At 44.7% G+C, this 72,089-nt stretch overlaps 1 long non-coding RNA gene across 1 annotated transcript; it reads right to left on the minus strand.

Moving 5' to 3' along the window:
* Positions 1 to 7,177: 7,177 nt before the first annotated feature.
* On the minus strand, positions 7,178 to 46,284 carry LOC148778592 (uncharacterized). The gene is made up of 3 exons (XR_016038855.1): positions 46,169 to 46,284; positions 44,269 to 44,505; positions 7,178 to 7,609 (listed from the first exon to the last, which is right to left on the minus strand). It is a non-coding gene; the product is annotated as an uncharacterized LOC148778592 (long non-coding RNA).
* Positions 46,285 to 72,089: the final 25,805 nt, after the last annotated feature.

A 72,089-nucleotide genomic window follows, 5' to 3' on the forward strand; every position in this document is an offset into this window, starting at 1 on the left:
ATAAAATACTTAGAAGTAGGCCGGGCTGCTACTGATATGGTGGCTCCATGAGAGAGATCTATTTTTCTGTTCCACCATATGGAGCTACCTCAGTAGCTCCAATCATCACATCTCTGTTTCAGGCAGCAAGAAGCAGGAAAGGAGGGTGAAGGGGCCACCTTTTGTTATTCTTAGAAATCCAAACAATACTTCTGCTTACATTTCATTGGTTAGAATTGAGTTACATTTATATCTAGCTGCAAGGGAGGCTGAGAAATCTAATCTTACTGTTTCACAGTCAGCAATGTAAATATTTGAGTTTTAAGGAAGAAGATGGGAATAGATGTTGGAGTAAATTCTTAATTTCTTCACATCTTGTTTGACCAGCAAGGAAGCAAAGCCCTAAGACATATAGTTGGTGGGTGACTGGGGCAGATTTGAACCTAGCCCACCTGGATCCAGTGCCTGAGTTCTTAGGTGCTGTATTATCAGATCCCCCTTCCCCCTGAAGTCCCCTGCTGCTTCTTTCTCCTTCTTATCAGAAGCTTCGTGCAGGCTCCAGCTCTAAGCTTGAGTTCTCTTTCTGTATCAGGAAAACCCCTTATTGAAGCTACATGTGCAGGAAAGTTGGGCAGGACTGTAAGCCCAAGGCCAACCTGCCTTTCATCAGGATCCTCCATCACTGGTGGAAGGCACGGAACACCTGTGGCATCTCCTCTGGTCCCCAGGTCCAGCCTTCCTGCCATCATTCCTGGTCCCTCCCCACTTTCGCATCCCCTAGCTCCCCTCATGGTGTCCCCAACACCCTATAGTACCCTCAATGCCTATCCTCACCAAAACCTGGGATAAACTGATATCTCTCTTCATCTACATTAAGAAGATGAAGGAGTAACTTACTTCAGGTGGCAGGCTTTTCCCCCCTCTTTTGGAAATGGAAGGTCATTACCAAGAAGAGCCCTTGAAATATGCTACAAAGGCACCAATTCTGATGACTCCTAGTCAGATTTGCTTGTCACCCAAGCCATTCTCTTGTCCATTCACTGAGGTATAAGAGGTAGATTCTCAATCTGAGTAGGGGACCAACAGCATCAGTGTCACCTAGGAATTATTAGAGGTGTAAGACCTCAGCCCCACCCCAGACCTACAGAATCAGAATCAGATTTAACAAAGCCCAGAGACTGCTTCCAGTATCCTTGCCTGGAGAATCCCCATGGGCAGAGGAGCCTGGTGGGCTATAGTCTATGTGGTCGCAAAGAGTCAGACATGACTGAGCAACTAAGCACAGTACAGCACAGGGAATCCTTGTACACATCACAGGCTTCCGACTCACTGACCTAGGACAGCCAGAATGTAGGCTTTCTAATGAGTGATTATAAATGCAAGAAATTCACCTAAGAGTTTGCTTATTAAATGCGTTGCTTGTTTTAGAAGAAACTGGACTGAGAAAAAGAGAGCAAATAAAAGTCAGGTACTGACATATATAATTGCTGTTTTGGGGCACAACCATGGACCTAATGTCTACCCAGTGCACCATGCGAATATCAACTGTTCATTGATTGATGCATGAGAATAGGGAGCCAGACAAGGGCAGATAAAAAGTCTTGTGCTTAGATTTCTTCTTCAGATTCCCTTGAAAAGTTACTCATATCAGTGCACTTAAGTCTGCAAATGGCTTTTGCAAACCAGATAAGCTTAGTGTTTTGGGTTCACATAATTGGCCAGCTTTGCTAAGAGACTGCCAAAAGCATCGATGTCGTCTAAACAACTGTTATTTTAGTTTAAGGATACAATCTAGGTTTAAAAGCCAACATGTAACTCACTTTAAGACTGTTAAAAGCTCAGAGGAGAGAGCTGTTGTACTCCTAATCTCCGTTTTATATGCTACAATAGTTCAGACACCTGGAAGAATAACAGCGCTGTTTCTTTCTGTGAGTTTAGGCTTAAACTGTGGAGAACCTCCAAGAGTTTCACATTTGGTATTTTTAGAGTGTTTTCCCCTCATTCTGGGTTCTTTGTGAAGGGAGATTCATGAAGAGATTTTTTTTCCTTAAGGAAGTAGTGTGGGGATTTCCCTGGTGGTCCAGTGGCTAAGATGCTGCATTCCCAATGCAGGGAGCCTGGGTTCGATCCCTGGTCAGGGAACTAGATCCCACATGCCACAGCCAAGACCTAGCACAACCAAATAAATACAGGAACATTTGTAAGAAAGGAGGCAGCATGGTGTAATAGTTAAAAATGTGGGTTGTAACTCCTGCGCACATACCTGGAGAAAAACATGGCCTGAAAGAATGCAAGCATCCCAGTGCTCATTGCTGCACTGTTTACAAGAGTCAAGACACAGAAGTAACCTCAATGTCCTTTGACAGGAGAATGGATAAAGAAGATGTGGTGTCCATGTGCAATGGAATGGTAGTCATTAAAAACAATGAGATAATGCCATTTGCAGCAGCATGCTATTATTGAGCGAAGTGTCAGATAAAGAAAGAGAAATATCAAATGTGGAATCTAAAAAAAAAATAATACAAATGAACTTATGTACAAAATAGAAACAAATTCACAGTCTTAAAGAAAGAACTTATGGTTACCAGAGGGGAATGGTTGGGGGAGTTTGGGATTGACATGTATACACTGCTATATTTAAAATAGATAATCAACAAGGACCTATTGTATAGCACAGGGAACTCTGCCCGATATTGTGTAACAACATAGTTGGGAAAAGAATTTAAAAGTGAATCAGTTCAGTTGCTCAGTCATGTCTGACTCTTTACGACCCCATGGACTGCAGCATGGCAGGCTTCCCTGTCCATTACCAACTCCCAGAGCTTGCTCAAACTCATGTCCATTGAGTTGGTGAAGCCAACCATCTCACTTCTGCCATCCCCTTCTCCTCCTGCCTTCAATCTTTCCCAACATTAGGGTCTTTTCCAATGAGTCAGTTCTTCACATCAGGTGGCCAAAGTATTGGAGCTTCAGCTTCAGCATCAGTCCTTCCAGTGAATGCTCAGGACTGATTTCCTTTAGGAGCAGATACATGTATGTGTGTAACTGAATCACTCTGTCTACAGTTGAAACTAACACAGCATCGTTTGGCAGTTTTACTCCAATGTACAAAAAAAAGTTTCTTAAAAAAGTGTGGGCTGTGGGACCTGACCACCTGGCTTCAAACATGACCATTACCACCTCTGAAAGGTGGGGAGAATAACCTCTTACCTTTATGGGCTGCGGTGATCTCTGAGTTAATGGGCGTGAAGGTACAGAAGAATGGCTGACATGCCCTAAGGGCTGGATAAGCACGGGCTATTGCTGTGTACATGTGGTACTGTCTACAGTACCTAGACATCTGGCTCACTCTCTTAATCTTACAAATGAGGACATGGGGCCCCAGAGAGGTTCAGGATCTGTCTGCTGCATGTCCTGAGCTGGGGAGCCTTCCATGTCCTCCTGGGGGCAGCTCTGTGCAGGGTCAGGCCCCACATGCTCCATTTCACACAGATACGCTCGGGGGCTCAGGTAAGGGTCAATGGTGAGAAGAGAATCAGAGACTGACTCGGGTCCTGACTTTTCTCTGTACATCAGTGTCTCCTCTCACCCCTGCTCCCAAAGTTATTTTCACCTTTTCACCCCTGACCAGGCACGTATAGTCTAGAGTGTTACTGGAAAGTGAGACAGCCTGTGACATCTGAGAGACCAGAGCCCCTACCTCAGCTGCTGTTCGCAGCAGAACAGTTTGAAGTGACTACAGTTGAAGCTACTCCTTCCCCAGGGCTTTGGTAATTCCTCCTGCCAATTATAGCACTTTGCTAAGATTAACTAATTAATCCTCACCATATACCCGAGAGACGAAATTAAAGCTCATCCCTTCACACGTGTAAAGCACCTTTCATCTGAGGATTGCTAATACTGATGCATTTGTCTCCCATGGCGACATTGCACATTTCAGGGATGAAAAGGAAAATCATTACCATTTTAAGGACTGGGAACAAAGAAAATTCCCCCTCCAGGACCCAGAGGAGGAGGGAGGGTCACTGAACAGGCCTGTGGTAGCAGGGTGAGCGCTGGACGACACCTGTGTTCCTGGGGGGTCCGAAAGGGAACTCCTAGGTGGGGCTATGACCCCATCTGGTCACGGCTTTTCATAGTTCTTCATTGTTCTCAGTTCCCCAGGGATCATGTCTGAGATGAGGGATAAGAGAAGATTCCACCAGGCTGTTCAAGGCTGCGTTTGGCTTTCTAAGCAACCTCCCACTTGTCCCCATCCTGTCTCCAAACACTGGTTCCTCCTCAGGGCTATTTGCCAACATTCTATTTGTGATTGAGAAGAAATGAGGAGAGAACCAGAAAAAAAGAAAATTACAAATCGAGTACGTCAAAGGGGACGGGGGAGGTAGGCGAGTGGGAGAGAGAGATCAGTCAGTCTGCCAGGGCTCTGGAAACAGCATTTGGAGTAAAAGGGAAAAGCAGTCTGCACCACGTGACGTGATGAAAGGTTTGCTACGATTTCTTTGTAACTCCTTTGGCAGTTTTTTTACTTGCCTTGGGGGCACAGCCTGAGCTGCAGGCAGGGCTGGAAACTATCATCCTGCCTTACACTGCTGGTGCTCCATGCAGGGGAGGGTCTCAGAGGTGATGAGGGAGACACAGGTGGTCACTTTAGAGACACCCCTCCCATAAAGGCCAAGCAGTTGCATTTCTTCTAAACCTCAGATTATTGGTTCAGACAACTCTTCTAGAAGCCATGACTAGTTTCCCTGCCTGGTGACAGCTGTGACTGGGGCTCACAGCCCTGGACCTGAAGGATCTAGTATCTCTGAGGTTGCTATAGTTCCTTCTGGGCCTCTGAGGGGCAGGGGTGTCAGAAGGAAAGGCTCTTGCTTCTATATCCAAGAAGAGCTGATGAGCAAGAACTTAACATTTGCAGATGTTGGAGAAGACTCTTGAGAGTCCCTTGGACTGCAAGGAGATCCAGCCAGTCCATTCTAAAGGAGATTAATCCTGGGTGTTCATTGGAAGGACTGATGCTACAGCTGAAACTGCAATACTTTGGCCACCTCATGTGAAGAGTTGACTCACTGGAAAAGACTCTGATGCTGGGAGGGATTGGGGGCGGGAGGAGAAGGGAACGACAGAGAATGAGATGGCTGGATGGCATCACCGACTCGATGGACATGAGTTTGAGTGAACTCTGGGATTTGGTGATGGACAGGGAGGCCTGGTGTGCTGTGATTCCTGGGGTCGTAGAGAGTTGGACACGACTGAGCGAATGAACTGAACTGAACTGAAAAGCAACTCTCATGGGTGCATGACCTGTGAGCATATAAGGCTAGACAGTGAGTGGATAGCTCTTGCTGGCCAACCCAGCATCCCTTTCTCTAGGAAACTGCTGCTGCTGCTGCTGCTAAGTCACTTCAGTCATGTCCGACTCTGTGTGACCCCATAGACAGAAGCCCACCAGGCTCCCCAGTCCCTGGGATTCTCCAGGCAAGAACACTGGAGTGGGCTGCCATTTCCTTCTCCAATGTGTGAAAGTGAAAAGTGAAAGTGAAGTCGCTCAGTCGTGTCCGACCCTTAGCAACCCCATGGACTGCAGCCTACCAGGCTCCTCCATCCATGGGATTTTCTAGGCAAGAGTACTGGAAACGGACTTTTCCTTAATCATTGCGTTCTGGTGGGGCTGTCAGTCACAACACTGCCCCATCTTTCCAATGCCTTTCATCCCTCACCGCCAGGGTTGGGCAGACAGCTCTAGCTAGGCCTCTGGACTCTTTATGCTGCACAGTTGAATCTCATGGGGAGACTCCCTGGGGGAGGGAGATGTTGAAACCATGTAAAGAGAAGGGCGGTGGCTTCTTGTTACCTGATTGCCAGGATGGCTCAAAGCTTGGCTGTTCAGCTGTTCTTTCCATCCTGTGAGTTATTTTGAGTTCCTTTCAGTAAAGTTGTCTTTATGTTAGCTGGAGTCTACAAAAGAAGCCCAAATTACAGCCTCCCCCTGCCCAGGTCTTCTCACTCCAGGTCAGTGACTTTTCATCATACCAAGTAAATGCAAAATTGCAAAGCCCTTTAAGGAGAGACGGTGAACCGAGAAGGAGCATTGCTGGCAGTTTCGCTTTTCTCTAAACCCAGTGGGCTGTGCTGCTTTCCCTGTAGTATCACATCAGGATCCATCCATGGGGATGCGCTTCACGTTTAACTGCGGTCATGGAGCTGGCACACACCTGCATTCGCCCACAACCAGCCTCTTTTAAATTTTGTTCTTGTTCTATTTTTGTGGGATGTATCTTTGCTGGTAGGCTGATTCTTAAGTGTATTTGGCTATGGGTCAGTCTTTGTGTTTTCTAGACCCTACTGATCTACCAAATGATCAGAAGTAGCTGGTGTGGTTCAGACGGAGAAGTAAAAATGTAGTAGCTAGTAAATTTGTGGCAAGTGGAAGAAATCTTTTCAGGGGAATATGTATGCTAAAACATGCAATCCAGCAGTTTACTACATCATAGCAACTATAATCCCAGGATCTATACTTATGGAAACATATGTGCTGTGCTGTGCCAAGTAGCTTCAGTCGTGTCTAACTCTTTTTGACCCTACGGACTGTAGCCCGCCAGGCTCCTCTGTCCATGGGATTCTCTAGGCAAGAATACTGGAGTGGGTTGCCATTTCCTTCTTCAGGAGATCTTCCTGACCCAGGGATTGAACCCACATCTCTAAGTCTCCTGCATTGGCAGGCAGATTCTTTGCCACTGAGCCCCCTGGGATGCCCCTTGGAAACATGTAACCCCATGTGAAAGCACAGGACCCTCTCCCTCTGGAGAGTCGTCTTGTGCTTTCTACAGTGGCATTAAACTAAGGATGGGGGATCTCTTTCATGCACGGAATCTCTTCTAGGTAAAACTAAAAATTACTAAATCTGAGTTATTAACTCTTTGGAGTGTTTCTAGCCCAGGACTGGATCCCCAAGGGAGTTAGACATGATCCTAAGGCTTTTGAAGTTTCTTCTACACAGTAGTTGAGTGATTGAGTGATTGGATGAATGGAGTTAGGGGTGGGAGGAATCCAAGAAGCCTAGATCTGAAGGAACCTTGTGCTCACTCAGTACAGCCCCACAGTAGTTATCTATGACTGCATAACAGATCACCGCAAACCATAGTGCTTGAATTCAAGAACCATTTATTTCTTCCCGTGGTTTCTGTGGGTGTAGCGTGCAGAGCAGCCTGGTTGGGTGCTCCTGGCTCCAGGTCTCTCATATGGCTGCAGTCAGATGTCATCTGGGCTGCAGTCCTTGACCGAGGCTGGAAGATCAGACTCCCAGGTGGCTCAGACACGTGGCTGGCAAGTTGGTGCAAGTTGCTGGTGGGACGTTCCTCTCCCTGTGCGCCTCTTCACAGAGCTACATGAGTATCTTCTAGCATGGCAGATGGCTTACCTAGAGTAGGTGATGCAAGAGAACAAGGCAGGAGCTCCAACGTCTGTTACAACCTAGTATCAGAAGACACACATCATCACTTAAGGGAGGTCGCTGCACACGGATGTGAATACCAGGAGGCCAGGGTCATGGGACTGTCTTGTGTCCTGATGCTACTAATCTCTTCTCTTAAAACACGATGTAAGCATTTATTGTGAAATATTTTTAGACCTATAAAAAGGATTGAAAAGTGGATTAAACATAAAAAAAGGATTAACATGTACTTGTGTACCTACCTACTTCCCCTTTCAAGAATAAACTGTAATCAGTTCAGCTGACGCCCCCAAGCGCCCACCCTGACCGTGTCTTCCTCCTTCCCTGCCCCACTGTCCTTTGTTGGTACCTCCTCGCTCAGTGTTCGCAACTCCATGGACTATGGCCCCCCCAGGCTCCTTTGTCGATGGATTTTCCAGGCAAGAATACTGGAGGGGGTTGCCATTTCCTCCTGCAGGGGATCTTCCCAACCCAGGGATCGAACCCACATCTCCTGCATTAGCAGGCAGATTCTTTACCACTGGGCCACCAGGAAAGCCCTTTCCCACTGCCATTAGGAAACTAGCATTCTGAATTTTGTGTTCATCCTTCCAGGCATTCTTTTCTGTTTCCACCACAAATTTGTGTATCCCATGGATGGAGGAGCCTGGTGGGCTGCAGTCTGTGGGGTCGCTAAGGGTCTGACACGACTGAGCGACTTCACTTTCACTTTTCACCTTCACACATTGGAGAAGGAAATGGCAACCCACTCCAGTGTTCTTGCCTGGAGAATCCCAGGGACGGGGGAGCCTGGTGGGCTGCCGTCTATGGGGTCACACAGAGTCGGGCACGACTGAAGTGACTTAGCAGCAGCAGCAGCAGCAAACAAAATATGGAGTTGTTGGACATAGTTTCAAGCTTTATGTGTAGCATCGTCCTGTGTGATTCTTTTGCAACCTTCTCTTTTTGTTGAGAGTTATATTTGTGAGATCCATCTATATTAATCTGCATGGCTCTAATTATTTTTAGTGATTATAAAGTGTTCCACTGTGTTAACACATCACAGTTTGTTTATTCTTTTTCCAGTTTATGAACATTCAGATTGCTTGTAATATTTTTATTTTGCTATTACACACAATATTGTTATGAATGTCCTTGCACAGTCTCCTTGTGCCCAGGTGCAGGAGTTTTTCCAGCATACCAGTCTAACGGTGGAATGGTTAGGTCATATGATATGTACACTTTGACTTTTCTCAATAGCATCAAATTCTCTAAAACAGCTGCACTAATTTATACAACTTCCAACAGTGATTGAGTTCCCTTGCTCTGTATTCTAGTGTTGCAGATTAAAAATTTCATGCAAAGCTGATGGATGTGAAATGGTATCTATGATTTTAATTTGCCTTTCCCTAATTACTGATGCTCTTGAATTGTGGTGCTGGAGAAGACTCTTGAGAGTCCCTTGAACAGCAAGGAGATCAAACCAGTCAATCTTAAAGGAAATCAACCCTGAATATTCATTGGAGGAACTGATGCTGAAGCTGAAGCTCCAATACTTTGACCACCTGTTGTGAAGAGCTGACTCATTGGAAAAGACCCTGATGCTGGGAAAGATGAAGGCAGGAGGAGAAGGGGGTGACAAAGGATAAGATGGTTGGATGGCATCACCAATTCAATGGACATGAGTTTGAGCAATCTTCAAGAGATAGTGAAGGACAGGGAAGCCTGGTGTGCTACAGTTGATGGGGTCACGAAGAGTTGGATAGGACTTAGTGACTAAACAACAACAACAATTATTCACGAGGCTGATTATTTTTCTCACATGTATATTGGTCACTTGGGTTTCTTCTGAAGACTGCTTGTTTACATCTTTTGCCTACTTTTCTGTTGTTTTTTCTCTTTTTCTTATTGATTTGAAAGAATGCATAGATTCTAGATACTAATTTTTGTCAATTATATATGTTGGTAACATTTTCTTCCTGTCTGATGCTTACCTTTTTAACCTTTTTGTTGTCTTTGTTGAATAGAATGTTTAAGTTAATGGAGTTAGATGTTATCATTCATTTTCTTTATAGTTTGTTTATGTGGCAGAGACTGCTAGCTGTCCACTAGCATCTGCATCTTTCTTTTCTATCAAGAGAGCTGTGAACGGCTGTGCTGTGGAGTGTGTCTAGAAGGGATATATGCGACATTGACTTCACTCACTTCAAAGAATCTTTGTCTCCAGATGTCCACTCTTTCCCCTGCAGCAGACTGGAGTATTGTTGTTATACCATTTTTTACCTATGAGGCAACCAGTGTTACACTGCCAAGGTGAGCCCATTGTCTCTACGCCCCAGCTCCTCCTTTTGTGCCCTTTTGTTCTGTTATAATGCCCCGAGAGAGATAATTCAGCCTAGTAAAACCCAACAGATGCGTATTAAGCCCCTCCCACGTGCTTAACTTTGCACTAAGTGCACCAGGATGAGTTAGAGACACAGCCTCTGGTCCGAGGAGCTTACAGTCTGGTTGGGAACAAGGAGACTCTCTTAAGCGTCCGGGTGTATGTACGTGAACACTTTCTGCTTGGGGATCAAAAAATCCTCATATTTGAAATTCCATCAGACATCCTGGGAAAGGGCTTTCTAGGGGCAGGGACAATTTGAACAAAAGCCCACAAGCTGAAAAGCAAAAGGTGTGTTTAGGACACAACCAGAGGTTGAGTTTGATTGGAGCAAGTTCGGGTGAGAGGCTGTGGGAGATGAGGCTGATCCACAGCCCAGCTGTTTGAATGAAAGAACAGCAGCGGCCGCCAGAGGTGTGGGGGTAGGGACTCTTGGGGGAGGGGAGGGGGTACTCTTGGGGGTCAGTTAAAATCATTCTTGCTTTGTGTGTGTGTACTCAGTCACGCAGTTGTGTCTGACTCTTTGTGACCTCATGGACTGTAGCTCACCAGGTTCCTCGGTCTATGGGATTTCCCAGGCAAGAATACCGGGGTGGGTTGCCATTCCCTGATCCAGGGATCAAACCTGCACCTCTGACATCTCCTGTTTAGCTGGTGAATTCTTTACCATTGCACCACCTGGGAAGCCAGCTTTAAACTGTTAAAGCACAGTCTGTATCGCTGCATTCCGGTAAGGTCTCTAAACTTTGTAGACCCTCATATGAAAGACAAGAAAGAAGGGTATAGAAACAAGTTATCGTCCTAGGATTTCTTTTCCAGAGCCACCACTATGCTTGTGGAGTTGGCATAGGGTGCACCGGTTCACAGACCCTGAGAGAGCTGGGTATGGGTCTCTGACTTGATATCGACTACTTGGAGCAGAATTTCTTAGCTCTCTCTGAGTTTCTTCACCAGCTCACGCTTATATACTGCTTAATGTGATCGGTCTTCTCCGAACAAACTTCAAGGATGGAACCCCTGCCTCGTTTATTGTTATGTCTCTAAAGCTTGGCCCCATGCTGGGCTCAGGGCAGGTGCTCTACGCACATTTGGGAACTAAGTAAGCAAATGCTGCGAGGGAATGAGAGAATCAATTCCCCAAACCTATGCTCAGGGGCTGTTGCAGCATCACTGTGCCCTGGACAGCCACGGCACACGACTTCACAGAAAGTGTTCCTGAAATTCTACAGTAATTAAGATACAGTTCCAGTTGCTGTCACAGGGAGCCAGCTTAGACACAGTAGAGGAGTATTTCTTTTCCATGTAAAAGCCGTAGGCAGCATGTGCTTAGTGCTATAGAGTTGTCAGAGACCCAGGGTTTTTCTGCTCTTTGCTCTACCATCCCCGGAGTGCTGTCTTCCCCGCACATCCATATTCTAGGCAGGAGGAAGGGAAGAGGAGGAAGAGAAGGCATGCTCCTTCTGTTTAAGGGCACGATTGGGAAGCTGTACGTTCCCCTGTGCTCACATCCCTTTAGCCAGAACCTAGTACCTTGGTCACACGTAGCTGCAAAGGAAGATGGGAAGTGTGCAGTCTTATTCTGACGGCCAGTACCAGGTTAATTATCATCTGATAATTAGGAAGGGAGACTAGATATTGGTGAACAACTGGCCATTCCTGCCACAAGCCATTTTCACATCGTGTGGAGTAGATGGGAGGCACAGTGGCAGACAGACGAACCTGGTTGTCCACCAAGAGAAAGATTTATCTTGAATAAATGTGTCAGTGTTGATGCTAAAAGCTATAGCCTGCAATTATGTGAGTACAGGACCAAAGGTGGCCTTGTCTTCAAACGCAGAAAACAGTGACATGTTCTCATGAGTTTGGTTTGGTCATTATAAATCTTCCATCTGCTTCTGAGTGGAGAGGAAGTGGTCAAATATGCCACTGCATTGCAATCGTAAAAGTGACAATAATGTGTCAGATGGGATGGAGGCTGGGGAATAAGTGCACCAGACCTGGTGATTGTATAATTTGACACATCTCCTTTAATTAATCAACCTCTTTTGTCACAACTTCTTCTTGAGGGGGCACATCATGGCTGGTTTTTGTAGCTGTCCACCATATCTGTCTTCCCCTTCTTCCTGGATATGTGAAGTGAAGTGAAAGTTGCTCAGTCGTGTCCAACTCTTTGCAACCCCATACACTGTAGCCTGCCAGGCTCTTCTGTCCATGGAATTCTCCAGGCCAGAATACTGGAGTGGGTAGCCATTTCCTTCTCCAGGGGATCTTCCAACCCAGGGATGGAACTCAGGTCTTCTGCACTGCAAGCAGATTCTTAACCATTTGAGCCACCACAGAAGCCAAGAATACTGGAGTTGGTAGCCTATTCCTTCTCCAGGGGATCTTCCTGACCCAAGAATAAAACCAGGGTCTCCTGCATTGCAGGTGGATTCTTTAGCAGCTGAGCTACCAGGGAAGTCCCATGCTTTTCCTACCAAACATCAAAATTACTAAAATGCTACAATATGTAAATCAATCTGATATTATTTCAAGGGAAGACTTACAAATTAATGGATATAAGATAGAAAATCTGATATTTGTGTAAGCTTTCACACACACATATATGAATTTTGTACATTATAAATGTATGCTTTATATTTATGAGAAAAGGTTACACTGCTCAATTCATAGTCACAGGATGATAATTGGTTGGATAAGTAGAAAAAAGTTATGTATTTATCACATAAATAATAGGATTGATAGGATTGAATTTTTTAAAGGAAATTATTTTTAAGATAAAGAAAATATAGGTAAACACTTACCAGTCTTGCAGTGAGAAAGCAAAGATGAAATTATAAAAGAAGCACTGATAGGTTAGATTACCTAAGAATTTTAAAATTTAAGTAAAAAGACCATTCATGTGTGCGTGTTAAGTCGCTACAGTCTCATTGTTGAATCCCCTAGCACACAATAAGCCATCAATAAGTATTTGTGAGAGAGATAAAATATCTATACCAATGATATTATATGACTTTTAAAATCTAAGGTGATAGGCAGATATAGTTCAAAAGGATAAGGTGGCTGTACATCAAATGTTAGCTGTGGTTATTCTTGGGTGGCCAGCTTCCTGATGGTTTTGATAATTTCTTTATACTTTTCTGTGTTTCTGGAACTTTTACCATAAGCATATATCATAAGAGAGAAGCCAATGTATTGTTATTAAAGTCCTGTGATTTGCAAAAATCACCCAATACCTGAACTGGCCAAATATTTCAAAGTGTAAATGATTCTATTTTATAGATATTATCCCTTTTTCCATTTTATAAATCTGGTGGCTCTGCCACAAGGCTCTGTCCTGTCAGCTATCGCCTCATGGTAGGGCCTTCCTCTGCCTTTCCCACTTCAACAAGCACTCCATGGTGTGGAATTTCTTTGGGGGTACTTCTCAGTAAGCAAAAGGAATGTGCTACTCTCTGCAGCCACTGTCCTCAGCCCAGAGCCAGCTCAGGAAGTGCCAAGACTTCCTCCTCCCCCTTCTCTTCTTCCTCCTCCTCCTTTTTCTCCTCCTCCCAGCCCAGCCTCTTCCTTGAGTTCCTTCCTGGGACCTGCATTCCCAGGTGCTTGGAGGCCTGGGGGAGAGGCCTTTCACAGGCCCCCTAGCCTCCAAGGGGAAAGGAAGGTCACTTGAAGGTAATTACTGAAAACTGAGGAGCCTGACTGGGATGATTGACTCGTAATCCTCTTAAGAGACCTCCGGCCAGCATCAGCCTCCAGAGTCCCGCCTGTAGGGATGGGCAGTCCCCTCTGAGAAGGCCGTGCCCCAGCAGCCATGTTGACTAGCCACAGCCTGAGCTGTAAGATTCTTTCCTTAGAAGGAGGGCAACTCAGTCCCAAACCTGAGAGCTGTCTTGATCTGTACTCTCCTGCATCTTTCTGGCCTGGAGAATCTAGCTGCACAATCTAGGTGAATGAAAGGTTCTCACCTACCATGAGCAGGCACTACTGTTTCACTTCTCACCACTCCTCACTTACTTAAAAATAATTATCCAAGTGCAAGGTATGGCCACCCCTCGAAAACCGGGAGCACACCCAGGATGACTAGTGGGTGCACGGGCCTGGGCTTGAGGAAGGGAGTCATCAGAGCATGACAGGACAGAGCTCCTCCCCAGGACCTTGGAGGTGGTGAGCATTTTTAAGGTGACTTGGATGATGTTCAGTTATAATTTGCGGACTCCAGGCGGGGAGGGCTTGTGGGCTGCAGGGAAGCCCTCAGCAGTAGGACAGTGTGGGCTTTGTTTGAGCAAAGATGACTATGTGCTGGTGGTAGGAGGGAGCGCCCCACCCTGGGGCTCCATGCTGGCCATGGAGCCCAGGTCCCTATCCAGGGTGAGGGCCTTTTCTTTCTGGCGCCTTAAATGTGGGTTGTAAGATTGGTAGTGTCACCTTCTTAGAATGTGCAGCGATGTGCTTAGCAGTCCTTGGTATTTCTGAACTGGAAAGAACTGGAAAGAACTGCCCTGGAAAGAACCTTAAAATGCATCCATTTTCCAAGGTCAGTCTCTACAGCCATTTGAAAATCCCCAGTGCCTCCAATTGGTCCCCTCCTCTGTACCTTCTGAACATGCTGGGCTTGCCTCTGCATATCACTCCTGTACATAAATTCTCTATTCATGTGTTTGTTCCCCCTTCTAGACGCGTCTTCTTATACGTGTTGTTCCAGTATCTGGCACAGAGGAGGTGCTCAGTCAGTATTTCACGAATCTATTTTTGGATTCTCTTTGAAAGTTCATTTAAAGATATTCCACAAAATGCTGATTCCTTGGAAATTTTTTTTATTTGTGGCAAGACTCATGGGGTTACTCCTTGGATTGCCTATTTCTGAGTCCTCAAATGCTGAATAGGGAGGGGGTCTTTAGGGCATCAGGGACACTCAGTGCCTTAAATGGGATTTTTTTTTTAATTTGATAGAACAGTGAAAATGTCTTACGCGTGTCTGACATGCCACCCTTGAAAGCCCTTTCAATTTTCTTACCTTATTACAACATTCTGATTGCTAAGGCATGATCTACCACCTCATAAGAAGAGTTGACTCACTGGAAAAGACTCTGATGCTGGGAGGGATTGGGGGCGGGAGGAGAAGGGGACGACAGAGAATGAGATGGCTGGATGGCATCACCGACTCGATGGACATGAGTTTGAGTGAACTCCGGGAGTTGGTGATGGACAGGGAGGCCTGGCGTGCTGTGATTCATGGGGTCGCAAAGAGTTGGACACGACTGAGCGACTGAACTGAACTGAACCGAACTGAAGTCATATTTTAAAATCTTATGAAAATCAGATACCCTTTGTGATTTATCTGAAAGTTATTTTTTAGAATAAAGCACCATTTTTCATTCATTCGACACATGTTTACTGCATAACCATTATGTGCCAGACACTGTAGAAGGCTCTGAAGATACAGAGATGGAAAGTCAAAATTCCTGCTTAGATTAGAGGCATTGATACAAAGTGATGAGGACGGTCATAAAGGTGTCACTAGAGCCTGTGGGAGTAATGGGCAGGAGTGCTTGATTCTGCCTGGAGAGAAGTTGGGGGCAGTATCAGACCGAGATGATGGTGATGAAGAGGAGGATGACAATGATACTATCAGTAATATACAGTGTTTGCCATGTGCCAGGTATTGTTCTAGGTGCTTTGCACACATTAAGTTTCTTAATCCTCACAACCACCATATGAGGTCAGGGCTCTTATTATTCCCATTTTACAGATGAGAAAATTGAGGCACACAGAGATTGGATAAATTGCTGAAGACTGTACCAGTAAGTAAGTGGTGGAGATTATCTGCTGTTTCTTGAGTTTCTGGACCAAATAGCAATGATAATACTGGCCAAGGACAGTCTTCTTCTTCTGCCAAAACCCGCTTTCCTTGGCCCCCCTCCTGAGGTCAGCCCACGTATTTCTTGAGCCAGCCTTTGAGCTTGGCAGTACATCGAGGGCTTTCCTGTCCAGATGGTGAGCCTGCTTTGTGGCCCTGGCCCCAGTCAGTACCAGCCCACAGTGGATAAAGGGTACTGGTTAAGATGTGGGATTTCCAACTGGACAGCCTTGGACTAGACCTCCGGTCCTGTCAGTCCTCAGCTATCGACCTCTGAGCCCTAAGAGGTCGATATATTTCCACCTGTAAAGTGGGGGAACAACTGTATCCACGCCTCTGTGGTCTCACATCGGCTACATCTTACTCATCTCCACCCCTAGACACAAGATGAGGCCCCCGAACCACACAGATGCTGAAATCTAGCCAACTTGGAAGCCTGTGGAGGTCCCTGGCTTAATTGGAGCCATTGTTCTGCTGCCGTGGGTGGGGTGAGGGTGGGCCCTCTGACCGGGAGGGGCCTAGGGCCTCAGGGCCTTCAGCAGACGTCTGCCTCGAGATCTCCCCCGCCTTGCTGCAAGCTTTCCCTTCAGACGCTGAGGCAAATGGAGCTGAAAGCAACAACGTTGTGGGACAACAGTTGTGACGGGCTGAGGGCCGGCAGGAAGACCGGAAGTGGGCTTCGCTGGGGGCTGCATCCCTGGAGAAAGCTTGGGGCCAGCGGCATGCTCTGTTTACTCAGGGGTTTCCTCCCTGAACCCACTGAGGAAACAGCTTTGTAAGGAAAGGGAAGACATGATTTAGGCAAGGGGCTCATCGGCCCTGATGGAGTTCAAGTGGCTGTCTGCAGATTGCCTCCCACTGCAGTGCCAAGGAGGGCACAGACTATACCCACGTTCCTGCCCTGCCTGGACTCGGGGCCAGCTGTGGGCTCCACCTCTCGGAGCACCGCCTCCTGGTACACCTGGTGCCATTAGGAAATTTCATTAACTCGTTCAGGCATCTAAAGTAATTTCTCAGAGGAAGAAATTTGCTTTTTTACCGCAAAACTGTCTGTCTCTTCACTCACTTTATTCCACCTCACGCCTATCCTTGGTGGAAGGGGTTTTTAAAGCAAAAAATATATCAGGATTATACTATGCAAGGTTTTTAATAGTAGCAAGAGAGAAGATTGCCCACGGAAGGCTCCATGTGGAAAAAGAATTCATGCTTTTTTTTCTTTTTTTTTTTTTTCAGAATGAAGGGCAGGCTCCAGAGGCCTCATAGCTCCAGACTTTGGGGAGACTATGGTGGGGGCAGGTAGGTGGGCGGGCAGAGGCAGAGGGTGGAAGGAAGGAGGGAGGGACCCTGAGGAAGCAGGAACTTAGTCACCGTCAGAGAGCAACTCTGTGAGCCTGCACGGTGAGACTTAGTCACAGTCAGAGTAGGACTCTGTGGGGCCTGCAAGGTGACTCCATTGAAAGTGAACAGATGATTTTATCACCCTTTAGAGTCTCAGCTGCAAGAACCATCAGATTCTTTCCAGAATTGGATTGTGGGGAGGTGAAATAGCATGGCCTGATTCAATGGCTGGGTGTCTCCCGTGTGTCCCTGCACCACACTGCCCGCTGCGGGGAGACCTGTGGGTGTGCAGTGGGGACTCTAGTTGAGGAGACAGTTCCTGCAGGAACAGTTATGGACAGTAGGGCTTGACTGAAGATTGAGCGAAAGCCTCTTGTGGGTGGGGGTCAAGTGGGGGGCATCATGGAGGAGGCAAGACTTCCTGTCCTTGCATCCTTGAGAGAGTGCCAGACAGAAATAGGGGACGGGACTGGGAGTGGGGCCAGGGACACAGCATTCCAGAGCTGGCTTTTCAACCTGGCTGCAGTAAGGGCTTTGAGGGAAAAACTTTCTCCTGCCTAGAGATCCTCCTTCCCTGGTGCCTCAGAGGTTAAAGCGTCTGCCTCCAATGCAGGAGACCCGGGTTCGATCCCTGGGTCGGGAAGATCCCCTGGAGAAGGAAATGGTAACCCACTCCAGTATTCTTGCCTGGAGAATCCCATGGACGGAGAAGCCTGGTAGGCTACAGTCCATGGGGTCGCAAAGAGTCGGACACGACTGAGCGACGGAACTGAACTGAGAGATCCTCCTTCCTACCAGAGGTTACTGGCCCCTGATCAGTCAGTACCCAGGGCTCCAGGCTACACTGAAGGGCCTGGCCAGTGTGGGTTTGAGGGCTCAGGGAATTCTCTGGACTCTGGGCTTTTTGGCATCCTGGCAAAGACGTACCAATTATATGCCTACACTGGGAAATAAGGGAAACCAAGGTAGACCCAGACTTTTTTGCTGGAGAAAGTTCCCACTGAGCGGAGAGCAGGTGGCTGCAGAGCATACAAGCGCTGGGCAGGGCTCACACATGTGGCTTTGCTCCGAGGGGTGCCGTGGGTGCCCATGTGGCTTCAAAGTACCTGGTGAACTGCTCTAGCTGTCATGTTCAGGTCCGCAAACTTCCTGGTTCCTCCTCCAGGGACTTTCACCAGATATAGCATTATATGACCTGGACTGTTCTACCCAGGACTAACCCCTCACCACACCCTACCTTGTTTATCTGACCCTCTTTCCCATGGGCATGTTAAACCTCCAAAAAATATGTTTGCTTTCTTCTCCCCCACCTTTGCAACTATTTCAAAAATGTTCTCCTTTTTGTTTTCTCCTTCAAGAATTTTGTAGGAAAGAAAGATTGCAGGATGGTTGGTTCAGACAGTGAGAAAAGCAGGAGTGGGTGGGTAGCTACAGTGTCAGGGGATTTGGACCAAGAAATACTTCTTTTCCCTTGTCACTGCACCCAGTGGAGAAATAATTTTAACCATTCTGAGAAATGTGAGCAACGCAGAGGGTTTTATGGGCCTCAGTTGCAAAGTGCATTCATATGCAGTTATATGAGAAGATTTTAAACATAATCAAGAATTTTTTAACAGTCATTCTGAAGCCAGGGAAAGATGTCAGGGGTTGATCTTAAACTACTGCCAGCGTTTGTTGCAGGGCCTACAGTGTACAAAGGATCTGGGTGTCAGCTGAGTGCTCTCCCGTCTACCACCTCCAAGGGTCGGACTCAGAGAGGAAAGGTTTTTCTAGAGTGGAACAGCAGTCCTTAGGATTCAGTGCTTTATTCTGCTTTAATGAGACAAGTATTGTCATATTGTCTCACACTGTAGACTGTTAAGAATTTACAGAATGTGCTTCTAGAGTGTTATTTAACGTTTGCTCTGATGACGCATTATTCCAACTTTAGGTTTGTTTGTTTTTGAGATCTGAGTGTGTTTGACCCAAATTCTCAATGTAGAGTCTGTGTTAAGGCTTTTGGTTGTTGTTGGCTAGTCACTAAGTCATGTCAAACTCTTGTGACCCCATGAACTGTAGCCCACCAGGCTCCTCTGTCCATGGATTTTCTCGGCAAGAATACTGGAATGGGTTCCCATGCCCTCCTCCAGGGGATCTTCCCGACCCAGGGATCAAACCCACATCTCCTGCATTAACAGGCAAGTTCTTTACCAGTGAGTCACCAGGGAAGCGCATAAGGTCTTTGGTACTTAGCTTATTTATTATTTCCAGCTGGAAAAGTCTTAATAATAGAATCTTTTCCTTTCCTTCCCTTCCCGTTCTTTCCCTTTCTCCTTCCTCCGCTTTCCCTCCCGTCCTCCTTTTTTCCTTCCTTTCTATATTCTTTTTGTCAAAACAAAGTCTTCTCGGTGTGAAATTTTCAGCACAATGTTACATTTTCCACTGCCACATTGTTCTGAAAGACGCATACCTTAACCCTGCTCCTACTTTCAAACACCCTTGGCAGTTCTCATGGCTCAAGTCCTTATCATCTCTCCTTTTTATTACTGTAATTATGTAACTGCTTTTCTTATCTCACTCTTATTCCCCTTCCTATCCATTAACCACACGGTTGTCAAACTGAACTTTGTTAAGTACAAATCTAAGAAAGTTGACAACACACAGGCCAGTGTATGTGGAAATGAGCCATCTCAGAGTTGCTGTGGGGGTGAACGGGTGCCCCTTTGAAAGGCAGTGTGGCCCTGGTGGCTCAGAGGTTAAAGCGTCTGCCTCCAATGCGGGAGACCCGGGTTCGATCCCTGGGTCGGGAAGATCCCCTGGAGAAGGAAATGGTAACCCACTCCAGTATTCTTGCCTGGAGAATCCCATGGACGGAGAAGCCTGGTAGGCTACAGTCCACAGGGTCGCAAAGAGTCGGACACGACTGAGCGACTGAATGGAACGGAACGGAACGTGGTCATGTCTATCAGAGGCATAAGAACAGACACCCTTTGATTCAAAGTTCCTCTTCCAGAAATTTATTCCATAGATATCCTTGTACATGCAAAGATATATGTGTGAGGATGTCAGTTGTGGCGTTGCTTACAACGGCAAGATACTAGAAACAAGTTGAAGGATCATTGGTAAGAGCTATTGAAATGAATGATGGTAACTGGATGATGGACTTTGTAAGAACCATTTGCTGGTTTATTCTAGAATCCATTTCCTCCTTTTGTCCCTTCTAATAATTGCCTGGTGTTGATCCCTGTCCCATCTCTGGGGGTAGACCCAGTTGGTGGAAGCCAGTCAGTCCATCATGTTTCCCCGGCCTCAGGACTGTTTCATGGAAAATAAAATCTTATCCAATCAGGATGAATATGAGACTTGGAGCAGCTGCAGTTAGGGGAAAGCCTGGAGCTCCCATAAGACCTGAAGCCCAGACCCTGAGGCAGGAGCTAAGCCAAAGGAGTGTGGCTGGAGAATGGAGCCTACTGAAGTCCAGCTGGTGACACGCTGAAGCCCTTTGCCGTCTGGCTCTTATTTCAGCTGCTTTGAGGTAAGCATTCATTTGCTACCATAAGGATGCTAGACACTAAAGAATGCTCATAGCCTATTTTGTCCAGGTGGATTTCTCCCTGTGGCGCTCTGTAAATGAGGGTGTTGTTCGGTGGCCCAGTCGTGTTTGACTCTTTGCAACCCCATAGAATGCAGCACGCCAGGCCTCTCTTTGCCTCACCATCTCCCGGAGTTTGCCCAAGTTCATGTCCGTTGCATTGGTGTTGCCATCCAGCCATCTCATCCTCTGATACCCTCTTCTCCTTCTGCCCTCAATCTTTCCCAGCATCAGTGACTTTTCCAGTGGGTCAGCTGTTAGCATCAGGTGACCAAAAACCAAAATGAAGGTATTACACAATGAATATCGAATATGGTTCCTTTTACATAAATAAAAGACGTGAGAATGAGTGAGTGCCTCTGTGTGTGTGTGTGTGTATCACATGTATAAACAGTCTTGGTCAGCCCATGCAGTACCTTTAAATAAGTCAGGAATAGATGCCCCCTCTGGTATATCCAGCCCATGCAAGGAAGCAACTAGGCAGGCAAGTGTATAGTGGACTCGTCCCCTAGGCTGAGTGGATTTGTGCCCAACAATACCCTCTAATCCTTTATGAATATACTTGTGTATGATATTTCTGGTATAAGATATACACAGAGCTGGAGAGAGAGGTTGCTTATGGGTTGCGAAGACTCAGTTCGGTGGTAGTGGGTAGAAAGGAGGTTTGCCTTATGTCCTGCTTTTGGGAGAGTTTGAATTTTCCTGACATGTGCACAAATTACTTTTCAAAACTAGTTCATTTAAATGAGCAAGTAGGAAAGCAAAGAAGAACATCGATTTGATCTTAGTTACTTCCTTGTTTAAAAAGCAAAAACGAAAACCTTCAAGGAATCCTCCTGGAGAAAGTCCAGATCCTTGAGCACATGATGCCGAGGTACGACCAGCCTCAGCGGCCTCCTCGCCTTGTCCGCAGCCAACTCCCTTCCTTCACCCTGCGCTTCCGTGGGCAGGCGTGGCCGTGCGTTGTCTTACCTGGCGATCTGAGCTCAGTGCCCCTTGGCCTTTGCACGTCCTTCTCTCTTGGCTCTTCCCCGTGCTCCACTTAAGGCACAGCTGTCACCCTCTGGCACCTTCCTGCTTGGGCGCCCACGGTGCTTGGTGGTGCCTCTCTCTTTCTTGCTGTCGACCACATTTTCTTGCAAGTATGTGTTTATACCTACACCACCCTCTCTTCTGTGAGTGAGCTCTTTGAGGGTCCTGGGTCTCCCTGGACCTAGGACAACCAGTGCTTGTGACATGATGGGAAAAGGCACCTCATAACTGTCCCCTGAACAAAAAGAGGTAGATTCAGATTCCAGCTGTCTTTTTACTAAACTCTGCAATCACTTTCAGATGTCTTTTCTCTCTAGGCTGCAAATGATTACCTGTCCTTTGTCTGCCCAGTAGCGATTAGCCAGGCTGTAGCAGAGCTAGAGTTCCCAGCCCAGCCCAGATCGCATTTCCTCACTGTTAGCAGCTGGAGGGACTCCTCTTTCACTTCACCCGGGTTGCATCTGAGATTCACAGCACGTCCAGTGACCTGCTCTTTGTCTGCCTTGACAGGCATAGGGTGTCATAAAGTATTCATCCAGTTCAGAACATTTTAAAAGTTGGGGGAGAATTGAAGAGTGAAAAGAGAATTTGTAGAAATATAGTCACTCACTTGGGCATCCATCCCATTCAGCAGCCCGCTCCCTTGAAAAGCCAGGTAACCTGGATATGTGCACAGGAGCCATTCCCACGGAGCCATCATTCCTATTTAATAATCACCAAGCCCAGGAGAAATCTGTCACCTGCAGATGAAATCAGCGAGGCAGAGCCCTTCCAGGAAAGAGACCCAGTGAGGCAATACTGCACTCCTCATTCATGCAGAGATGCTGTGGGGATCGCTCAGGGAGGTGCTGACCCACTGCCCGGCCTGACACTGCCGCGGCATCATCAGGGCCCAGGAAGGACCTCGCTGGCTGTTGGCTGGCTCATGACGCACAAGGAAAGTGATGAGCCATCAATCCCATTTCTGGTTTCCACCTTCAAGAGCAATGACAGGTTGAGGTTGTTAGCTGTTGGGGTCTGAGGAAGATGCAGTGTCCAAGACATTGGACAACAGATTTGGAGCTGCCACTAGCCTACATTGTGTTTTTGCACAAATCAGGAGAAAAGATACCCACTCTGGGCTGACCCAGCTCCACTCTAGGGCAGAGGGCTTGCATTTGGAGATGCTTCTATCCAAAGAAGGGCACCTGAGAAGGTGGCACTAGTGGTAAAGAACCGGCCTGCCAATGCAGGAGATGTGAGAAGTGGGTTTGATCCCTGGGTCAGGAAGATTCCCTGGAGAAGGAAATACTCCACTCCAGTATTCTTCCTTGGAGAATCCCATGTACAGAGGAGCTTGGCAGGCCACAGTCCTTGGGGTCGCAAAGAGTCAGATGCGACTGAAGTGACTTGGCATGCACACTATCCAAAGAAAGAGTGCTTGTTCCTTTGGGTGGGCACAAACCCCATGCCAAGCACCTGGATCTCAATGCCCACTTGCCTTCTCAGCTGGGAGCTGTTCGGTAATGTGGGGACCACATGGCTATACTTGTCTTAGAAGGTACAGCTTTCAGGGTGTCTGAAGGAGAGGTTAGAGAAAAGTGAATTGATTATTCAGGGTTGTTTTTCTCAAAGGGTGGAACTCCCAATCAGAATTTCCTAAGTTACTTGGTAAGAATGCGTTTTTCCTGGGACCCAACTCAAAACGACTGAATGAAACTCTCTGAAGGGTGAGGGCCAGCAATCTGGTTATTTAACCAGTCCCCTAAAGCGTTCTAATCCTGCCCGCCCAACTGAAGAACTGCAGGTTTAGCAGCTGTTGTGTCAGGAGTCCTGTGCTAAGTCTAGTCATGTCTGACTCGTTGTGACCCCATGGACTGTAGTCTGCCAGGCTTCTCTATCCATGGGATTTTCCAGGCAAGAATACTGGAGTGGGTTGCCATTTCCTCCTCCAGGGGATCTTCCCGATCCAGGGATTGAACCAGCGTCTCTTAGTTCTCCTGCATTGGCAGGCGGGTTCTTTACCACTAGCTCCACCTGGGAAGCCCCTGGCATGTGTGTATTCGGGAATCTAGAACTATCTGACTGGGCAGAGCAGAAACAGACCACGCATCCTCAGCTGTGCAGTGTCACCTCCTCGTGCGTCCTTGAGGTCTTCCTGAAGGCTGCTTCTCTAGGGTTTGGGGCTGATGTCATTGTTTTTCCTGGCACCAGTGCTTTGCTGTTTCCAAAAAGCACTTTTAAAAGTATCAGCTTTTAGGATAAAAACTCTAGGAATCTGGAAGCAAAGAGTGGGTAGGACTCAGATAATTCCACTCTTGTCCTTCCTCCTTAGCCTCGGGCTTCTTTCCTGCCTTCTGGTCCCGTGGCAGAGAACGTTTCTGGCTGACCCATTTCAAGGAAGTCTCCTGGAGATGCTGTGTTTCCATTTTGGTTTCAATCTTACAGAAAGGTTAAATTACATTGTCCTAAATTCCAAGGGGCTGATCAGTTTGCTTTGTTGAACTGGTATTTCTGTCATTTGAGTAAGGCTTGAAACATGATGTGAATGGCCCTTTTCTTTTATTAGGGGAGTTTCACTGGAACAGATTTGACTAAGCCCCCACGTGCTAACTTGCACCTTATATTGTAGACACCCGTTGCTCTGGGCCACAGGGAGGCACTCGTACACCCAAGCCTCCCTCCTTGGGGGATGAAGTCATTCACAGACACTGTTCACTGTGATCAATGGAATGTTTGTGTCCCTCAGAATTCATATGTTAAACCCTATCCCCCAATGTGATGGTATCAGGAGGTGGGACATTTGGGGAGGTAATTAGGTCATGAGGGTAGAGCCCTCATGAATTGGATAAAAGATACCCCAGAGAACTTCTTTATCCCTTCTGCCGTGTGAGGATATAGTAAAAAGATGGCCAACTTTGAATCAGGAATGGCCAGCTATGAACCAGGAATCAGGTTGTCACCAGACACTGAATCTGCCGATGTCTTGATCTTAGACTTCTCAGCTTCCAGAACTCTAAGAAATAAATATTTGCTGTGGAATTTCTGTTAGAGCAGCCCGAATGGATGAGGACATTCACACTGCTGACCTTGTGCTGAGCACAGTGCGAGATATTAAGAGTGTATGGGTTGAGACTCTGCCCTGCCTGCCAGGAGTTTAAGTTAGACGTCTCCACACTGTCCCATGTGGCAGCCACCAGCCTCAGGTGGCTATCGAGCACTTGAAGTGTCCAAATGGAGATGTGCTGTAAAATACACACCAGTCGGCAAAGCTTTGTAGGAAAAGAAGTGCCTATAAAATATCTCATTAACAATTGTTTTATACTGGCTACATGTTGAAATCATATTATTTTTGATATATTAGGTTAAATAAAATTTATTATTAAATCATTTTCACCTATTTTTATTTTTTTTAGTGAGGCTGCTAGAAAATTTTCATTACATGTATAGCTGGCATTATGACTATTGGACAGTGTTCTCTAGAGGATGAGAAAACAAGAAATTGATGATCATAAGGTAACATGATTAGTGTTGGGATAAGGAGAGGGACAGGCTGAGCTAAGAACAGGCTGAAGGGGCCCTTATTCAGCCTTGGGAGCTGGCAGAAGGCTTCCAGGAGGAGGTGCTAATTAAGACTCAGAAGCTGAGTAGGAGTGAGCTGTGGAGATGGTGAGGGCTGTGGGAGGTGATGGGTGTGGTGCATTCCTGGAGCTGTGAGTGGTTCAGCAAGGCTGTAGCTGAGTTGGGGGAGAGGCTGAAGAGGGAGGTTGGATCAGGATGTGGGGAGGGGGCACTCTGCTTCTTTCTGCACCGTAGAGCTATGACCTCCTTGTCCTGGAAATGGGATTGGAGGTGTTAGAGATGAAAGGGTATTTGCTTTCCTTTCCAGCTGGGGTGGGCACTGGAGTGAGGGGAGACCCTCAGCAATATTGGCGGTTAGGAGAGAGTACTTAAAAGTTTTGCCTCTTTGCCAAGTGTGGAACTGATGAGTTAAAACAACTCTTATCAATGAGATTACATATATGAAAAGGCTTTGTGTGTGTAATGCCCCAGTACAAACATTAGCTTGTTTGTTCTGTTTAATTGGACCTTGATCTTACCATCAGAATATTGAAATTATAAATTTTATCTTTGGTAAAGTTGGAATCTTTTCTTCAGATTTTAGCCTGTTTTGTTTTTAGAGGAGGTGAGTCTCAACAACTATCTTAATAAGGATAATAATAATGATAATCCTTTTTAGAGCCAAAGAATCTTAAGAGACTAACAGTTCTGACACAGACAGTTCAGAATTTTGTAAGAATGGGACAACTAAGGTCATAAACCAAGGACACTGCACCATTTCCCCTTCTCTTGGGATGCCATGCCTGCAGAAGTGAAAAGCAGAAGATTTATACATAAAAGCATCGTCAGAATCCCTCTGTTCTTGCACAGTGCGCCTTTACCCAGATGCCTAGTATTATCAAAATTCCACCAGGGCAGTCAACTAATGCTTGGTGGGGGATGTTCAGGAAGTTTCACTTCTGTGTGTGGCTTGGCTTTGCTCTTCAATTCAGATCAGTCGCTCAGTCGTGTCCAACTCTTTGCAACCCCATGGACTGCAGAATGCCAGGCTTCCCTGTCCATCACCAACTCCAGGAGCCTGCTCAAACTCATGTCCATCGAGTTGGTGATGCCATCCAACCACCTCATCCTCTGCTTTGCTTTTACAGGCAGTAAAATTGTTAGCATCTGAGGGTACACTTATCATGAAGTTGTTAGTTTGCACGTTGTTTTCTTTGCCTTGGGGTTTCTCTAGGCTTGGGGGAAAGGCAGAATTTGTCCAGTTTTCCACACATAAATGTCCCTTGGCCCCTAAATGGCTCAGAATTGGATTATATCCTCCTAAACAAAAAGATTCTCCAAGGAAAAAGGATGATTTTGGACATCTGCTCATTCATTCTTTCCACTTACTGGCACCTGATGAATGCAAAAGGAGCCCTTACTTGGATTGAGCTCATAATCAGAGGGGTGGACTTGTAATCAGTGAATCAGCTCCAATGTGGTTTACTGTTACATTAGCGGTAGGTATGTACAGCTATGAAGGACTATGAAGGGAGGCAGGCATTCGAGTTCTGTGTGGATGTGGGTAGAAAATGCAGGAGAGCCCTCACCTAGGAGATGACATTGGAGCTGGCCTGAACAAGCAGCAAAAGTTAAAGGCTATTTGGAGGGCTATGAGAGTGCATGGCCTGTTCACGGAGTGGGGGGCTGGTAAGTGAGGCACATGAAGGAGAGTTTTGAGATGGGACAGTGGGTACAGGAAGAACCGGGCATGGCACCAGAGGGTGTGGACTTCTTCCAGGAGAGTGTCCAGTTGGAGAGAGACAAACGCTAGTCTGTGGTGGAAAGATCACCAGCAGTGGTAAAACCTGGATTGGAGGAGTAGGGACTGGGCAGTAGCCTGGAGGCCGGCGCGTTGGAGAACTACAACTATCTGCAGTTCCTTTCCTTCTCTCTGGACGATGTCCAGGTGGCCTGATGGCCCCCCAGCTAAAGGCAGTCTTGTCTTATAGCAGAAGGAGCCTCAGGCTTCTTACACAGGGTGTCGCACACGTACGTCGTGGGGATCCAGACAGACCTTCCCTTGCCTGCTCTTGATGGACGTCCCCCTTGGCCCACAGTCCTGGCTTAGACAGAATCTTAGTCACCAGGTGGGGGTGGCTGAGTCTCAGGGCCCGGCCTCCAGTGGCAGGGGTTGGCTGGCTGGCGGTTTGAGGGCCTGGCTCTGGCCTGGTGCCTGTGTCTCCAGGGCTGGCTGGGAGGCTGGACTCTCTCCACTGGGTGATGCTGGGTCTGCAGGACCACTGCAGAGTGGCAGGAACCTTGGTGAAATGTGAAATTTCCGCTGGCCGCCTGCCACTGTTCCCACTGCATACTGACACTCCACCCAGAGGCAGGATGCCCTGCCCTGCGGAGCGGTTGGGAGTGATAAATACATTTGTTTTTGAATTAGAACCTTTCCTGGCACTGGGGGGAAATGCAGCTGCAACCGCCTGGCCTTTCTGCTCCCCAAGACTCAATGCAGTCTGGCCCCGGCACAAGCTGGAGCTGAAGGTGATTACCCTGGTTTGCCTGAGCCCAAACTTCCAAGGACAGGCCTGAGATGAATGGCCCTCAGGCGGATTATCAACATCAAAGGTACCGTAACCACACCACTCCAGGTAATCAAAGCCCAGCACGGCCTTTCCTGTCATTTCCCTTGTTACGGCCATGCACTCTGCTTGCCTCAACCCTGAGAGTGGAGGTCAGATTGCCCGGGTCACCTTGAGGAAGGAGGCTTGGCACTTACCCAGGTGGTGAACCAGGCTTTATTTCACTCTTTACCCGTTCAGCAAAGTTGAGCAATTTTAAATTTTAAAAAATGCTCCAGAGGCTTCTGTCAACTCCAAATCCCAGAGGCAGCCCTGATAGTAGAAGTGCCCTTGGCAGGAGCAGGCTGGCCAGCAGAGATGTGCCAGGAGAAATAGGGGTGGGGCTCCCTGTGCTGCTCCCTGGACAGCTGGCCCCTGCATTGTGAACATCCCTGTGCAAGGCACCCACAGGTGGATATTCCCTGCTGGGCACCTGTGTATGCCAAGTGCTGTGCTGTTCATGTGAGCCCAAAAGAGCAATTTTCATTTAAGCTTCAGTGTGTAATGATAACCAGGAATTCATCTGGATAGCCAATTCTCCTTGGTTAATATGTTTTGGCTAATTTATTAGGAGAGAGAAGTTAAGGCATTGGAAATCATTTTGCTCTTCATTGTCCCAAGCTGGTTAAAATATCTCTTGATAAAAAACAAAACTCAGAAGTCAACATTCAAAATACCAAGATCATGGCATCTGGTCTCATCACTTCTTGGCAAATAGATGGGGAAACAGTGGAAACAGTGTCAGACTTTATTTTTTGGGGCTCCAAAATCACTGCAGATGGTGATTGCAGCCATGAAATTAAAAGACGCTTACTCCTTGGAAGAAAAGTTATGACCAACCTAGACAATATTAAAAAGCAGAGACATTACTTTGCCAACAAAGGTCCATCTAGTCAAAGCTATGGTTTTTCCAGTAGTCATGTATGGATGTGAGCATTAGAAGGCTGAGGGCAGCAGAATTGATGATTTTGACCTGTGGTGTGAGAGAAGACTCTTGAGAATCCCCTGGACTGCAGGGAGATCAAACTAGTCAATCCTAAAGGAGATTAGTTCTGGGTGTTCATTGGAGGAACTGGTGCTGAAGCTGAAGCTTCAATACTTTGGCCACCTGATGCGAAGAGCTGACTCATTAGAAAAGACCCTGATGCTGGAAAAGATTGAAGGCAGGAGGAGAAGGGGACAACAGAGGATGAGATAGTTGGATGGCATTACTGACTTGATGGACATGAGTTTGAGCAAGCTCCGGGAGATGATGAAGGATGGGGAAGACTGGTGTGCTGCAGTCCATGGGGTCGCAAAGAGTCGGACATGACTGAGTGACTGAAAAACAATAAAATATTGTTAAGTGCCTACTCTGTCCCAGGTGAGTGGAGCATAAATACTCATATTCTAGATGAGTAGAATATGGTCCTTATCTATAGGAATTTCAGAACTAGTGTGGAAAGCAGATATTGGCACATATACCAAACTTGGAAAGACAGGCAGATACAAAGTACCACTGAACTCAGGACTATCCATTGGGTAACCAGGGAAGGCTTCACAGAAGAGGCAACATTTAGCTGAGTATTGAAGGATGATTAGGATTTCACCAGCTAGACCAAGCTGGGGAAGAGCATTCTGAACAGTGTCAGCAGTTTGTTCGAAGGGAGGCAGGAAAGAGTGTGGCCCAATCAGAGAACCCTAGGAGTTCTTAAAAGATAAAAAATTTTAAAGGATAAAATTTGACTCATAGATTTATAAATTGAGCACCTGTCAAAGGTTTTACTGAACTCATTAATTAATGAGAAAATCAATATGATGTTATAAATGGTTCAAAGGAGAATTCAAGCAACATTCATCTATAAATGATCAGGAATGATGAAAAGATGTTAAGAATAGATGCAAAACGGTTCAATACCACGGGGCGATAATCTGTTGCATCTCCAGGGATATAATTTGCACATCTATGGCCAAGAATCATTTACATCACTTTCACTAGCGTACGACTTATAGAAATAAAACATAAAATAGTCTACAACTCAACAGAAATAAAATAGCTCAAATCCAGAAAAGATAACGATAACCCAATAGGCAGCAACAGACAGAACATCCAGTAATCTATTTTTGACCTGTTTCAAAATTTTTCGCATTTTTCCTGGCAGAGTGGGTTAGTTTTATTGGAGAGCCATAGGGGAGGGTGGGATATGGATAAAGGGGAGATGAGGGCTGAAGTGCAGACAGGGACCAGATTGCAAAGAGCCTAGACCATCACGCAAGGAAGTCTGAATTTTACTGTTCAGCCTGCAGGGTGCAGGATGGACTGTGGGAGACCAAGCCTGGAAGACTGAACCTGATGGGGTGGATGCGGGGAGAAGTAAGGCGGTCCTGAAACAAGGTGATGAGACGAGAAATGGAGATACGGGACTGACAGAGTAAAGGATGAAGGGACGTCCGGTGACTCAGGTGCCAGGAGACAGAGGGACGTGACAAAATAATCAGAGGAGGCTGTGAGGGAAGTCTGCATGTGCACACAGGGCGATGTTTTCTCCGGGGCCTTTATTTTTTCTGTTGAAATGTGAACCTTCGACTCTGATTTGCCTTTTCAGTTAAAGAGAAGACACTTTCAAATGGGTATCTTTCTTGGGAGAGAATGTACACCTTAATTTTCTCCGGATTTTCTAGATGCACAGATTCCTAAGTTATAGTTTGGAGAATTCTTATAAATCAACTTCTTTCTCTAACCCACTTGGATCCCTTGATTCTGTCATGTACATGGGTGTTCATTTTGCCGGTTTCCCTCTGTTTGCCCCGGTAACTGCTGGCCTACCCTTTCTGCTTTCTCCCGCTTTCCCTGCCCTGTCCTGGGGGACGGCTGAGTTCCCCAAACTGTATCACCTGGGCCCCCATCCTCTGCCTTTTGATTGGCTTTGGTGCCTGGACAGTGGGATTAGAGAGAAGGCAGAATATTTCTTTCTCAGGCCCCCTTCCTGCTTTGGTTGTTTCAGGCCCTATCATGTCCCTAGTGACCGCAACATTCCTGAGCTTCAGCTTTAAACCAGGGTCTCCAACATCTCTCCTTTCTTTGCCTGTCCGGGCCTAGGACAGTGTTAGGGGTGGAATTGTGTCCCTCCAAAATTTCTGTTGAAATCCTAACCCCCAGAAGCTCAGAAAGTGACCTTACTTGAAGTGGGAATTATTGGCAAATGTAATTAGCTAAGATGAAGTCATCCTAATCCAATATGGGCAGTGTCCTTATAAAAAGGGGAAATTTGGATACAGACATTCACATGTGGAGAATGCCATGTGAAGACTGAACCTCTGCTGCCACACACCAAGGAACAACCAGCATCTAGGTGAGGAGCTGGAACAGATTTTTTGCTAGAATCTTCAAAGGAAGCAACTCTGTTAACACCTTGATGTTAGTCATCTGGACCCCAGAGCTGTGAGTTGATAAATTGCAGTTGTTTAAACCACCCAGTTTGAGGTAACCTGTGCTAGCAGCTCTAGCAAGTGAATACAGGGTGGTGACAGTTTTCTTCTGTGGCTTGTTCCTTATTCCCACTCACACGTCCAAAAAAAAAAATATATATATATATATATATATATATTCCTTCATTGGGCTTCCCTAGTGGCTCAGTGGTAAAGAATCCGCTTGCCAATGCAGAAGAAACTGACTCTATCCCTAGGTCCAGAGGATTCCCTGAAGAAGGAAATGGCGACCCACTCCAGTATTCTTGCCTGGAGAATCCCACGGACAGAGGAGCCTGGCAGGCTACAGTCCATGGGGTCGCAGAGTCGGACACAACTAAGCGAGTAAATGGCAACAGCATCCCTTGGTTAAAAAGTCTCTTCAAGAGTTCCGGTTGAGTGAGCCGTCCCTTTCTGGCCACGACATCAGCGTCGCTATAGATTCACAATCATGTGACGGCGTTACTCGCCTTCCCCTTATAAGGAATGTTATATTCCCGGTCTTCTAGACTCTTCTGAGTTGTTATGTGCTGGAGTCATTGCTTTCAGTTAACCTGAGATTATTACTGTGGAGGGCAGCCTGCATTTGCTTAGCCCGCGATCTCTGCAAAGGGCATGCAGAGGGAAAGCTGGCGGCAGGAAGCACGCACAGCTCTCACGGTGTTTTCACGACAGTCGAACTCTTAAAAGTTCACGCCAAGCTGGGCGACTAGCTTGGCATTCTAGGCCCTCATGCCTCCATTTCCATATTGGGATCTCATCCATGGAGGGGTCTTCACCTTCAGCTCCAGGAAAGGCAATATTAGACCCGAATAGACACACTTGTTTGCCTCAAGCCTCAGGGCCGTAGAGGCTTGCTCTGTGCTGTGGAGTGTGGCTCCCTGCCTGCCCCCGCACACTGCAAACACAAGTATCTCTTTATCCCAGCAGCCCTTTCCCCTCTTCTTCATGCGAGTCTCTGAACAAAGGTTAGCCTGTGTTCTTTGGCTGGGTGTCCAGATTTCTCCTCTTACCAGCACAATAAAAAGATCTCTTCTTAGCCCAGTAGTCTTATTTATTTTCTCCAGTCAAGACAAGACACACCACCAGTTATTATCAGGAGTGATAAAGTGACACTTAAGCAAGGTCATACAGATGGCAGATGTCCGTACTGTTAATTTTCTCAGACTTGAAATGCCAGCATCTGTTCTTTTAAATGTGAGTGGCACTTATGTATTTATTTATGCTTTATTTATTTTATTTTTTTACTTAATAATTAAAAACAACATCGTTAAAGAAAGATAACAAAAATACAAAGTCTTAAAACCTACGGGATATGGAAAACATTATCCACTGAGGCCTTAAATGTAGTAGACTTTACATAAAAAGGAAAAGCCATGAGTATATAAGTATACAAGTTGGCATTTATGTATTTAAAAGCTAATCCAATTTATCCCATTCCGGAATTTTCTATCCACAGAATGTTGTGCCAAACAGGTGGTTCTGTGGTGGTCTGAGAATCCTCACAGCAGTGCAGTAATCAAGTTTATAATAATAAACTTCTTTCGTATTGTTACTTAATATTTTCCAGGTGCTGTCAAAGCAGTTCTGTTCACAAAAGTTATCTGACTAGCATTGATCTGAGTATCTACCAGAAAAGTGTTGATCCAGCTTCAATTTACCAATCACCTTCTCCCTGATATGTAGACAGTAAACAGGTAAATATTTACATTTTAGTACTTTTACTTTTTGTTCTTGGCAGATGATTCTGGCTTTTCATTTTAGGGAGTATTATAAAACTGCTTTTTAAAAAACACAAGTGATGTGTAGCTTTGGCAAACACACTTTTGGAATGAGCCAAAAGTATAGGAAATGCTGGTTCTTGGAAATGCAAGATTCCTCACCCAGCAAATAGATCTAGTTCCCCACAGACTTCAGGGCAATCCCAGTAGAAGCAGAATAGAAAGAAAAGTCAGAGGCTTCTCCCCTCGCCCAGCCCTAACGGATCTTGTGACCTGAACACGTAGGCCAGTCCTCAGGGTTGTGTCTGAACTGCTCAGGCTGAGCCCCGCATCTCACAGGTGCCTTCAGAGATGCCCCTCTGCTTGGGACACAGCCAGGGTGGTCTGCAGACCCAGGAGCATGCCTGGGGAGGGTCTTGCTCCGTCTGTAAAGACAGTACCTCCACGGGAACCTGAGACTGCGCCCCCAACCTCATTTGTGCGGGGATGCAGAGAGCACCAGCCCACGCTCCTTATAGGGCATCACATATTCATGTGATGCATTAGTTCCCCAGAGCTGCTGTAACAAAGCACCACACTCTTGGTGCCTCAAAAATGACAGATATTGATTCTCTCACCATTCTGGAGGCCAGAAGTCTGAAATCCAGATGTTGGCAGGGCTGGTTCCTTCTGGGAGTTGTGAGGGGAAAACCTCCCTGGGCATCTCTCATGGCTTCTGGTGTTGCTGGCAGTCCTTGGCTTCCTTGCCTTGTAGATGCATTGCTCCAGCCTCTGCCTCTGCCTTCACGTGGCCTTTAACCCTGTGTGTTCATCCAAATTTCCCTCTTCTTATAAGGACAGCAGTCATTGGATTAGGACCTACTCTAATCTGGTGTGACCTTACCTTAACTTGATTTCATCTGCCAAGACCTTGTTTCCAAATGAGGTCACATACACCGGTACTGAGGTTAAGACTCCAGCATGCATTTTGCAGGGGGTGAGGGGTAGGGGGAAACACAGTTCTTACCCTACACGTGGTGACTGGAAGCTACAACATTTTAGAATTGGAGGATGATGCTCAGGCATTGCCGATGTGGCTGAGACTGAAATCCTGGCTCTCCACTGACCCGTGTTAGGTGCTGAGGGTGTTCAGTCTCCATTTCCTTATCTGCAGGCTGGGAGGAGAATAGCACTGCCCACCCCTGGAGCTGTGTGAGGATTAAGTGGGATAATTCATGTGCAACACAGCGCCCAGCACAGAGAAAGCCCCAATAAATCTACAAAACCTTATGTAGCCTCCACGTATGTCCAGTCAGCCTCCCATAAACTAGCAAGCATCATAAAGGATCCTTGACAATAAAAAATGACAGTTTCTGGTCTGGAAAGTACAAATAAGCTTTGGGGAATCAGGCATCAGTGCTTATGTGTGGTTACATTTTGATTTGAAAGAATGACCCTTTTGATGGTTATACAATGCTGTGGTTTCTTATATAAGCTGTCAGCATAATGTCTTCTGTTTGAAAAAGGCTTCTAAGTTTTCAAAGTGTTTTCATTTGATTTTCACACAAACCCTGAGAAACGGGCAGGGTAGATACTGATAACCCCATTTTATAGATAAGGAAACTGAGACAGTGAAAGTGAAGTCGTGTCCGACTCTCTGCGACCCCGTGGACTGTAGCCTACCAGGCTCCTCTGTCCATGTGATTCCCTAGGCAAGAATACAGGAGTGGGTTGCCATTGCCTTCTCCAATTTGCTTTAGATCAGTGAGTGCAGCCGAGGGGGCTGCCTGCCCAACCAATTTGTCTTCCTTTCTTTTCCTTGGTAATGAGACCCCTGTATTGTTCAGACAAGGATGTGCTAAGTCGCTTCAGTCATGTCTAACTCTTTGCGACACTACCGACTACCACCCCCCAGGCTCCTCTGTCCACGGGATTCTCCAGGCAAGCATACTGGAGTGGGTTGCCATGCCCTCCTCTGGGGGATCTTCCTGACCCAGGGATTGAACGTGTGTCTGCCTCTTATGTCTCCTGCATTGGCAGGCAGGTTCTTTACTGCTAGTGCCACCTGGGAAGCCCTATGGATAGCGATATGTCCAGTTAATAAAGAACATTTCCAGACTCTTTGGCTAACAGGACTGGCCAGTGATGTGTAAGCAGCAGTGGGGCATGGGGGAGCTTCCAAGACAACCCTTTAGAGGAGGCCAATTCATCTGGCAGGGGCCCTTACTGCAACCACTGCAGTGTGTGTGTATTCATTTATTTTCATCTAAATCCAGGGTTGGTTGGTTCACATTTGATGTCCCTAGTCAGGAATCCACACTCCAGAGCATGGGAGGCACATTTGGAGGGTCCTGGTCTGAAGTCTATTCTCCAAAGACGGCAGAAGACAACCCCCTGGATCTTGACTTAAGGGTCTGTTAATGAGCAGGAGGATTCACATGGGTTAACAGTGGGTTGGCCAGAAACAGTATAAAGGCCCCTGCACCCTGGCATTAACGTGGTGTTAGAGTGAGTCCTGAGAAGGCAATGGCACCCCACTCCAGTGTTCTTCCTGGAGAATCCCAGGGACGGGGGAGCCAGATGGGCTGCCATCTATGGGGTTGCACAGAGTCGGACACGACTGAAGCGACTTAGCAGCAGCAGCAGCAGAGTGGGTCCACCTGAGGATGCCGCTCCCCTAGCCTGGAGAAGCGCTGGGAAGGGGGCTCCATGGAGTTCTGTGCACTGCTGTGTCCCAGAGGCTTCAGCCACTGATGCAGCTGGGCGCTGAGCTGATGCTGCAGTTGGAGTGCTGTCACCTCTCCCTTCCTTGAGTGAATTCCCATGTGAGCTGTTGTCTGTTGCTCTCAATGCTTCTCTGAGTGTCCATGAACCCCTGGTCTGATGTTCTGTGCTTGCTTCCATGTATGTACACAAATATGTACACATATTTGTACGTGTGGTGGTATTCTGCCTGAGACCTGCATGCATTCTGACACCTCCTGCACAGGGAGGTGGTTGGGGAGAACTATAGCACTCACACACCTCTAACCAGCGGGTCGGGGTTACCGTTGGCCACTGAAAAGAACCTGATGAATGTGACTTAGGACAAACCGACTGAGGTCACAATAAATGCCCAGGCAGCTGTTTGAACAAGTGATTGTCTCACTGGTTGTGGTTACTTGGAGCAGACGCAGACACTGGCCAGAGCAGCGCCCATCCTTCCTGCAACGCTGGAATTGAGATTGGTCTCCGGCTCTATTTGTTGCTGAGACTGAGGTAATATAAATCCCGGCATGCTGGGGAGGCCTTGTGGACGGATGGGAAGGAGGTCTGCCGAGTAAAGAGGAGGGTTACACACCCAGAGACAGGGCTGAAAGACCGCGTGGCAGTGTGGCGTGAGCGTGGGAGACAGCAGGACCCTGGGGAGCCTCCCGGGTTCCCACTGACCTGCTAGTTCTGGATTTCGGCTCCTTGAGGATGTCTGACTGATTTCTTGCCCTGAGGTTCCAGGAGCTACCTCTGTAGCTTTGTAATAAATTACTCTGTATTATTGCTTAAGTGTTTGAAGTGCTTTCTGTTACTTCAACCAAAAAAGCCTTGATGCAATTCAATATCACACTGGAATGTATATAAATACCTTCTTAAAAGGTTTGTAAATCTGTAGGCTCTATTAATACCTATTCCTCCCACCCCATTAACATCATCTTGATAAAAGACACACACATACGCACTATACTCACGCTCAGTTCAACCACCAGGTTGCAGCTTCCCCACATGCCTAGATGTCTTAGCCACACATGCATTTTTCAGACTCCATAATTCATTTGACTGGGTTTTAAGCAGACTGAATAAACCAATGAATAGAAAAGAAATGTTGCTAAACTTTTCTTTTAGGTGCATCCCCCTTCTTAGAAATAAATTCAAGGACAGATTTGCCGCAGACCTCACAGCACAGCTCTTGGGTTGATTCCAGTCCTTCACCACACATAGTGCAAGAAGGGTCACCTGTCAGCCGTCCCTGCGTTCTGCAGGCAGGTTGCCTTTCCTGCTCTGCACCAGGTGATGTGAATGCACAGGCGTGGGAGGTTCAGCGCCGAGGGGAATCATCCTGCAGCAATTTCCTGACTCTGAAGTGCTGCCTTCTCACCTCAGTTATCTTTTCTGGCTACCCAGTTTTCCCACTCTCACGCCACTGTTACAGATTCTGTACCTCAGGTTCTCACCCTTTCTTCCTAGAAGCTTCCTTTTCATGTTTCTCTCTGGAATCAGGGAATGACAACTCTCTCTTCCTTAGGCGTCTTTCCCCAAATGTGTCACCCGTATGCAAATGGATTGGACGTACTCTCTCCTGCGGACCTTCACACTGACTGTTCCCTCTGCTGGGAATCACCCGCCTTCGCCCCGCCACCCCTCTCTCTCCCCACCACCACCTCCACCCCAGACATCTCCTGGGCACATTCCCTCACCACCATCAAGGCTTTGTGCCAACGTCACCTTGCCCGACCACCTGCCTCAGACTCCCTTCCCCCGTTACCCCGCATCACTTCTCACAATCCAACATACTTGTATAATTTCCTTTTTTTGTTTTTAATGCTTATCGTTGTTAGAATGTAAGCACCTCAAGTGCAGGGGCTTTGTTTTGCACGTGTTGTATCCCAAGGGCCTGGCATTTGGTAGGCCTACAGTGAACCTCCGCTGAGTGCTGGAATGGCCACTGCCCTCCTCTTGTTTGTAGAAATGCTTCCCTTGAGTCACAAAAGCCTGGCTCAAGAATTGATGATTAAGAGGAAATGAACATGTGACAAGGATGGCAGTCAGGCCTGGAGAGCTGGTGACAGTTTGAACAGTGAATCAGCCATGTGGCAGCTACAGAATTTAGTTTAGTTCCTTCCCTGAGGGACATAGATAACAGTGTCTGAGGCACTTTTGCGAGTTGTTTTGTAGATACTCAGGTCACCTCCAGAAAGAAAAAGCTAACTGCATGATGACCAAACTGTAGCTATGACATAAGCTGCTCCACCTTGCAGTCGCAAGAACTGGCCTCAGTGAAATGGGAGCACACCTACCCTGGAACTGAAGATTAACTGCTTAAAGTAATCCATCCCAGGTGATGCTGACCAGACCACCGCATGACCAGTTTCAAGAGGATTGTTGGAGCTGACTGTGCTGCTCCGCATGTAGGCCTCCACCTGAAACTCCCCTTTAAAACCTTCTGTCCTCTGACTGACACCTGGGAGATGGTTTTGGAATACTAGTCTGCCATCTTCCCAGGTTGGTGACTGCCTAAATAAAACATCTTCCTTTTTCCACCAACCCTTGGCTCTCGAACATTGATTCTGCAGAGATCAGCAGCTGAACCTGAGTTTGGTTCTGGCTCCAGCCAGTAACAGTCACATGGGGCAAGTCCATGTGGGTGAGACACAAAAGCAAACGATCAGAATCTCCTTCAGTCAGGTGTTTGAATCTAAACTCACTCAGGTGACCCTAGTGAAGGCAATACTCAACGAGCACAGAGGTTAGTTGGGGCTAGTTTTGTGAAGTTAAAAAAAGACTCTGTTAGGTGCACAAAATGGCAACCCACTCCAGTGTTCTTGCCTGGAGAATCCCAGGGACGGGGGAGCCTGGTGGGCCTCCGTCTATGGGGTCACACAGAGTTGGACACGACTGAAGTGACTTAGCAGCAGCAGCAGCAGCAGGTGCACAAAACTGTCAGCCTCCAGGGGCATAAAATGTGCAGACCTGTGGCAACCTTTATGAGAGTATACATGATAGAAATATTGATGAGAGTATTGTTGATTGTGTGTTATATTTGGGTAGGTAGTTATTCATCCAATATCTTATGTCCTAGCTTTCTTTCCTTTAGATGTAATTAACTGTTCAGTTTATGTTAAGTATTGTTGTTGTTGAAACAATCGCATTTAAGAAGAAAAGAGAAAGTTGGGCTATGATGGGGAGAACACGGATGATGGTCATGATGTAGACGTGAGATGCCAGAACACCTGTTCTGGGCTGCACAGACGAATGGGGGGGGGCGCCAATTCTGAGCTGAAAGGGACAGCTCAAGCTTTTGCTTGACCTCTTCCTCAGAATCTTGGGTAAATAATTTCATCTTGTTTGGGCTTACTTAGATCATCTGTAAAAGAAGATTAGACCAAATAAACTTAAGATCTTTTGCATCTCCTAAGGATTGTGATGTGCAATGTGCTGGGCATTATGTTATCTTCTGTGGCCCTTATAATAGTGGAGACGATCCTAAACCTTCATGGGGGAGTCAATGTTCAGCAGGTGAAATATGCATCAACTCTTACTTAGTTTACAAAGGGGCAAAATACTACAAGAAAACATTGCACATTTTTCTGAGTGAGTATTGACTTTAGAATGCATCAGGAAGCATAAGTCTATTTTTAGTTGGAAAGTGAGAAGTTGATCTTCTAAGAATGACCATCTAAAGTAAAGGTAGGGTAAGGACACAAAGGGAACTAGAATGCCATGGACTGAATGGTTGTGTCCCCCAGAATCATATGTTAAATTCTAACCCCCAATATGATGGTATTTGGAGGTGGGGCCTTGGGAAGGTGCTTGGGTTGTAAGAGTGGAACCCTCGTAAATGGAATTAGTATCCTTATAAAAGAGACCCCAGAGAACTGAGTGACTGAAGAGAAAAGACCTGCAAAGAATGCCATTTGGGATCAAACCCTGAAAAGGGCTCAGGAATCCCACCACCTTGTCTCCATCAATGAAATTTGCCATCCGACAAGCCCTGCTAACACACCTCAGCGTAAACCCATGAATCAGACTTTTGGATCTTCAATGTAGATGGACATGGAGAATTCACCTGATTCTGGAGGAAAGCCTCCAAGATGAAAGAGTCCAGAATCATTCCATCAGGGAAAAGATTTAGGGGGAAACCCAAACAATGCAGGGGAGAAGGATAAAACTTCGCCAACACGCACAACATATATTTACTATTTCGGGGGAGATAAGAAGTAGTATGGCACCCACTAATCAGAAGCAGGATCTTTAATCCAGGAATGAGCAAAGCACAAGGAAGAGAATCTCTCAGAAATTAAAAATAGAAGAGCTAAAATAAAGGAATAGTTAGCAGATACAGTGGAATGATCTCCCAGAAAGATGAATCAAAAGACAAAAATGCCCAGGAAGGAAAAAATGATAAGACTAAATAAAGGAATTGATCTCAGAAGGCCAACTGTAATCCAATAGGAATTCCAGAAAGAGAGGATAAAAAGAACAAGGTGAAATAATTGTCAAAGAAATGATACCAGAAAATTTCCCTGTGAATTTGAAAAGATCCATGCCGTGTTACACCACTTTGAAATCTCAGAAACTGTGGATAAACACCCTAGAGGTATAAAAACAGGTTCTGTTCAGAAGAACAGGAATTGCAATGGCCCAGGACTTCTCAGTAGGAATACTCAATGCCAGAAAACCAAGGAAATCAAACTTCAGTTCATTTCTCTCCTCAATGGCAACAATTTCTAATAATGTAAATGTGAACTGTCGATAAAAATCAGAATTTATCTATATTGGGAGAATTGGGGAAGGCAAAATAGGGAGACTGATGTAATTCTTCTACCATAGCAGGAAGCCAATATGTCATGTCCCAAATGGATAAATCAATAGCAGTATAAGCTTATATCCAGGGGAAAAGATAAGAAATAGCTGAAAAGGACAGGTGGGGGAAGGGAGCAGGAGACTGCTGTTTTCACTGTAAGACTTGTGTTATTAAACTTTGTAAACTACTTGTATGCTGCTGCTGCTGCTGCTGCTAAGTCACTTCAGTCGTGTCCGACTCTGTGTGACCTCATAGACGGAAGCCCAACAGGCTCCCCCGTCTCTGGGATTCTCCAGGCAAGAACACTGGAGTGGGTTGCCATTTCCTTCTCCAATGTGTGAAAGTGAAAAGTGAAAGTGAGGTCAGTCAGTCGCGTCTGACCCTTAGCGACCCCACAGACTGCAGCCTACCAGGCTCCTCCATCCATGGGATTTTCTAGGCAAGAGTACTGGAGCACGAGATGCTAAAACCCATGGGAGGACCTTGAAAAAAAAGATCCTTTCCTTTTTTTCAATCCCTGATATGGTTGCTTTGCTTTCTCCGAGGTGGTACTCAACCATGGCCATCTTGTAAGCCCTTCAATGTTAGGAGATCTGGGTCTCCTTTTTTGGGGGGTACAGAGGCTTATCTCAAGGACCAGTCCTTAATAATGCAGGAAAAAAGAAATTTCCAATATGGCTTTGTGCCATGGACATAAAATACATGAACATTGTTCTTCATCTACCTGGCAATATTTTGTGAAGTTCTTTTCCCTTTTGGTGTTTAGGGAGCTTGTCAGGCCCGGAATGGACTCAGGTGGTGAAGAAAGGCTGAGTCCCCTTGTTCCTCCTGGCGACCCCACCCTCAGTGGCTTCCTGAGCCTGTCTGTTGACAAACGGGATAAAGTCAGCCTTGGTTTTGGTATCCTACAGGTTGGAAGAGGGTTTTTTTTCTCTTTTTTTTCTTGGCATGAACATAAATTTGGGTTTGCAAAAATCATCACAGGACAAGTATGTCAAATGTGTCATAAAACCTTGAAAAGAGTTGGGGTGAGGGAAGAGATTTAGATTAGGCAACACCCCTCACCGCTCTGTCCTTTTAGATTTTAATAAATCTTTTAGAAGCGCTATAGATCATGGGGAAAAAGGAACTAAAGTATATTCTGTAGGTCTTTATCTCTTTGAGGTCTGTATTCTTACACCTAGGGGTGTCTCCTTCCTATAAACCACAAATTCCTTACAAATTTTCCTTACAAATTTTATAAGTGCCTTACAAAAGGGGCCACTTCCTTGGACCTTTTGTTGGAGGGAGGGGAAGGTTGGACCAGCAGGAGCAGGCACCACTTGGGGGAGGAAAGGAGGATGCTGCCAGAGCTCAGTGATCCTCAGGAATACGCAGTGAGTCCACAGACCTCTCAGCGGCAGAGCAGGAGGGGCCCTGGGCCAGCACACAGTGCTTCCTTCCCCACAGGCTCTTCTTTGCCCTTCAGGGGCTTCAGGTTCATTTTCACGTTAGTGCTCAAAGGAGCCCACACAGGTGAACCCCAGGAAGGCACTGTCTGGAAATGGCCCATCTCCACTCACTGTTCTTTTTCCATTCTCTTTCCATCTTTCTCTGATTTCCTTTTTCTTAAAGGATCTGATAATTTTTCAGCTAACTGCTGAATCTTTGGGTCAAGTAGACACATGCGTGCTTCTCTGAGTTTGTTGAGATTAAGGGAGGTGGGGGAATTTATATTTCCTAAATGTGGTTATTTACAATTCTCCTGGTGATTTAAAAGATGAAACACCAGGCCTGCCCTTGGATGAGATCCGAGCTGAGTTTAATCCAGCGCATGCCAGTCTAGCTCAGCCCCAAACTAGGGTGTATGGGAGCGGAAGGCTTGATGAGAGCTACGGTTATCTGATTAAGAGCACTCATTAACATTTGAAAAGCAGGTCTTGCCTCTGCTCTGCTTCTTCTTGCCTGATTTCTAGAAGCTTGTCCAGGCTCTGATTTTCTCTTCCAGAAGATTCCTCCCATGATTCAGCTTCTGTACCAGCCGATGAAATCAGTCACCCTCATCTCTATAAGACCAACTGTTTAGAAGATTCTAGAAGTTGTTGGTGTTGGTGATGGACAGGGAGGCCTGGCATGCTGTGATTCATGGGGTCGCGGAGAGTCGGACACGACTGAGCGACTGAACTGAACTGATACCAAAAACAAAAGGCAGATGCTTTCAGTGGCTGTTCAGCCAAAGAGGGTTAGGGAGTAAGTTGCAACATTTCCATCCTGAATTACCCACCACCCTCCCTCCCTGGGGCTTTCAAGTCTTCTAGGAGTAGTCTCAGTTGCCCATGTCAAGGATAGCACTTTAGTGACCCTTCTGGTGGAATAAGTTTGCTTCCTTAAGAGAAAAGGGAAAGGGAGGTCCTACTTTCTCATCTAAAGGGAAAAGAATCAGTTTACAGTTCGTGTAAAACTATAAACCGGTGTGGTATTTAAAAGAAATCTTACACAGTTTTATGTTATATTTCTACAGTATTTTCCACAGAATGCAAACATTTCTTTGTTGTTTATTTTATGCAATGAAACCAAGAGTATGAGAAGTTTAATTTCATTCCGTTCATATGATAATGTTTCTTAAACATAATTGGCACTGGGATAACCTGGGGAACAGATATAATACAGATTAGCAGGTACCCAGACATCCTGATTGTATGGGACTTCATCTTGAGAAGCCCTGACCTTTAGACTTCTGACTTTAAGTGTCATGGAGTGGGTTGCCATTTCCTCCTCGGGGAGATCTTCCCGACCCAGGAGTCAAACCCTTGTCTCCTGCATTGGCAGGCAGATTGTTTACCACTAGCCCCACAAAATTGGACAGGGCCTTAAAGCTGCTAAATTGCAACGCTTCCATTGACAGAGACGTTCTCCCAGGCTCCTAAAGCCCACAGTGCTCCCACGTCAGAGGCAGAATCAGGCATGGGTCTTTGGTTCTGCACCCTCTGACGACCGCATCCTACGCAGTAACTTCCGTGATCCTGTGGCCTCATGTGTTTCCTGCTGTCTCCCTCTCTGAGCCTCCCCATTTCCTACTTCTTCCCTGTCCTCATTCTAACCAACATCCGTAAGCCCTTCCTTCTGTCTGATTTTATCCTGCGCCTGCCTGCCTCACCACCCTTATTTACAGTCCACTGCCAAGGTCCGTGACCCTCAGTGATCCACCAGACCTCTTGCTCTGTCTGATGAACTCCTGCTGCTGCTGCTGCTGCTAAGTCACTTCAGTCGTGTCCGACTCTGTGTGACCCCATAGACGGCAGCCCACCAGGCTCCCCCGTCCCTGGGATTCTCCAGGCAAGAACACTGGAGTGGGTTGCCATTTCCTTCTCCAATGTGTGAAAGTGAAAAGTGAAAGTGAACTCGCTCAGTCATGTCTGACTCGTAGCAACCCCATGGATTGCAGCCTACCAGGCTCCTCGGTCCATGGGATTTTCCAGGCAAGAGTACTGGAGTGGCTTGCCATTGCCTTCTCCAATGAACTCCTACACATCCTTTAAGACCTAAGCCAGCTTTTGTTTTCTTCAAGTCCTTCTGAGCCTCCATTAAATTCAGATAATGTCTCCCATCTCTTAAAATTTTATATAGGAATGGTATTTATATAAAAGTCCTCATTATATTGTATTTAACTAGTTTTTGTTGACTTGCTTACCTTCTCCACTAGTGTATGAGGTTCTTGAAAGCAAGTACCCTACGTGATAGATCTCTTCCTTTGCATCCTCTGTACCCAGCTATTCTGGTTAACTATGTGAAAAATACTCCCAAACTTAGAAGGCTAAAACAACAAAAAGGATTTGATTTGCTCACACATTCACAGCATGGACAGGACTCAGGAGACTGCTTGTCCTTGCTCATGCAGTTCAGCTAGGGTGGCTCCACCGGGTCTCATTCCACTGGAGTGTCCTGTTCCAATGCAGCTCGCTCACGTGGCTGACGAGTTGGTGAAAACTGTCAGTCCCTTTCCATATGGGCTTCTTCACAGGGCAGCTTGGGCTTCCTCACATAATGATATCTGGATTCCAAAAATGAGCATCCCAAGAGAACCTGATGGCAGAAGTTGTGTTACCTTTAATGACCTGGCCCTTGTGAAGTCAAATAAATGATGTCACTACTGCTGTGGTCACAAGTCGGGCAGGGAACACAGATGCACCTCTCTATGGAAGGATTGCCAGAATCACACCATGAAAAGAGCTTGTGAGATGGACAATGTTGGAAATACAATATGTCACCCTAGCACAGGGCCTGGGACTCAATAAAGGATTGGTAGATGAATGAATAAATGTATGAATAAATAAATGGCTAAGTAAAGCCAAAGGTCTCAAACCTTTGCAGCACCAGAAACAGCAGTAGCTTCTGAGGGATTCTGATAGGTATTCGGTTACTTGGATTTTTTCTTTGGGGAAGATATAATTTTCACAATTGTTTTGGATATATGAAAGTTTTCCTGTAACTGAGAAAGAAAATGAATTTGAAGAATCTCAAGATACATTCCTTTTTGAACTTTAAGTTCTCATTCTGAGACTTAGGGTGTCTAGGGCATAGGGATGGGAGAAAGACCTATTTTTAGCTCTATCCTCTTTTGTACACTTTGGATTTTGAACCATATACAAGTATCTATTTTTATAGTGTTTAAATTCTAAAACAAAATCTAAAATTAAAATGTATTATAATAGGAACGGGGCTTCCCAGGTGGCTCAGCAGTAAAGGATCCACCTGCCAGTGCAGGAGACCTAAGAGCCGCAGGTTTGATCTCTGGGTTGGGAAGATCCCCTGGAGAAGGAAATGGCAACTCACTCCGGTATTCTTGCCTGGAAGATTCCATGGACAGAGGAGCCTGGCAGGCTATAGTCCATAGGGTCCAAAGAGTTGGACCCAACTGAGCGACTGAGCACATAACAGCAAACATTATAGGAACTGTCACCAACTTACCCTCAAATGATTCAGAAAGAAGAAAAAACGTATATGAATATGCAGAGAGATTTCGAGAGAGAGAAACAATGATAAAGCAAATGGGCAAAACGTTGACAATAGGTGAGTCTGGGTAAAGAGTATGTGAGTGTTCTTAGTATTATTATTCTTTGTGCTTACAACTTTCCTATAAATTTAACATTTTCTAAGTGCAAAATTTTTGAAAATTATGATGGAGTGAACATGGGTTGCAGCGACTGAACTGCCAGCAAAATGGCTTAGTTTTTGAAAGGAAGAGTCCTCTTCCTCTCCTCGTCCTCCTAATTGAAGTACAGTTGATGTATAATATTATATAAATTACAGGGGTACAATCAAGCTTTACTCTACTTACAGTTGTTACAAAATGTTGCCTATGTTTCCCATGTTGTACAATATATCCTTTAAGCTTATTGTATACTAACAGTTTGTAACTTCTCCCTCGCCACTTCCCTGGGAGGAACACTTTTTCCAGCTGTTTTCTTCTTGCTTGCCTAGTGCAAATTTAGGTTTTCATTCATAAATCTTCTGTTTCCTGGACTAAATACTTTGGTGAGTTTAACAGTAACACAAATTAGAGAGAAGATCAATGAAAGTTAATGTAAAAATGAGTTTTCTCAAAATAGGTGGCATCAAGTTTAGCAGGTGACATAACAGAATGACACATCTGTAAGCTTCAAGTGTGTTGAACTTTGTGTCTCTAATATTTAAATTGAAGATTCCATAAGAGAGAAAGGGAAAAGAGAAGAGGAAGGGAACTCACAGTTATTTAGCACTTCCTGAGACAGATCCTGTGCAAGAAGTTGTAAATGCGTTATCTCACTTACTGCCCTCAAAACCGGAGAAGGCAGACTGTACTAGTCTTCTGTAGCTGAGGAAACTGAGACTCAGCTCAGTGGTCGTGTCCATACTGATGCCCTTGACTTCAAGTAAGGAAACTTCAACTTAACTGGCTGGAACAACAAGGACATTTATTATCTCACATACTGAGAGCCAGGAAGCAAGAAGAAAAGACTGATAATATGCCAGTGACTCTGCTAGCTCTGACAATACGAAGATGAGAAAGCTTAGCTGCTGCTCATGGGGAACTCACAGTAGGAGTTACACTGAAAAGGCAGACCCAAAGTCTGTGGACTTGTTCAGTGTTGGCCATCAGCGAGTAGTCTGTCGTTATCTTTTTAGGCACATGTGATTATTATTAAGTGAACACATGGCTTACAGATAGCTATTAAATAATCATTGCTTTTAAAGAGAAATACTTGTGGCCCAAACTAATGATGTATTTTCTCATCAGGACTAATATCATTTCTATGTATTTACATATAATTTTATTGGCTTACATTTTCTGTACTCTTATATCATTTTGCTTCTTCGCCTTATTTGCAAAGAGGATAGTTATCAGGTCTTAAGAATCACTTTCATGTTAAGTCAAAAAGAGTTTGAGTTATTGTAACATTTCATTATTAAAAATATAAAAATAAGAATTACATTAATTTTCTTGTGGACACGTCTTTCCTTTGCATGAAAATATTATTAGTGTTATGAAAAATAGATCTATTCAAACCAGCACTACAATACTTCATTGACATTCTTCCAAAGGTCGTGTCCCATTAAAAATCTTTGATTTTTTTCCCTTACAGTCTTCTGCAAGCCTCTCTTTATTAGGCTGTGGTTTCAGTTTCTCCCTACTCCAGTTTTCTTAAACTTATGTTGTGAAAAACACATTGCACTAGCACCGCAGAGATGCCAATACTAGTTTCAGTTTAGCTACTAATTGTTCTGCACTTGGGCCTCAGTTTTATAAAATAAGGTGGCTAACTTGGGTCAGACATGCAAGATAGATATGTTAAGGTCTGACTCTGTTAGCGGCTGTCCGAATCACCATGAAATCGATTGGCCAAGTCTGCCGTGGGCTGGGAGGATGGTGGTAACTCTACCATGTATCTTTTTTCAGGCTAGATAATATGTGTGTATTTAATTGGTTCTCTTGATTAAAAAAAAAAGCTTTATTGAAGTATAAATGATATGCACTAAACTAAAAGTTAAAGTATAATTCGATGTTTACCATATGTATTGTATTAGTCATATTCTCCAGCAACGGAACCAATTATATATTTTTCGCTTTATCTTTTCTCTTTCTTTCTTCCTTCCTTTCTTTTTAGAAATTAGTGTGGAGGCTGAGAAGTCCCACAATCTGTCATCTGTAGGCTGGAGACCGAGGAAAGCCAGTGGTGTACTTCAATCCGAAGACTTGAAAATGAGGGAAACCAGTGGTACTGAGTCCCCTGATTCAAATGCTAATCTTACCTAGAAATGCCCTCAGAGATATCCAGAAGTGATGTTTAATCTAGGAACCCTGTGACCCAGTCAAGTCGACACATAAAATTAGCCATTAAGAGTATATACCTATGAAATCATCACAACATTAAGATAAACACGCATGCCCCCCAAATATCCTCATGCCCCTTGGCAATCCCTCCCTTCAGCCCATCCTCACTTCCTGTGCCCCTCAGACAACTAGTTTCCCTGGTAGCTCAGCTGGTAAAGAATCTGCCTGCGATGTAGGAGACCCTGGTTCGATTCCTGGGTCAGGAAGATCCCCTAGAGAAAAGAAAGACTACACACTCCAATATTCTGGCCTGGAGAATTCCATGGACTGTATAGTCCATGGGGTTGCAAAGAGTCCAACATGACTGAGCTGCTTTCACTTTCCAGACAACCAGTGATCTATTGTCCATCACTGTATATTAATTAGCTTTTGCTAGAATTTTATATAAACAAAATCACATATTGAATCTTTTTTGTCTGGCTTCTTTCAGCATAATTATTTTGAGATTCATCCATGTTGTAGCATTATCAGAAGTTCATTCTTTTTTTACCAAGTGACTTTTTAGTGTATGGATATAGTAATACCATTATTTGTTTATTCATTCCCATATTGATGGACATTTAGGTTGTTCCTAGCTTTTGGTTATTACAAATAAAGCTGCTATGAACATTTGAGTACATGTCTTTTTATAGACATAGACTTTGATTTCTTAAAGGTAGATACTTAGGAGTAGAATGACTGGATCATAAGGTAGATGCATGATAAACTTTTAAAGAAACTGTTAGACTGTTTTCCAGAAGTGTTGGTTCTTTTTACATTCCCACCAGCAGTGAACAGGAGGTCCAGTTTCTCTACGTTCTCATGAGCAATTGGCCAACAAATGGTATATACATTCAGTAGTTTTGATTTTGGACATTCTAATAGGTGCATAGTGATATCTCACTGAGGTTTTAGTTTGCATTTGCTTTGTTGTTGTTGTTGTTTAGTCCATAAGTAAGGTCCGACTCCTTGAGACCCTATGGACAACAGCACATCAGGCTTCCCTGTCCTTCATTGCCTCTGGGAATTTGCTCACATTCATACCAGTTGAATCAGTGATGTCATCCTACCATCTCATCCTCTGTCGCCCCCTTCTCCTCCTGCCCTCAATCTTTCCCAGCAAAAGGGTCTTTTCCAGTGAGTTGACAGTTCGCATCAGGTGGCCAAAGTATTGGAGCTTCAGCATCAGTCCTTCTAATGAATATTCAGGGTTGATTTCCTTTAGTATTGAGTAGTTTGATCTCCTTGCAGTCCAGGGGACTCTCAAGAGTCTTCTCTAACACCACAATTTGAAAGCATCAATTCTTTGGTGGTCAGCCTTCTCTGTGGTCCAACTTTCACATCCATGCATGATGACTGAAACAATCATAGCTTTAACTATGCTGACCTTTGTCAGCAAAGTGATGTCTCTGCTTTTTAATACACTGTCTAGGTTTGTCATAGCTTCTCTTCCAAGGACCAAGCATCTTTTAATTTCATGGCTGCATTCACCATTCACAGTGATTGTGGAGTCCAAGAAGATAAAATCTGTCACTGTTTCCACTTTTTACCCCTTGTGTTTGCCATGAAGTGATGGGACTAGATGCCATGATCTTAGTTTTTTGAATGTGGAGTTTTAAGCCAGGTTTTTTCACTCTCCTCTTTCATCCTCATCAAGAAGTTCTTTAGTTCTTCTTTGCTTTCTGCCATTAGAGTGGTATCATCTGCATATCTGAGGTTGATGAATCTTGATTCTGGCTTGTTATTTATCTAGTCCAGCATTTCACATGATGTACTCTGGATATAAGATAAAATAAGCAGGGGTGCCAAAATATAGCCTTGACGTGCTCCTTTCCCAATTTTAAACCAGTCCATTGTTCCATGTCTGGTTCTAACTGTTGCTTCTTGACCTGCATACAGGTTTGTCAGGAGACAGGTAAGATAGTCTGATAGTCTCATCTTTTAAAGAATTTTCCACAGTTTATTGTGTTCCACACAAAGGCTTTAGCATAGTCAGTGAAGTAGAAGTAGATGTTTTTCTGTAATTCCCTTACTTTCTTTATGATCCAATGAATATTGACAATTTGGTCCCTGGTTCCTCTGCCTTTTCTAAATCCAGCTTGTACATATGGAAGTTCTAAGTTCACATACTGCTGAAGCCTGGCTTGAAGGATTTTGAGCTTTTGCTTAATGCCACTTGTATTGAGTGTGTTCTCATGTACTTTGAAGAAAAAATTTTATTGTAGTAAAAAACACATAAGATGAGATCTACCCTCTTAACAAATATTTAACTGTACAAAACAGTATTGTTAATTTTATGCACATTATTGGGCAGTCTTCATTTTTTTAAGCCATCTTTCTTTGGTGAAGTTTGTTCAAATCTCTTGACCATCTTTAAATGGCATTGTTTATGAGAAAACCTCAAATAGCCAAAGCAATCTTGAGAAGAAGAATGGAACTAGAAGAATCAACCTGACTGACTTCAGGCTATACTACAAAGCTATAGTCATCCAGACAGTATGGTACTGGCACAAAGACAGAAATATAGATCAATGGAACAAAACAGAAAGCCCAGAGATAAATCCACGCACCTATGGACACGTTATCTTTGACAAAGGAGGCAAAAATATACAATGGAGAAAAGACAGTCTCTTTAATAAGTGGTGCTGGGAAAACTGGTCAACCACTTGTCAAATAATGAAACTAGAACACTTCCTAACACCATACACCAAAATAAACTCAAAATGGATTAAAGATCTAAATGTAAGACCAAAAACTATAAAACTCCTAGAGGAAAACATAGGCAAAACACTCTCTGACATAAATCACAGCAGGATCCTCCATGGCCCACCTCCAAGAATATTGGAAATAAAAGCAAAAATAAACAAATGGGACCTAATTAAACTTAAAAGCTTCTGCACAGCAAAGGAAACTATAAGCAAGGTGAAAAGACAGCCTTCAGAATGGGAGAAAATAATAGCAAATGAAACAACTGACAAAGAATTAATCTCCAAAATATACAAACAGCTCCTTCAGCTCAATTCCAGAAAAATAAACGACCCAATCAAAAAATGGGCCGAAGAACTAAACAGACATTTCTCCAAAGAAGACATACAGATGGCTAACAAACACATGATCACTCATCACATCACTCATGATCAGAGAAATGCAAATCAAAACCACAATGAGGTACCATTTCACGCCAGTCAGAATGGCTGCTATCTAAAAGTCTACAAACAATAAATGCTGGAGAGGATGTGGAGAAAAGGGAACCCTCTTACACTGTTGGTGGGAATGCAAACTAGTACAGCCACTATGGAGAACAGTGTGAAGATTCCTTAAAAAACTGGAAATAGAACTGCCATGCGACCTAGCAATCCCACTGCTGGGCCTACACACCTAGGAAACCAGAATTGAAAGAGACATTTGTACCCCAATGTTCATCACAGTACTGTTTACAATAGCCAGGACATGGAAGCAACCTAGATGTCCATTGGCAGATGAATGGATTAGAAAGCTATGGTACATATACACAATGGAATATTACTCAGCTATTAAAAAGAATGCATTTGAATCAGTTCTAATGAGGTGGATGAAACTGGAGCCTATTATACAGAGTAAAGTAAGTCAGAAAGAAAAACACCAATACAGTATACTAACACATATATATGGAATTTAGAAAGATGCTAACGATGATCCTATATGTGAGACAGCAAAAGAGACACAGATGTAAAGAACAGTCTTTTGGACTCTGTGGGAGAAGGCGAGGGTGGGATGATTTGAGAGGGTAGTGTTGAAACGTGTATATTATCATATGTGAAGCAGATCACCAGTTCAGGTTTGATGCATGAGCTCAGTGCTCAGGGCTGGTGCACTGGGATGACCCTGGGGGATAGGATGTGGAGGGAGGTGAGAAGAGGGTTCTGGATGGGGAACACATGTACACCCATGGCTGATTCATATCAATGTTTGGCAAAAACCACTGCATTATTGTAAAGTAATTAACCTCCAATTAAAATAAATAATTAAAAATAAATAAATAAATGCAGTTGTTTGTTTTCCTATCATTGAGTAAAGATAGGTGTTTTTAAAAAATATATTCTGAATACAAGTCCTTTATCAGACTTATAATCTTCAAATATTTCCTCCTGGTATTCAGCTTGTCTTTTCATTTTCTTGTCTATGTCTTTTGAAGAGAAGATATTCTTAATTTCAATGAAGGCCAAATTACTAATTTTTTCTTTTTTGCATTGTGCTTTTGTTGTTATATCTAAAATCTTTTTGCCTAAAACAAAGTCAAAAAGATTGTTTCTTATGTTTTCTTTGGGAAGTTTTATAGTTTTAGGTTTCATATTTAAATTTATATCCATTTTCAGTTAAGCCTTCTACGTGGTGTAAGATATGCTCACCGTTTATTTTTCCCCCATATGAATATCCAATTGTTCCTGCACCAATTATCCTTTCACCACAGAATTGCCTTTCTACCTTTAAAGCTTCAGTTAACTATATGTTTGGATTTATTTCTGGATTCTGATACTATTTCATTAACTGACTTGATACTATCTTGAAAACTGTTGTTGTTTTAGTCTCTAAATCATGTCTGACTCTTTTGCAAACCCATGGACTGTAGTCTGCCAGGTTCCTCTGTCCATGGGATTTTCAAAGCTAGAATACTGGAGTGGGTAGCCATTTCCTTCTCCAGGGAATCTTCTTGACCCAGGGATCGAACACGAGCATCGCAGGCAGATTCTTTACCACTGAGCCATCAGGGATGTCCCAGTGTCTTGATCAGCATAGATTTATCATAAGTTCGCCCTGATAGCCCAGTTGGTAAAGAATCCATCTGCAATGCAGGAGACCCTGGTTCGATTCCTGGGTCAGCTGGAGAAGGGATAGACTACCCACTCCAGTATTCTTGAGCTTCCCTTGTGGCTCAGCTGGTAAAGAATCTGCCTGCAATGTGGGAGACCTGGGTTTGATCCCTGGGTTGGGAAGATCCCCTGGAGAAGGGAAAGGCTACCCACTCCAGTATTCTGGCCTGGAGAATTTCATTGACTGTATAGTCCATGGGGTCGCAAAGAGTTGGACATGACCGAGCAGCTCTCATTTTCACTTTCACTTTTTATCGTAAGTTTAAAAAACTCAGGGAGTGTAAATCCCCCAATGTTGCTCTTTTTCAAAGTTGTTTTGCCTATTTTAGGCCCTTTGAATTTCCATATGAATTTTAGAATCAGTTTATGATTTTCTACCAAAAAAAAAAAAAAGAAACTAAGAAAAGAGAAAATAAAGCTTGCTGGTGTTCTGATGAGGATGCTAGCATTGAATCTGTAGATCAATTTGGGGGAAACTGGCATGTTAATAATTTTGAGGCTTCTGATCCATGACCATTATATCTACTACTGTAGGCAGGAATCCCTTAGAAGAAATGGAGTAGCCATCATGGTCAACAAAAGTGTCTGAAATGCAGTACTTGGATGCAATCTTAAAAACGACAGAATGATTTCTGTTTCTTTCCAAGGCAAACCATTCAATATTACAGTAATCCAGGCCTATGCCTCTACCAGTAACGCTGAAGAAGCCGAAGTTGAATGGTTCTATGAAGACCTACAAGACCTTTTAGAACGAACACCCAAAAAAGATGTCCTTTTCATTATAGGGGACTGGAATGCAAAAGTAGGAAGTCAAGAAACACCTGGAGTAACAGGCAAATTTGGCCCTGGAGCACGGAATGAAGCAGGGCAAAGGCTAATAGAGTTTTGTCAAGAGAACGCACTGGTCATAGCTAACACCCTCTTCCAACAACACAAGAGAAGACTCTACACATGGACATCACCAGATGGTCAACACCGAAATCAGATTGATTATATTCTTTGCAGCCAAAGATGGAGAAGCTGTATACAGTTAGCAAAAACAAGACCAGGAGCTGACTGTGGCTCAGATCATGAACTCCTTATTGCCAAATTCAGACTTAAATTGAAGAAAGTAGGGAAAACCACTAGACCATTCAGATATGACCTCAATCAAATCCCTTATGATTATACAGTGGAAGTGAGGAATAGATTTAAGGGACTAGATCTGATAGATAGAGTGCCTGATGAACTCTGGACGGAGGTTCGTGACATTGTAAAGGAGACAGGGACCAAGACCATCCCCATGGAAAAGAAATGCAAAAAAGCAAAATGGCTGTCTGAGGAGGCCTTACAAATAGCTGTGAAAAGAAGAGAAGTGAAAAGCAAAGGAGAAAAGGAAAGATATAAGCATCTGAATGCAGAGTTCCAAAGAATAGCAAGGAGAGATAAGAAAGCCTTCCTCAGTGATCAATGCAAAGAAATAGAGGAAAATAACAGAATAGGAAAAACAAGAGATCTCTTCAAGAAAATTAGAGATTCCAAGGGAACATTTCAGGCAAAGATGGGCTCGATAAAGGACAGAAATGGTATGGACCTAACAGAAACAGAAGATATTAAGAAGAGGTGGCAGGAATACACAGAAAAACTGTACAAAAAAGATCTTCATGACCCAGATAATCACAATGGCGTGATCACTCACCTGGAGCCAGACATCTTGGAATGTGAAGTCAAGTGGACCTTAGAGAGCATCACTACGAACAAAGCTAGTGGAGGTGATGGAATTCCAATTGAGCTATTTCAAATCTTGAAAGATGATGCTGTGAAAGTGCTGCACTCAATATGCCAGCAAATTTGGAAAACTCAGCAGTGGCCACAGGACTGGAAAAGGTCAGTCTTCATTCCAATCCCAAAGAAAGGCAATGCCAAAGAATGCTCAAACTACCGCACAATTGCACTCATCTCACACACTAGTAAAGTCATGCTCAAAATTCTCCAAGCCAGGCTTCAGCAATATGTGAACCGTGAACTCCCAGATGTTCAAGCAGGTTTTAGAAAAGGCAGATGCACCAGAGATCAAATTGCCAACATCCGCTGGATCATGGAGAAAGCAAGAGAGTTTCAGAAAAACATCTATTTCTGCTTCATTGACTATGCCAAAGCCTTTGACTGTGTGGATCACAATAAACTGTGGAAAATTCTGAAATAGATGGGAATACTAGACCACCTGACCTGCCTCTTGAGAAACCTGTATGCAGGTCAGGAAGCAACAGTCAGAACTGTACATGGAACAACAGACTGGTTCCAAATAGGAAAAGGAGTACATCAAGGCTGTATATTGTCACCTTGCTTATTTAACTTATATGCAGAGTACATCATGAGGAACGCTGGACTGGAAGAAGCACACGCTGGAATCAAGATTGCTGGGAGAAATATCAATAATCTCAGATATGCAGATAACACTACCGTTATGGCAGAAAGTGAAGAGGAACTCAAAAGCCTCTTGATGAAAGTGAAAGAGGAGAGTGAAAAGGTTGGCTTGAAGCTCAACATTCAGAAAACAAAGATCATGGCATCTGGTCCCATCACTTCATGGGAAATAGATGGAAAAACAGTGGAAACAGTGTCAGACTTTATTTTTTGGGGGGCTCCAAAATCACTGCAGATGCTGATTGCAGCCATGAAATTAAAAGACACTTACTCCTTGGAAGGAAGTTATGACCAACCTTGATAATATATTGAAAAGCAGAGACATTACTTTGCCAACAAAGGTCCGTCTAGTCAAGGCTATGGTTTTTCCCGTGGTCATGTATGGATGTGAGAGTTGGACTGTGAAGAAAGCTGATCGCCGAAGAATCAATGCTTTTGAACTGTGGTGCTGGAGAAGACTCTTGAGAGTCCCTTGTACCGCAAGGAGATCCAACCAGTCCATTCTAAAGGAGATCAATCCTGGGTGTTCATTGGAAGGACTGATGCTAAAGCTGAAGCTGCAATACTTTGGCCACCTCATGCGACGAGTTGACTCACTGGAATAGACTCTGATGCTGGGAAAGGTTGGGGGTGGGAGGAGAAGGGGACGACCGAGAATGAGATGGCTGGATGGCATCACCGACTCTGTGGACATGAGTTTGAGTGAACTCCGGGAGTTGGTGATGGACAGGGAGGCCTGGCGTGCTGTGATTCATGGGGTCGCAGAGTTGGACATGACTGAGCGACTGAACTGAACTGAACTGATCCATGAACATGTTATCTTTCCATTTGTTTTGGTCTTTCATAATTACTGTCAGCAATATTTTGTAACTTTTAAAAATAAATACCTTACACTAATTTTGTCATACTTATCTCTAAGTATTAATTTTAATGCTATTATAAATGACATTTTATAATATAATTTAAAAGCACTAGAATGCTTTTAAAATTTCAGTTTCCAGTTTTTCTTGCTAGCATGTGGAAGTACAAATGATTTTTGTGTATTGACTTTGTATCCTACAGTCTTGTGAAATTCACTTTTAGTTCTAATAGCTCTTTTGTAGAGTCCACAGGATTTTCTACATAGATGATCATGTCATCTGGAAATTAAGTTTTACTTCTTCCTTTCCAGTATGGATAAGTTTAAATTCTTTGTCTTGCCTTATTGCACTAGCTAGAACCTCTGATACGATGTTAAACTGAAATGGTCAGAGCAGGCATCGTTGCTTTTTTCTTGATCTTAGAGGAAAAGCACTTGGTCTTTGCTGTTAACTGTGATGATAGTCGGAGAAGGCAATGGCACCCCACTCCAGTACTCTTGCCTAGAAAATCGCATGGACAGAGGAGCCTGGTGGGCTGCAGTCCATGGGGTCGCTAAGAGTCGGACATGACTGAGCAACTTCACTTTCACATATTGGAGAAGGAAATTGCAGCCCACTCCAGTGTTCTTGCCTGGAAAATCCCAGGGACGGCGGAGCCTGGTGGGCTGCCGTCTATGGGGTCGCACAGAGTCGGACACGACTGAAGCGACTTAGCAGCAGCAGCAGCAGTGATGATAGTGGTAGGTTTTATTTGTTTGTTTTGTTTTTTTTGAGATGCCCTTTCACACCACTTCCTAGTTTTTGAGAGTATTTAACAGGAACAGAAACTGGATTTTATCAGGTTTTTTTCCTGTATCTGTTGAGATAGTCACATGGTTTTCCTTTCTTAGTCTATTAATATGGTGAGTTACACAGAGTGATTTTTGAATGCTGTAACCAGGTTTGCTTTCCTAGGACAAAACCTATTCAGTCAGAATGTATTATCCATCTTATACATTGTTGAATCAATTTGCTAAATTTTTGTTGAGAATTCTTGCATCTTTGTATAAAGACTATAGGTCCACAGTTGTTTTTTTTTTATATATATAATATCTTTGTCTGAGTTTTGGTATCAGACTAATACTGGCCATATAGAATCTTGAAAAGTATTTTCCCTTTAATTTTCTGCAAGAGTTTGTATACCATTGATATTATTTCTTCTTTAAATATTTGGTAAAATTCCCATATGAAGGCATTTGAACCTGGTGTTGACTTTGTGGAAAGGTTGTAAACTACAAATCCACTTTCTTTAATAGGCTATTCGGGTTATCTGTTTCTTCCTGAGTAAGCTTTGTTAAACTGAGGCAGTGTTTAGTCTAGGGTTAATTTTTCCTACCACCAAGTTAAGACCTTTCTGAGTAGTCTGCTTCACACCCTGTGAATGGTAAGGTTTCTCACTCTGGCTGGTGGGAACAGGCATTATTCCCAGCCGGTTGTGAGCGCTCTGCTCCTTGTCCTCTCTAACCCTTGCAGGCAGTCTTTTCTCTGGTCCCCGCGGTTTGCTCTCAGGCACGCACTGAATGGTGCACAGCTGAGTACTCAGAGGGATCCTCTGCCATCTCGGGGTCCTCTCTCTGTGCAGCCCTTCCTTTTCCGCTCTGTGGATTCTAGCCACCTTGCCCTTCCCTGTTTCCTCTTTTCAGGGAGACAACCAGACTCCATCTGGGGTCCCCTTTCTTGTGCCGTGTGCTGGAAATTCTCTCAATGCAAAAAGCTGGGGCAGTCTTAGGGCTCAGCTCACTCATGTCTTGTCTTTCAGGGATCACTGCCTTTCATTGTCTGATGTCCATTGTGTTGAGAACTATCTTCGTATTTTTTGTCTGGCTTTTTAGTTGTTTTGGGTGGGAAAATAAATCCAGTTTTTGTTTTTCATCTAGGGCCATGGTCGAAGTCGCCAGGTTTACAGATTTATTTAATGTTGTAATTCTAGATCTCCAACATCACCTTCTTAAGGTGTGCTTTGGAACAGAGTTTGACTGCTTAAATTCATATTTTTTTAAAAACTGTATTTGACTGCACTAGATGTTAGTTGCAGCACTTGGGATCTTTAGTTGAGGGATATGAACTCTTAGTTGTAGGTGGGCGCTAGTTCCCTGACCAGGATGGAACCCAGGCCCCCTGCTTTGGAAGCACAGAGTCTTAGCCACTGGACCACCAGGGAAGCCCTGCTTAAATTCATATTATGTTTCACAGTTTCTTCATTCTAATATACTGCATCTTATAGACAGGTTTTGCCATTCTGCTTGGGCAGAATAAGTATACTTCTAAAGAAATAGAAGGAAGTTTCTGACCCACTGATTTCTAAAATTTCACCATTAGCCAGCCATTTCTTTGGGTAAAGCAATTCTCTTCTAAGCTTCTCTTTCACAATCCAGATATCTAGGAGAAAAATAATATCTTAACTCCTTAACATTCTGATATTAATTAACATTATTTTTTCCTCTGATGAATAATATAAAGAGGTGAGACCCCTAATGTCAGAAAACATGGCTTGAAAGGTGAGGGAAAGGGTACAGAAATGGAGTTTCCTGTGGTTCAGCTTTATTTGCAGACTGAATGCCAGCAAGATTAAGGTGTCATGAATACTCCGAAAGATAATTTCATGTGAAGAGTGTAGCTCAGTTATCTGACCCAAGGATCAGTCACCTTAATTAATTACTAGAATACTGCTTTTACTTAAGTGCTCTGCCTTGGACAAATCACACATTCCTTTGGCCACAGAAGGATTATTTATGAAACAGGGTGGACAACTACCTTCCTCCATGACAAAGCACACACAGAAGTGCTTTGGATTCTTTAGAAGCAAGATGCAAACACAAAATACACTGTCATCAAATAGATGCACTGTCAGCTTTTTGCTCCTGGTTGTAAGAAGGCCGCAGATCTACTAATGTCACCTCTCTGACAAATAGATGAAGAGACATCTTGGGCACAAGAATAAGATCTCATTTAGTTATCTTGGCATTTTAGCCAGCAGCAGGGAGTGATGCCTTCTGTATTCCTGTGGGCTTTTTAAAAAATAAAGCTGAAATGAGTTTTCAGAATCATCATGTTATATTGTTTTCTAAACAAGTAGAATAGAAGTCAGTGGCAACAGGCAACTTTGCTACACAAGAAAGAAATACCATAGATTTGTGCCCCCAAATGGCCATTAAACTTTGAAATGGATCTCACGGAATTGGGGGTGGGGACCAAATATTCTGTGTGGAGCGAGGGATGGAAGGTGGTCAAGGCATCCTCCGTGGGCAATTATCCAGCCTTAGGGGCTTGATAAGGTGAAGTCCAAGAGAAATAGACATCTGCCTCCAAAAAATGATAATCTTAGTTATTAGTTGGCATTTTCAAAGTTCTTTATACTTTTTTTTTCCCTCACAGAGAAGACCTGTGGAAAGAAAAGACCTGGAGAACTTAGGGACAGAAGCGACCCAATACTTTAACGAGTCAGACACAGTGGGTCAAGTGGGTCTCACCGCTTTAGTGCACATCACCTTCACTGGGGGAGATGGCTAAGCTGCCTGATTTCCAGCTCCTGCCCTGAGAGATTCAAAGCCAGAAAGCCTAGGATGGGGCCCCAAGCCTTCATTTTTAACAAGCACCCAGCGTTTCTGCCTCAGACCTCACTTAGAAACATTGACCTAGATTTCTTAAGCTAGTCAGTAATTTTACTGGCTGCTTCAAGTGTTTCCCAGGAAAGAAGCTTTTCAGGATATGGGAGAACTGTAATAATGGAGGCACAAGAGAATAATTTAAAAGAGCCAACTGGCAGGGAAACGCAGAGGGTGATTCCGGAAAGAGAAGCCCGGCGCTGTGACTCTGGACTCAGCCTCCCCCTCTCCCTGGCCCCCAAGCCTCAGGCCTGGGTCACCCTAGGCCCTGGGTGACTATGTGTCAAGGTAGTGCAGGCTTCACAGGGTCGGGGCAGGGATGCCTTTGTGGCAGCAGTGTGATCTGGAACTTGACCGTGCTTATCAACCAAACAAAGGCAGGACCTGTGACTGAACACACCAGCAGCCAAGCTGGTACAGTTGGCCCACAAAGAGAGGTGGCAGTGGGGCCAGCCAGAAAGTCATGGGAGAACCCTGCAGGCAGATAATGAGCCAGGGTGGGGCCTGAGCTTGGCAACTTCTCTGCTGGACATTTATGAGGCCTGTTGGCAAAAACTCACATGCGAGGCCTGGGAGTGGGGCCAGGTTGGCCTGTCCTAGTAGATTGGGAAGCAAAGAATAGCCTGACCAAGCCTAAGGAGTCTTGGGACTAAGGCGATTTTTTTGATAACCACACCCAGCCTTTGATTCTTCTGGAGATTGAAGGAGCTGTATTGGAAGGGGGCTCCCTGAGGTCCGTTCAGGTCACCTTGTTTTGTGATTGAATGAAGTCATCTCCATGACCAAGTCCACGTAAACTGGAAGTTGTTCCTCATGGACATGTCTCTAAGGTCCCAGACGTGATCCTTGGTCTCTGTGGTATTTAATAGGTCCATAAACTACTTAAGATGTACATGTTGAGTAGCGATGAGGGGAACTCTGGGAACATGTGGTAGAATACGCGATGCTGTGTGTGTGTGTGAAAAAGAGTGTGTACGTGAGTGTTTATAACCTAATATTACTCGTCAGGGAGCTGCCAAGAGGAAGAGGAAAGGACTATTTTGCTATGAGGAAAGCTTGGGTTAAACAAAGAAATCTCTCTTAATGCAGTTGGTGGACTCTCTTTCTTGGGACACGGGGCCTACCAGGCCTTGTAGCCACAAGGCCAGTGTTGCCGCCACCCCGCTCGGTGCTGCACGTTCTCCCGGGCTGAACGAACATTCAGGCTCTCTGAAACAGTCTTCCTTCCTGTGATGGTTTTTGTTCCTATGGATCCTTCTTCAGGTTCCTTTGTACTTGGCTCTTCCATCAAAGTTTCTGAACCACACTGGACACCCTCACTGGCCGGGAAGTCAGCCACAAGGGTCTTCTTTTGCCTGTCTTTCAGGCATTATTTGTTTTATAAATTATCTGAGGTGTGATGGTAAACTTTTTCTAAAAAGAATCCAGTGGTTTTCCTTGCTTCCTCCACCATTTTTTCAGGCAGCCATCTGTTCCGCTTGATACTTCCAGAAAGGGCCTTTTGAGGTACCTCCCAACACGTGAGGTCCTCAGCTGGCCGTAATGGTGGCAGCTGTGGGTCTGTGGGTCAGATGGGTAGGGCGGGCGGGGAAGGGGTGATGCTGCCTTGTCCTGTGAGGGCCAGAAAGCGGAGGAGAGCAGAGCCCAGAGAGCAGGACAAAGGAAATGGACAAGCTTTGCTGGGCTCTGCCAAGCAGGTTTGCATTGCTGTGGGCTTGTATTTTGATTCAAGGTGTTATGAATTTCAGCAGTTTAAACATACTCATTTCAGAATGTCCTGCAGGGCCAAAATGGCTCTTGGACTTTTGGCTGTTACGCATTATCTGTGTCTCTTTTATATGAGGAGGGGTATGTTAGTGATCAAGGTGGCTTTGAATGTTAGCAACAGCAGCCAGCTCAAGGAGAAAGGGGAAAGTCTGATAGGAAATAAGCATGTTTCAGGAAGATAGGTGTGTCAGTGGGGCCCTATGGGGCCCGGGTACCAGAAAGGGCAAAGCTATTAGTGACCAAGGCAGCCGGCTGTCTTCTCAGTCTCTGTGGCCGGGAGCACACAGAGGCTCGGGCTGCTCCTCTCTGCTCTCTTTTGTCCTTCTTCCTCTTCTGAGGTGTAGCTACCCTAAACTGTCTGAGTTTGCAGGTGCTCCGAATCACGGTTTCAACTCCCCAGGAGAGAGAATTTGGTTCAGCGTGGTCAGGTGTCCACCAGCCATGGACGGCTGGTCCGATCAGCCGTGGCTGAGATAATGGCCGAGGGACGGTGTGTGAACACGGCTGGGGACGAGGTTTCTGGGGGAGGAGGCCCTTCTCAGAAGACGCAGGGTCACTGTGCACTGGAAGGCTGTCCCAGACGTGTCTGCTGCAGCTGCTTGTGTTCTGTGTGCCCTATGCATCCTTTTCCTTTCTCTCTTCACATCTATGGTAGTTTTTGTTTCTCCTCTATGTTGTAAGTTCCTGGAGCCTTGGAGACTAAGGAAATAGCCTTCAAATAATGCCTAAAAGACAGGCAAAAGAAGACCCTTGTGGCTGACTTCCCGGCCAGTGAGCGTGGGCCTATTGACCCTGTTGAAGAGTATGAATACTTCCATGATCCCATGGGAGGTAAATTTAGACTCATTTACTCCAGTACACTTGCCTGGAAAATCCCATGGACGGAGGAGCCTGGTGGGCTGCAGTCCATTGGGTTGTGAATAGTCAGACACGACTGAGCGACTTCACTTTCACTTTTCACTTTCATGCATTGGAGAAAGAAATGGCAACCCACTCCAGTGTTCTTGCCTGGAGAATCCCAGGGACAGCGGAGCCTGATGGGCTGCCATCTATGGGGTCGCACAGAGTTGGACACGACTGAAGTGACTTAGCAGCAGCAGCAGTCTTAGGTCAGATCACATCCCTTGAAGCATAACTATATATAGCAAAGGCTGACATCAAACCCTTTGCTGATAAGGCAGGTGTCTTTCCTGTCTCCCAACACCACTCCCATGTCTGTGACCCCTTGCACACAACCCTTGGGAACTGACACTTCTCACTCCTTGCATCACCCAGATCACCTCCATGACCCTGGTGGTGTTTGCTGAGCAGTCACCATGAAGATACTTGCCCCTGCCTGTCCCTGTGGCAGGCCAGGAAGCCACAGATAGGCTTCAAGCAGCTAGAGGCAGCAGAGGAGCATCACTGGAAGGCTGTCATCAGCTCTTGGTGACTTAGGCTCTCTCCATCCTTGCCCCACTGGTCCAGGCTTAGGTCGCTCACACCAATTATCGTATTTGGCCCCACTGATAAGAGCCAGAGATGTTTCTGTCTTCCAGTAATTGTAAAGCCTATAAAGAGTGATTCAGGCTATTCTCCTTGACAGGAGATAGTGAGAGAGATGGTATGGCCTTGGGTGAGGTGTTGTATAGGGTACTGACCTTGGGGATATCCAGAGTAGGAATGTTGCACAGCCTGTGGTCTCAGGCAGCAGAATGGGAAGATGGAGCAGAGGAGGGCACAGCAGTTCTTTCTGATCACATCTGCTTCTCTTTTATACCCTATTATGTGCATCTCGAGGAGTTGGGAAAGGGTCTGAAATGTCAAAAAGTCTAGCGACCACCCACCCCCATGCTGTGTCTTATCTTTTTCATCCCTGTGATGGAATATTTCAAGAAATGGGTACCTCATTGCTTTCCAAGCCTCACCCTTCTGTTTCTGGAGATGACAGCTAAAATTTTCTATTAATATTAAAGAAGGAAATAACCCCCAACTCCGAGAGTAGAGAAATGGTTGAATGTGTCCTAGCATAAGGATATTATACAACTCCTGAAAATTACATTTTCAAAGAATTTCAAAATATTATAGAAAGGTTCTCAAAATATTAAGTAATAAACTGGAAATAACACTGTTTGCAGTACACCTATGTGAGTATAGCGGTTTCCTTGGTGACTTAGATGAATCTGCCTGCAATGCAGCAGACCCAGGTTCGATCCCTGGGTTAGAAAGGCCCCCTGGAGAAGGGAATGGGTACCTACTCCAATATTCTTGTCTGGAGAATTCTATGGACAGAGGCTACAGTACATGGGATCACAAAGAGCCGGACATGCCTGAGCAACTAACACTTTCACCTTTCACTTTCATTTTCTATGTGAGTATATGTGTTTATTTAGACATATTTGCATTAAAAACACTAAGACAATCTACAGGTAGTTGATTTACACTTGAGGTTTATTGTGGCAGATATTGCTGAAGGCTACTAAACGTCATTCCCTTCCCCCTTGCCAGCCTGCCACTATATAGGCTGGAAAAGCTAGGTATTCCTTCCCCAATTTTCCTTGTGAATAGAATTGACTGTATAACCCAGTATGGCCAATGAGATACATACATGAGAAATTGTTTCCCTTTCTGAAAAAGGACAGCACCATTAAGGAAAAGATCCTCTGTGTTACATTGGTTGCCCCCTTATTATCGAACCCCTCCATTGCTTTGAGTGCTGATTTGTGTTGTTAGAGCTTTAGCAGCCATCTTGGGACCTTGAGGCAACCGTTGGAGGGTGAAACCAGAACTCTGAAGATGGTGGCAGAAAAGATTAGAAAAATCCTGAGGCTTTAACCACGGTCTACTTCTAGGCCTTTTTTATTTATTTTAAAAATGAATAAAATTTTTATTTATTTATTTTTGGCAGTGCTGGGTCTTCACTACCGCTTGTGGACTCTCCCCAGGTGCAGAGTGGAGGCCACTCTAGTTGTGGTGGGCTGGCTTCTCATTGCAGTGGCCTCTTCTGTTGTGGAGCATGGGTTTTAGGGTGTGCAGTCTTCAGGAGTTGCTGTGCCTGGGCTCAATAGTTTCTCCAGCTACACAGCTCTGTTCCTGCCTTATGTGGCTTGGGGTTCTCTGATCACACTGGTTTTCATTTTTTGTGCATTCTTCAGTTTGCTTCCTTCTTAATGTACGGCAGGCAGACCTGAAATTGACATTCCAGGAGTCCAACCAGAAAGAAACTGATAGCCTGCCCCCTCCTTTGTGTACTTCTTTTCTACTTGAAGTTTCTTCTTTTCTACCTGCTTTTGGGGTACCCTCATCTAAGTCAAACCCCTGACTCTTTTCCAAGTGCTTTGTACCAAGGTTTTTATCTTCTATCTATCATCTCAAGCGTAGGACATTCCCTTCATTCTTATTAAGTTTCCTCTTATTAAATTCAGGGTGGTATTCCAGCTTGTTGAGACTTGTGGGTTCTAATTATGTATTTGCTGTTCCTTTTGGTTTCCTGTCCTCTACAAATTTGATAAGCACGACTCCTGTGTCTTCATTTCAACTCCTTGATAACAAGTGTAACCCAGATGTCAGTTGACGTCACAACGTCCTTTGAGATAGAAATAAAATTAGCTCTAGCCCTCATCACACATCCTGTGGGAAGTCGGACGCCCTCCCAAAGATCTTTGCAGACTCCCAGCACTTTGATGGCCATTTGCGGTTCCACTTTCCTCCTCCTGCTGACCTCGGGTTTACCCACATCCCACCCCTATAGCTGCTCTGTCCTCTCAGGTTCATACGGACCAGGTCCTTTCCCTGATTTCTTTAAAGAAACAAGACATTTAGAGGTGTGGTGGATTCTGCCCAAGACTTGCAGACATGGTGTGTGTGTGCGCACATGCGTGTAGGGGGTGGTCCATGTGTGGAACAGGTAGTCAAACAGATTTAATAGATCTCTTCTTTCTGTTCTTGAGAGTCCCTCAGTAACACTGCCACTAGGACCTTCTTCCTGGTCTCCTATCACCATATGCTCCTCAAACTACTGAGAGAATTAGGAGTCTAGAATTTCATTAACAACCCTTGTTCTGGACAGGATTGATGGAGGAGAGTATGGCGTGGGGAGACAAAGGCAGACCCTGGGCAAATCTGTCAGGAGTCAAAGTTTGTCCAAGTTGTCCCCCACACTTCCTTTTAAATTAAATTTTTGGACTATATTTTATTTAACCCAAAGCAACCAAAATATTATTTCACCATATATTATGGGCTGAATTGTGTTCTCCCGAATTCATGTTGAAACCCTAACCTCAGAATAGACCATATTTGGAGATAGGGTCTTTACAGAGGTAATCAAGGTAAAATGAGGTCATCAAAGTGGGCCTAATCATCAAGGTGGGTGATCAAGGACACCTGATTGTTCTCCTTATGAAAAGAAGGGATTTGCACACCCAACAGAGATGTCAGGAGTTGTATGTGCAAGGAGAAAAGATCATGTGTAGAGCTGGCAAGAGGGCAGCCATCTGTGAACCAAAGTGAGAAGCCTCAGAGGAAACAAACCCTGCTGGAACGTTGATCCTCGACCTCTAGCCTCCAGAACAATAAAAAAATAAATCTCTGTTGTTTAAGCCACCTGGTCTGTGATATTTTCTTGTGCCAGTCCTAGAAAATTAATGCACTGTTTTACTAATGTAAAAATGAAGGAGTGTAGTGGGTTGTAAGGTGGTTGCCCAAAAGTTAGGTTCACATCCTAATCCGTGGGACCCTTGATGTGACCTTATCTGGAAAAAGGATCTTTGCAGATGTAATTAAATCAAGGATCTTGAAATAGCATCATTTAAAATGTCTGGGTGGGCCCTTCATCTAATGACAAATGTCCTTCTACAGAGAAGGAGAAGACACAGCCACAGAGGAGAAAGCTGTGGATTCCAGAGGCAGAGATCAGGGGTGGAGCCACAAGCCAAGGAATGCTTGAGCCTTCTAAGGGAGCGTGGCTCTGTGAATACCTCGATTTTGGATTTCTGGCTCCAGAGATGTAAGAGAGTAAGTTTATGTTGTTTTAATCCACCAAGTCTGTGGTAATTTGTTACAGTGGTACTAGGAAACAAATATGAGAAGGTACTTTATGTTCTTTTTTCAAACTTTGAAATGTGGTGCTGTTTTTATATGTATAACACAGCTCAACTAAGAGTAGTTGCTAGCTTATTTGGAAAGTGACTCCAGATAGAGTGAGGGATGGGTGGAAGCACAAGGAAGGGGGAAAGATTCATTCTCATGCTGGCCACCCCTACCGGTATCCTTCTTTTTGTATCTCACATTTGTAGTCCAGTGGCCATAATGTTCAGCACTTTCCTGGCAGAAGCTGACTTCCAGGGCCGCTTCCACTGGAGTCTGCTTCCAGGACAGTGACTCTTTCATTTACCTGGAAACTCCAAACTCTCAATCAGGTAATGGCCAAAGCTGGATGGAGTGACTAGTATAGTGTGAAGTTCCTTTAGTGATGTTCTCATTAGCAAGGAATCCACGTCCACACTTCCCCATAATTCCTTCCCTCATGTGTTGGCTTGCTTCCATAACAAAGTACCACAAACTGAGTGGCTTAAACAACAGAAATTTTGTTGTCTCAAATCTGAAATCATGGTGTTCACAGGGTCAGTTTCCCCCATGGGCTTTGAAAGAAGGATTAGTTCCAGGTTTCTCTTGACCTTTTAGATGGTTGTCATCTTATATGTCTACCCTCTATGAGTATTTGTCTCTGTCCAGTTTGTGCCTTTTCATAAGGCCACCAGTCACATTGGGTTCAGTCAGTTCAGTTCAGTCGCTCAGTCGTGTCTGATTCTTTGCAACCCCACGAATCACAGCACGCCAGGCCTCCCTGTCCATCACCAACTCCCAGAATCTACCCAAACCTATGTCCGTCGAGTTGGTGATGCCATCCAGCCATCTCATCCTCTTTCGTCCCCTTCTCCTCCCCCCACCAATCCTTCCCAGCATTAAGGTCTTTTCCAGTGAGTGAACTCTTCGCATGAGGTAGCCAAAGTATTGGAGTTTCAGCTTCAACATCAGCCCTTCCAATGAACACCCAGGACTGATCTCCTTTAGGATGGACTGGTTGGAGCTTCTTGCAGTCCAAGGGACTCTCAAGAGTCTTCTCCAGCACCACAGTTCAAAAGCATCAATTCTTCGGCACTCAGCTTTCTTCACTGTCCAACTCTCACATCCATACATGACCACTGGAAAAACCATAGCCTTGAATAGACGGACCTTTGTTGGCAAAGTAATGTCTCTGCTTTTAAATATGCTATCCAGGTTGGTCATAACTTTCCTTCCAAGGAGTAAGCTAATTTCATGTTTAGGGCTACCTTAATGATCTCACTTTAACTTGATTACCTTTGTAAAGACCCTATCTCCAAAATAAGGTACTTGAGGTTAAGACTCCCACATATCTTTTTTTGGTGGGGACACGGTTCATAACACCTCCTTTGATGTTTCTCCTCATTATCAAACCCAGTGTCCCTGGATTTTACCTAGCATCTATGGGTCATTTTATTTCTTTAAATCTAAATTTATTTTCCTCCTTTATAAAGTGAGAATAATTTTTATGTATAAATTGGTAATTGGTTTATTTTTCGCTGTTTTAGTCGGGGTCGTACTGGAAACTATAATCTGGAAACAGCCTCTGCATAGCTCTGAGAGAACTATTCAAAAGAGGGAGGTGAGAAGCCAGTTTATATGTGAATTTTTTTTTTTTTTTTTTTTGGCTAGGGAGTATGTGCAGTCAAGCATACCTCATGGTTAAAGATTACTGCTAGTCACAAAGAACAGATATCTCAAGTTAATGATTTTAGTTCCTTTCTATGTAGGGAAGATGCAAGAATCTAGGTTCACTAAAATTCTTCCTGAAGTATACATCTAACTATCTAAGAGGCCTGCTTGCCCAAAGCACAGAGCACACTGTTAATGTCTTCTTGTTGTTTCCTGTTTTTTAAGTTACTTGTTTTTCTTCCATGTATATCTTTATACAGGTTTTAAAGGTTACATTCCATTTCAGTTATTACAAAATGTTGGGAACATTCCTTGTGTTGTATAATACATCCTTAGAGTCAAACTTAATAGTGTGTACCTTCCAGCCCCCACCTTTATATTGCTTCCGTCGTGCCACTGGTAATCACTGGTTTATTCTCTATATCTGCGAATCTGTTTCTTTTTGTTATATTCACTAGTTCATTGTATTTTTTAGGATTCTACATATCCATCCTATCATAGAGTATTTGTCTTCGTCTGACTTATTTCACTTAGCATCAGTCAGTTCAGTCGCTCAGTCGTGTCCGACTCTCTGCGACCCCATGAATCACAGCACGCCAGGCCTCCCTGTCCATCACCAACTCCCGGAGTACACTCAAACTCATGACCACAGAGTCGGTGATGCCATCCAGCCATCTCATTCTCCGTCGTCCCCTTCTCCTCCCGCCCTCAACCTTTCCCAGCATCAGAGTCTTTTCCAGTGAGTCAACTTGTCGCATGAGGTGGCCAAAGTATTGCAGTTTCAGCTTTAGCATCAGTCCCTCCAATGAACATCCAGGATTGATCTCCTTTAGAATGGACTGGTTGGATCTCCTTGCAGTATAAGGGACTCTCAAGAGTCTTCTCCAACACCACAGTTCAAAAGCATTGATTCTTCGGCGATCAGCCTTCTTCACAGTCCAACTCTCACATCCATACATGACCACGGGAAAAACCATTGCCTTGACTAGACGGACCTTGGTTGGCAAAGTAATGTCTCTGCTTTTTAATATACTATCAAGGTTGGTCATAACTTTCCTTCCAAAGAGCAAGCGTCTTTTAATTTCATGGCTGCAATCAGCATCTGCAGTGATTTTGGAGCCCAAAAAAACAAAGTCTGACACTGTTTCCACTGTTTTTCCATCTATTTCCCATGAAATGATGGGACCAGATGCCATGATCTTTGTTTTCTGAATGTTGAGCTTCAAGCCAACCTTTTCACTCTCCTCTTTCACTTTCATCAAGAGGCTTTTGAGTTCCTCTTCACTTTCTGCCATAAGGGTAGTGTCATCTGCATATCTGAGGTTATTGATATTTCTCCCAGCAACCTTGATTCCAGCTTGTGCTTCTTCCAGCCCAGCGTTCCTCATGATGTACTCTGCATAGAAGTTAAATAAGCAAGGTGACAATATACAACCTTGACGTACACCTTTTCCTATTTGGAACCAGTCTGTTGTTCCATGTCCAGTTCTAACAGTTGCTTCCTGACCTGCATACAGGTTTCTCAAGAGGCAGGTCAGGTGGTCTGGGATTCCCATCTCTTTGAGAATGTTCCACAGTTTATTGTGATCGACACAGTCAAAGGCTTTGGCATAGTCAATGAAGCAGAAATAGATGTTTTTCTGAAACTCTCTTGCTTTCTCCATGATCCAGCGGACGTTGGCAATTTGATCTCTGGTGCCTCTGCCTTTTCTAAAACCTGCTTGAACATCTGGGAGTTCACGGTTTACATACTGCTGAAGCCTGGCTTGGAGAATTTTGAGCATGACTTTACTAGCATGTGAGATGAGTGCAATTGTGCGGTAGTTTGAGCATTCTTTGGCATTGCCTTTCTTTGGGATTGGAATGAAGACTGACCTCTTCCAGTCCTGTGGCCACTGCTGAGTTTTCCAAATCTGCTGGCATATTGAGTGCAGCACTTTCACAGCATCATCTTTCAAGACTTGAAATAGCTCAACTGGAATTCCATCACCTCCACTAGCTTTGTTCGTAGTGATGCTTTCTAATACCCACTTGACTTCACATTCCAAGATGTCTGGCTCTAGGTCAGTGATCACATTATCGTGACTATCTTGGTCGTGAAGATCTTTTTTGTACAGTTTTTCTGTGTATTCCTGCCACCTCTTCTCAATATCTTCTGCTTCTGTTAGGTCCATACCATTCTGTCCTTTATCGAGCCCATCTTTGCATGAAATGTTCCCTTGGAATCTCTAATTTTCTTGAAGAGCTCTCTTGTTTTTCCTATTCTGTTGTTTTCCTCTATTTCTTTGCATTGATCACTGAGGAAGTCTTTCTTATCTCTCCTTGCTATTCTTTGGAACTCTGCATTCAGATGCTTATATCTTTCCTTTTCTCCTTTGCTTTTTGCCTCTCTTCTTTTCACAGCTATTTGTAAGGCCTCCTCAGACAGCCATTTCGCTTTTTTGCATTTCTTTTCCATGGGGATGGTCTTGGTCCCTGTCTCCTGTACAATGTCACGAACCTCCGTCCAGAGTTCATCAGGCACTCTATCAATCAGATCTAGTCCCTTAAATCTATTTCTCACTTCCACTGTATAAACATAAGGGATTTGATTGAGGTCATATCTGAATGGTCTAGTGGTTTTCCCTACTTTCTTCAATTTAAGTCTCAACTTCGCAATAAGGAGTTCATGATCTGAGCCACAGTCAGATCCTGGTCTTGTTTTCGCTAACTGTATACAGCTTCTCCTTAGCATAATAGCCTCCAAATCCGTCCATGTTGCTGCAGATGGCAAAATTTTGCTCTTTTCTATAACTGAGTAGTATTCTATTGTCTATGTGTGTGTATTGCATATATCTTCTTTATCCATTCATCTGTTGATGGATATTTAGGTTGGTTGCTTCCATACCTTGGCAATTGTAAATAATGCTGCTATGAATATTGGGGTGCATATATCTTTTTGAATTAATGTTTATGGGTTTTTTTGGTATATAATGTAGAGTGGAATTACTGGGTCATATGGCAACCCACTCCAGTACTCTTACCTGGAAAATTCCATGGATGGAGGAGCATGGTAGGCTACAGTCCATGGGGTCGCAAAGAGTCAGACACGACTGAGCGACTTCACTTCACATGGTATTTCTGTTTTTAGTTTTCTGAGAAACCTCTATTCTGTTTCCTTAGTGGCTGTGCCAGTGTACATTCCAACAGTGTACAAGGGTTCCCTTTTCTCCATCCAACATTTGTTACTTGTGTTCTTTTTGATAATATCCATTCTGAAGGTGTTAGGTGATGTCTCATGTGGTTTTGATTTCAATTTTCCTGATAATCAGTGATGTTGAGCATCTTTTCATGTGCCCGTTGACCATCTGCCTCTTTGGAAAAATGTCTATTCAGCTCTTCTGCCCATTTTTAAATTGGGTTGTTTGACTTTTCAATGTTGAGTTGTATGAGCTGTTTATATATGTTGGATAAGAAAACAATAATATTTGTTTTAAAGTGTTGTAGGGTTAAATGTGATAAAATATGGGAACGTGCTATACAGTCTGAGCTGGTGTTATTAGCACTTTTCACCACCACCTCTGCCCTTCATACATTCTGATCAAGGAATGGAGCAGTGACTCTGTCATCAGCAGTAAAATGGCCAAAGGTAGGCAGTATGACATAAATCTGAGACAAACATTAAAATTTTTCAGAAGAGACTTTTTAAGGAGCAGAATAAGATAAAGCAAAACACAAAATCATAGAAACAGATGAGTGTGTAGAATACCTATTGTGATTTTAATATAGGAAGGCTGACCCTATACTGGTTTGGCTGAGGTGTGGCTTAGTGGCCCATTCCAGACCTTTCTCTTACTACCTCAGCCATCATGGCAGGAGCCCTTGGCTGAGCTTATGGCTCAAGATAAGCCCAGTTCTCCAATCCTGAGGCTCGATTCATGGCTTTCCCACAGAAGGGACTTATCCTAGTGTGGACTGGCTCATTCCTCACTTCCTTTCCTAGATCTGGGCAAATCCCTTAGAGCCTCATGGTCCAGCCCAAGGGGGTTTCAGTAGAGCCTACTCTGTGTAGACATCTTCTGCGTAGGATACTTTC

Source organism: Moschus berezovskii, chromosome 2 (genome assembly GCF_049115385.1).
Source record: "Moschus berezovskii isolate FMDL1 chromosome 2, NW_MosBer_1.0, whole genome shotgun sequence".
NCBI classification, from domain to species: domain Eukaryota; kingdom Metazoa; phylum Chordata; class Mammalia; order Artiodactyla; family Moschidae; genus Moschus; species Moschus berezovskii.